We start from the raw sequence: 68,826 nt of genomic DNA, 5'->3' as shown, positions 1-68,826 counted from the left end.
AAACGGATTTCAGAGAGAAGGAACATTGGATTTGTAGACCTTGCTGCTGGGCATGCTCAAGCCTAACTCAAGACTTTGCTCAGTTTGGAGTACGGCTTGTTCTTCTCGTGACATGGAAGTTTTCTAGGCCAAACTTCAGTGTGCTTTCCGATGCTGAAGGCTTGCTAAATACAACTGCCAGACTTCAACTACAGTTTTAGTTTTAAAATTGGGACTACGGTGTTTTCATCAGCAAACACATCTCTGGAAGGAATGTGACAAGCAAAGTATTTCCACCCATCACTTGCAACAGCACCTTAAGTGTAGCTTCTGTTCTCTCTCTGTTTCCCCAAAGGCACCAAAGTCTGAGAATAACATGAGAATGACAAGAGCCCCAGAGCCTGAGCAGCCGCCGAGCCACCTTATGGGAACAAACAAGAACGGCCAAAGCTATCGTGGCAGCCAAGGGTCATTTCCATCTTATGTAAACTGGCTCATATAGAGTTTATATAAAATAATAAAGAAGAATTTATCAGACAGCCAGAAAGGGTGATAGATACAGAAGAGAACACTTTTGGCGGTGATTCTCCAGAATTGTGACTTTTCACCCTCCACCCATGGGAGGGATGGTGTGCGTCTTCGTCCTCCGTCACCTGCAGTCAAGTGAGGCCTCTTCGTCTGGCCTCTGGACTGTGAGGGATGCCGAGACTGGTGGTATGTGATTTATGCAGGACGAATCTGAAGACAGGAGGCTGCGATCCCACAGTGGAGCTGGAAATCAGAGCTCAGTGCATACAGTGCACACTTTGGGGATGTGGGGCCAAGGACGCATGCGTGTTCCTTCAGATCCCTGGGAGGGAAGCCTCCTTCTCACTCCTGTCTTCCATGCTCCGGCCCTGGAAGAGTTCATTGACTCTGCGGGTCAGAAGAGAAATGCAAAGAGGAGAAATGAAAAATAAGTGAATTCAAACTCGTGTCTGCATGGTGAGTGTCCAAGCCTTAGGTTTGTCGGAGAGAAAGAAAGATGTTTTAAATTAGACAGGAGATTGAAGGTTTAATATTACTCTGCACTTACCTTCTCGAAGCCTGGAAAAAGAGGCTACTTCTTTCTTATCTCTGATGATTTGAAAAGCAGTGAAGTTTTACCCAACATTTCATTCAGAGGTACAGAGAAAGATTCAAGAGACCAGGTTTTCAGGGGTCTCAGAATTGGGAATAAAACTAGATTTGGTTTTCACTCTGTTGAATCCAACTCTCTCAATACACTGGTTTGCAAAGTTCATAGAAAGAAAACACAAAAAATCTTTGTCTCACACACCCAACCTAATCCTTCTGTTTTCTTTCACCTTACATTTTCGGTTGGGATGAAGTTCTGAAGCCTTGTATCTCTGCAGAGTGTAAGCGTGTGTCTGTACGTGATCCAGCAATTACAGGGTTTCTTACACTCATTGATGCTTTGAGCAAGCTCGGACTACTTTTGTGACATTCAGAAAAGAAAACGTGTGAGTCCGATGCTATCAAGAGTAAGGTAGGGGATGGGACTGGTAGAGACAAATGAGCTCTCAGAGGAAATGGAGAAAGACTGACCAGCAGGACTGGAGGAGAATTAAGGAAGTATGTCTCAGAAGCCACGAGGAAAATGTGCTCTGAGGGGGTATGAGCCGCCGTGCTGAAGGCTGTGAAGGGCCCCCACTGTGAAGGTTCACGCGGGTCTACGGAATCCAGGCGGAGGAATCACTGGTGTTTCTGGTCTACCACAGTTTGCTGGAGTGGTGCTCATGGATATGGGTTCCACCGGCGGGTGAGGAGGGAAGACTCCTGGAAGCAAGGTAGATCGAGCTGTCGTGTTCACCCCCACCTCCCACACTACAAATGCACACACTGTTTTATCAGGAGAAGAAAATGCTCATAGTAAAGGCACAGCCACGCTCCCAACAACATGGAGAATCATCGGATACCCCAAATGTACAGAGAACTCACAGCTAAGATAACCCTTGACAACAGGTGCAGCGAAGCCTGGGCAAGGAAGCTTGGGAGCTGCATTTGAGTTTTGGTGTCTACGTAGGGCAGGAGACAGGGCCGTGGGCACGTTCGAGTGAGGAAGATAGACCTGGGGTGCCCACATCAAGAAGGGTCCTTGAATGACTGTTATTTGTGTGAAGAAGGGATTGGAAAAGCTCTGCTTACCAGAGAGATGGCCGTGAAGCTTTTCATCTGGTCAGAGAAAAGTTGCCACTCTGCGAAGTCATCTCAAGTCATGACCTCAGATGCGACAAGTCAGAGGTTGAGTGACCTGTGTCGTACGAGGATCCTGAGCCTCGAAAGGACCACAGTGGTGGGTCTGGGTCTCGTACGTCCTCCAAGAACCTGAAGCCAACAGCACCCAGTACCAGAGGAACACTGGCCCGCTGAGGGTCTGGGGACCTCTCCTAGGTGAAACCACGCTCACTGACAACAAAAATACAAAGTACCTGGGAAACTCACCGCCATGGGAAAGAGCAGCATCTGCAATGAATGGTAGGATTTTTACTCCAAAAGAGTAAGTTTAGAAGAGATTAAGAAAGTATCAATATAACTTTGGAGTAAAGGAGTAATTCTTAGAGAAAACTCAAACCCCCATGCACACACACACACCATGCAGAGAAGGAAAGATCAATTTGAGGTGGAACCTGAACTCTTCCGTGTAACAGAAGACATGCCCACGTCCGTAGCTTCGGGCGAGGAGCAGCCGCGTGCGGTGTCTACGGTCCGCTGAAGAGTTGGTCTCGGTATCGGGGTTCTATAAAGAAACCCTTCAATCCTAAACAAACCGTCCGATGGACAGCAAGACAAACACCATAACAGAAACACGGACGGAGGACGTGAGTAGTCGCTGGGAGCAGAACGTACTCAGATGGCTAGTAACCTTGAGGAGACACTCTGCGTCCCTAGTTGGCGAAAATCCAAAGTAATGTGAATGAAAACGAGACACTCCTTCTCATCTTTTCGAATGGGCAAATCGTAAGAGGAACTACAAAATAAAGCTGCCAAAGAAAACTAGTTTTGCAAAAATGTGCAACGAGTCTTCCAACATCACCAGACCCCCAAATGCTGTCCTGGGCCCCAGGGGTCACCAGGCCGAAATCACCACGCCCTCTGCCACTTGTCACAACCCCCCACAAGTCTCCACCGTCACTGGGGCTCTCGGCTGTTCCCTTTCTCTAGATTGTGACTGGGGATCCTCCAGGTCACGTGGAAACTTGTCGAAGGTCGCCAGCGAGTCCATTTAAAGTGTCTACAAGTGGGTATTTCAGATCCTCAGATGATTTAGTGAGGGCAGGTGACCCCCTGAGAAAACGTCCTTAAATTGAGCACCGAAGCCACGGGCTATCACTGAGGCTCAGCCTGGCCACCCTTCCTCGGGGCCGCTGAAGATGTCACAGAAGGGCCAGACTTCACCAGCCTCCTTGCCCACACTTCGCTGAGGAGGAAGGCCCCAGGGGATGGCCCGGCCTCAGTTCCCTTGCCCGGCGGTGGCAGAGGGAGGAAACTTTCTCAGCGTCCTGGTCTAAACGGCCTTCTTTCCTGCCCTACCAAACCCTCCCTTCCCTGTGGACACTACCCGTCTCCGCCCGCGTTTAGTCTGGTGGGAGATCTCTCACATCCCTCAGACCAGCCACAGAGGCTCTGAAGGGAAGCGCTGTGGTTAAATCGTTGGGCAGAAGTTACAGTTTGCATTTCCTGATCCTTCCTCATGACTTCTCATGTGATGTTGGCTGAGTCTCTGTTCCCCGTCTGATCCAAGTTTCTGCGCTAAGCTATGTAGGACAGTTCTCAATTAAAAATGAGTAGCTACATGGTATGTCCTTCCCCAGTTTCCAAAGAACCTAGGGGTGGCCCACCACGGGGGCGTGGGAAAACAGGGAGGAAGCATCTGCTCCGGGTCTCTGTCCACCGCCTCCCTGGGACACCCAAGTCCTCCCTTCCCCGACTTCTCTCCCTCCCAACACAGGACTCCTTCGTCCTCACTCAGGCGGTGTGCAAAGCAGTCTAACGGAAGAAAACGGAAGAAGGCGGTAAGTGAAGGAGGGTCTGAGACTTGCCCGTCACTCAAAACAAGGGAAAGCATTTTAAGGGTGTTGGGGCATCTCTGGTTCTCTGTGCATTTCGCACATGGACTTCGGTAGACCACTCTTTTCATGACCATCGTCTTACAGTTCTCCTGGCATCATGTCGTCTTCAGAAATGTGATCTTTCACAAAGGCTCGTACACTTATGTTTCAGCCACCCTTTATGATCGGAAATGCAACTCCTGATTTTTCACTGTAATGAATACTGCCACCGAGGGCATTCTGTTCTCACTCCCAGAGACAGACTGACGAGGACGAAGGTTCGGCGTGTGTGTTGGTCTTTTGAAAAATGCAGTCCCTGTGCCTTCACAAATGGGCAGCCCGGGGTGCAGCCCACCAGCCGGTGTGAGAGCAGCGCCCCCAAGTTCTCCAAGTTCTCTGCAGCCTGGGCATCACCAGGCCCGTCTGTCACAGCGGCAGCTGCAGCCTCAGGCTTTGGCCGCGGGCCTCGGCCCCGCGGTGGCCCCATCGGGACTGCAGATCTAGGCCTCACTGCTCCTCCCTTGGGTCCTTGCCAGTGCTTGACCCAGTGCCTCCTGACAGCCTTGGCAGCCCGAGCTGGCCATTTCCCGGTCTGCACTTTATCTGACTTATTCCCAGCAGCTCCCTGTGTCCTCCAGTGTGGAGACCTTGTCCCTCCCCCTCCTCCCAGCGCACATGTTCAGGGAACCGATGAGTCCCCATAGACGTTTGGAGGATCTTTGAGGGCCGTGTCCCCAGAGCATCCCTCCCTGCTGATAATCAGGCCTCACTCTCTCATCTCAGGAGTCCTGGGCCTCCCCAAAGCCACTCTGGAGGAGGACTGGGCAGCCGGACTGGCCACTTACACCAACTTCCTGCGGAGGCCGTCTCTGCCAGTCTCCAAAATGGCCCCAGGAGCCCGCATCGTGCACAGGCAGGTGAACGTCGTCTCCGTTCCCCTCCTCTCCTCACTAGGACCCCCTCCCCGGCCTTTTAAGTCTCCTTGCCTTCTTAAACAGGTCACTGAAAACTACCCGTGAATTTAAACAAGGCGGTAAGTGTAACCTTTTTCTCAAAACAAAAGCTTTTGAGCAGGGCATCCTAAGAGATCTCCAGTTATTATCTGGCATTTCCTTTAAAAAATATCCTCTTGTACTCAGGTCAAGCCCCGGGGGCCTGGCCCGTGCTTCTGTCTCCAGCTGCGGGGCCCTCCGTGCCCCCCTGTGTCTGTTCTTGCCTTAGAGTGAGTGTCCTCACTGCGCTTCCCAAGGTCGCCGTGAACGCCTGCACTCCAAGGCCCAGTGACTGGGGGAGTCCTGGGGTGAACACCCACGGATGCCCAGAATGCTGGCAGGTGCTCCGCCAGAGAAATCATTTGCAATTTCCTTTGTCCCAGAACCCAGAACTGGGTGCACTCTCTCACTGGTGAACATGTCAGGACTGGTCTGATTCATCTGGGCTGAGGGGGCGAGCCTCTGACAGGCCAGTGCTGGCTGGCAGAGCTGGCCTCACCCTAGGGCCATTGGAGGGGACGATGCCTTCCCCAGGCTAGCTGCAGTCATGTGCCGGGACCACTTATCTCCCCAGCCTTCAATTATGACCCTATAATCTCTCAATAGACTTTCCAAAAGTCTAGATCTCTAGATCCCGGGTCCTTCTTTCCATCCATGTTGACTTAGATGGATGCCATTGGAGGTGCTGCTTTCCATGCACAAGATGCTGGCTGTGCACTCTGGCCGGTGGGTTCCGATAAATCTTTACTACCCAGCTCTCCAGGAAAAGCAGAAAGCACAAACACCCAATATGCAGTGCTTGCCAATTTCCGTGGTGTAAATACTTTCAGCATGAGCAAATTCAAGCTACTGACATGATTGTCACTGAACACAGAGTTCACACTGAGCACAGAGTGAACACACACCCGGCATCACACCATCACATAGCACGTGACCACTCAGACTGAATAAGTAGCACAGATAACAGATGATAGTAAACTGTGATAAATAAATGAAGAAGTGGCAAGTTTTGGGAATTCTTTAACGCTGTCGATAATAACTTATTTAGTTGTAAATGTATATGATTTCATTTCTACTAACGGCTGTGTTTAACATCTGCCTTATGAAATTTCTGAGTTTTAACACTCAGCCCGTGAGGCTGTCTGAACCTGCTGTAGCAACACGCCAAACAAGCCACTGCTTCGTAGCTGTAGACAAGACATGCCGTGCGTCTGTGTGGAACAGCACAGAGATACCACTCTGCATAACGAAGTTCTCTGGGAGGGAGAGTAAGTAAGAGCTCCGGCTTATGCCAAGCCCAGTGAGAAGGGACTATATGAGAGAGCAGAGCAATGGCATATAAGCACATTTTTCATTCCTTAGGGACTGGTCTGGTGCTCTCTGGTCCACGTAGTCAGCCATGCAGGGTCGGAGGAGGGTGAGAAAGTCAGAACTACTCCAAAGCCAGCAGCCCAAGGTTCAAATCCTGGCCCTGCTGCTTGATGGCGAGTGACCACGGACGATTCACTGACTTTCTGATCCTCAGTTTCTTAGCCTGTAAAGTGGGGACAGTGACAGCTGTCACCACTGAGGGTCAGTGGTTAAAACTGCCAGTTGTGGGTCGGATCCCTGACTGTGCCCGAGAGGCAGGCCTTCCACTCCGGTCACAGCAGCAGAGTGGCCGGGCAGGGGGTCGGGGTGGAGAGCCGCACCCTCTTTTCTCGGGAAGGAGCGTGCCGAGTGCAGAGCTGAGAGACCAGTGTGAGCTGGAGAACTTCTGAGTTCACAGCCCAGGGCTCAGTGGGCACTTGGGCACCTTTGGACATTGAGGGTGACCCCACCCACGTCCCCGTGGCCATCGGCACAGGAAAAGGCCGGACGTGGAGGCCACAGGGTCTTCTCAGAAGTGCTTTCAAGGCTGTGCTCGGGATGTTCAGAAGACTCCCTGGGTGATCATTATATACATAATCACAGAGCAGATCAGTACATTGTGCACCTGAAACTGGTACAAAGGTATGTGGTAGCTACATGCCAAATAAAAACACAAGAAAAGAAAGAAAAGGAATTATTTGGATGATTACAAAGTCCAAAAAACCCCCCAAAAGCTGGGCTCAGTGAGCTCCTAGCGTGGATCAAGAGCGTGGATGCCCGCAAGAGCCCCCCGAGACAGATCTGACATGAGGTTGCTGCACCCCGGCCTTGCTTTCTTCATCTGCAAAGTGGGTAGAGGGGCGCCATCCTCTGGGGCTGCTCTGGGGATTTGAGACACTGTCCCATGTCACAGGGCTGTCACCAAGACGTCCTCCATCAGCTGTCATCAAGGCCAACCTGGAGCAGCTGGGCCCGGAGCCCCTGGAGCCGGCTGGGCAGGGTCCCCCCGGGGACAGACAACTGCAGAAACCCGGCATCCAGGGAAAATCGGTCCCTGGACGGGAGATTACAGGGCGGCCCCCGCAGAGCTGGGCCTCTGACTCACAGCCGGGCGCCCCCACACTGCGGCCCCCCAAGTGGGGCCTGGGCTTCTGATTCATGTTTTCCATGGTTACTTGGGGAAATGAGAACCGTCTGGACACCCGGCCGCTCGGAGGCTCTGCCCCCGTCCGCCCCCGAACACTCACGAGCAGGGAGTTTGTAGTTTCCTCCTCCTTCCACGATGAGACCCCCCCCCAGGAGCAGCTTCAAACAGAGACCAACTGACCCACAGGGTGTTTCTGAGAGGGAGCCCTGGGGACTCCAGGATCCCGGCCTCACAGGTGGAGGCCGGGCAGCGTCTGCAGGTCTTTATTTGCTCTTATTTTCTGTGTGCTGGCAGGTCTGTCCACACACAGACCACAGAACACCACGTGGTCTTCATTCTCTACCAGCGCTCCCCTCCATGGGCCGCATTATGGCCACTGTGGGAAAGGATGGAATTCTTTTCTAATTACAGTGCTTGAGTTTGAGGAAAGGAGGAAGGAAGGGCATGTCACAGCACCGTCCACGTAAAGTTAGGGTGTCATTTTATCCTGGGAAAATCGCTCTCCGGGACTTGCTGCTGGTTGTTAAAGTTTTCCTTCTTCTGTGTATGCAGGAGTTAAAGAACTTTCTGGCAAAATTAAGCCCCAACCCGTGTTTCAAAAAGAAGTCAAGTTTGCAGCCTAAGGGAATGCTCTGTGCAGCCTGAAGGCACACCAGATGCGCAAGTCTGGGGAGCCTGCCTGTCAGTGGGCCCTGGGCGGGCGGGCGGGGAGACAGCGTCAGGCTGGGGGCCTCGCTCACTGCTCCCCACCTTTGTTCCCTTCCCTGTAAAATAGGCATGACTCCGATTCTGCCTGAGGTTGCCCTGCAGACTGAGTGAGGTCGTCCCGGGAGCCCTGCTCCAGGTAAACGCAGGAAAGGCACAAGAGAGGGAGCGCAGTGCCAGGAGGCTGAGGGGGCAGGGGTGGGTGCGAGGGTGTGGGGAGCTCTGCAGCCAGGATGCAAGGGCTTGGGGAGCAGGCTGAGACCTGGAGTTCATGGAGGGAGGGGTCTCTGCAGCCAGGAAGCTGAGCAAAGGCGTGGAAATTGCAACCAGGAGGCCACCAGGAAAAGGGGCTGGCTCTGTGCAACCGTGGGTGGGAAGTCGAGGGGATAAAGAATGGAAGTTGACACGTGGGCATATGCTTCTCTTTCCAGAAACTCGGTGGTGGAGGGAAGGAGCAAAAAAGGCAGTAATTTTGTATGCAAGGGCTGGCTGGTGCTGTTTGTGTGTCTGTGCTGATGGGACCCTGCCACGTTTTAGAAGCCGGGGGGAGCCACAATCCAGCAGCTGAGCTGTCCTGTGTCTCTCTGCAGTCCCTTGCTCCACTCCGTCCCCCGGCCTCTCCAGCATGCAGAGATGCGGGGAGACGGGAATGCCGCAGGGCAGCACCCGGACCTGGAACCCCTGACAGAGGAACCGTTCATAGCGTTGGGCAACTGCTCAGAGGACAGGAAACGCCTCCTTGGTTTTGCCACTGGGAAGAAGTAAATCAGGACCATCTAGTCTTTTCAGGGGAGGACCCTTTGCAAGGAAGCCCGACCCTTTAAAGTTTGAAGTACATGTCCTTGAACTCTGCTGCCTCAGTGGGCCTCCCATAGCCACCTCCCTGTGTCTCAATGATGCCATCTTGTGGAAAGCAGGGTAACAGCAAGTCCGGAAAACCTTTCCTCCCAACACGTTTTCATTCAAGGCAATTGGGTGATTTGCAGGGGCGAACTAGCCCAGCTACGTGACCTTACAGAGTGCTGGATATCCCCCAAGGATGCTCACATGTTTTCATTTGCTCTCCACGACAACCCTGGGCAATAGTATGATTATCCCCTTTTCATAGTCTTGTAAACCAACTCAGAGAGGTTAATTAACTTATTGAAGGTCACCCAGCCAATGGAAGGCAGTGCCCAATTGCCCCCCTGCAGGTCCTTCCCTCTCTTCACCGTGTGCACCATGCGAAGTACACCACCGGGGGTTCGAGCCAGTGGTTCTTCCCAGTGTGTAGCCTTGGGATCCCCATACACGCATGCACTGTGTATACAGACGTCTGTATGAATATGATCGACACAACTTTCATGCAACGATGATTCTATCCTAGTTCATGTTAAGAATGCTATTGGGATCCATTAAGTTGTTCCCATGACCCACTAGTGGTCAAGACCCACAGGCTGAATAATGGCTCCTCCAAAATGTCTACATTCGAATCTCCAGAGTCTGTGAATGTCACCTCATATGGCAAAGCGGTGTATGTGTTTATGCAAGGCGATTATGTTGAGGTTTCTGAGATGGATTGATTATGCTGGATCACCCATGGACCCCATGTCATCAAGAGCGTGAGAGGGAGTCCGGGTCAGAGAAGACGTGACAACGGGAGCAGACACCGGAGAGGTACAGTTGCAGATGGAGGAAGGGGCCGGGAGCCAAGGAATGCAGGTGCTTCTAGAAGTTGAGAAAAACTAGAAACAGATTCTCCCCTCAGAGCTTCCAGAAGTAGCCGGTCCTGCCGACACTGTGACTTTAGTCCAGGTAAGCTGATTTTGGAGCTCTGGTCCGGAACCCTTTGGAAGAGGTTACACTGGTGCTGTTTCGGGCCCCGAGTCTGTGCTAATGTGCTGCCGCAGCCCTAGAAGCGGACGCGGATGCTGTCGAAGAATCGTAATTAGGAGCACCCTCACCGTGGCACGCTCAGCGGGCACGCGGGCTGCAGACATGGCGTGTGTACACGGGTTTTTGGCCTTCACAGTGTTTTAAAGTCTTTTCTGAATTATTTACCACCATTTAAAATCATGGTGTTTTATGTGAAAATCAGAATTTCTGGCATGTCTTTGTTGAGATGAGGCTTGAGTCCCACATGGCAGCGTCAGACTTCGGCTGGCCAGAACCTTCTTCCAAACTTCCTTCTTCTCTTCCAAAACACTTTTAAAAAATTAATTTTAATTCTTGTCAAGGTAGTACACACATAGCTTAAGGAGACCAAGCAGTACTTTAAGGATTGAACAAATACTCATTTCCCAACATCACTCAAATCTTCCCACCCTCCGATCATATTTTCACGCCATGAAAAATCCTGTTTCTTCTTGTATTTCTAAACAATATGCTTGCCCTGACGTATCTGGGTGCCCAACAGTAGATGCTATCCCTCTGTTAAGGACCCAGAATTGATAAGGATTAGCTCTGTTAACCCCACTCCAAATCTGCTCCCTTTCTCATCTTCCCAATATGATTAAGTCCTAGGAATTGATAAAATCATGTTCACTGTTGAGTCTTGTACAACTTTTTGTTTTTCCTTGAGTTAATGATTGCATCATTTTTTATTGTCTTGGTTTTTCTGTTTCTAACACTACTTTTTGCAAATGATCTATCTGACCTGGCAAATGCTCAGCAATACTGTTTTTTCAGATGCTTGAATATTTTGAAAGAAGCTAACAGTCCCTTTATTTCCCCTGGAGGCTAGTCTTCTGGAATTTACCATGCTCCTGGCTACAGCAGGGTTCAACCCTTGCCATGTCATGTGTTAGAATCCCCTCTTTCCCAAATCCCAGGTGTCTCTCTCTCTCTTTCTCTTGTTTTGCTGGACACACCCTTCAGTAGCGCACTCAGGACAAATGACTGGACGCTTAGCTGGTTATAGAACTCTGGCTCCTTTAAACTTTTAAAGGTACTTCCTCATTATCTACCAGTTCCCAACCTCGACCTAGATGAGTCTGATGCCACTGGAGAATCTCCATCCTGACTGGGGCTGCTTTCCCCTGGAGGCTCCTTTTGTTGCGACATCTCAAACCGATATGCATCAGAGTGGTCCTCTTTCCTTTTATTAGTTGTACCCAGTATTCAGTGCACCCCTTCAAGCTGGAGGCTCAAGATCGTAAATTCCGGGAAACTGCCTTCGGGACAGTTCAGTGATAAGTTTCTTCCTCCTCCTTTTCTCCATATTCCTTTTCTAGAGCTCTGATTAGTTAGGACTCAGGAGACAACAGAACGTATGCTCAGATTAGGGTAATATCAGGGGGGTTTGATAAAGGGGGAATTTATAAAGGCATGGGCATGCTCTGAGGGTGGAAACAGCAGGACTGGAACAGGAGGGAGAGCGAGGGAGATGATTCCAGAATCAGAGGAAAGAGTGATGAGGAAAGGGCCTGCCGAGAGGGTAAGATCTCTGTGTGTTGGCCAATCTAGCTAGAAGCTGGGGGCTGGGGTCCTCTTGGGGTAGGTAGGGCCTAGAGGTCAGCTCCCAGGAGCAGAGCAGGGGAAGGTGGGAACAAGGATGTGGAGGGGAAACAGAAACTATCCAGCACATTCTGACACCATACCTCCCTGTTTCTTATTTTTTCTTTCTTTCTCTCTTTCGCTTCTACTATCCCGAAGATTTCCTTGACTTTATCTTTCACCTCTCATATGAACATTTTATTCTGCTGTCAGATTTGCAATATTTAAGAGCTATGTCATATTCTGCTTCATCATTTAGGTCACTTTTATTCTTGTTTTTCAGGTGCCAAGTGTTCTTATCTCTCTGAGGTTAACAGTTAGGATTCTTGTCTTCTGCTTCTGGCTACATCTCAATTTTCTCTGGGTTCCTTTTTTTTTCTGCTTGATTTTGGTCTCCGGATTTCCCATAGGTGATTTTCCTGAATTGCTCCTTGATTCTTGCCATCCATATTTAAGAGCGAGGCACCAAACAGTGGTTGGAAGACCCTGTGTGGGTGCTGGTTTCAAAGAACTGAGTTCTCCGTGGACTGGAGACTCAGGCTTTCTGCAGTCCCTCCTGTCACTCTCCAGCGATGACAGGAAAGGGGCACCTGATGCCCGCTCTGCCAGGCACTCTCCTGGGAATGGTGCCAACATGGAATGGAAAGCCTTACTTCCTCGAAAGCCTTCGGTTCAGACAGTCCTTGAGGACAGTTAGAGGACAAGACACCAGCATTGACGGAGTGCTTCTAAAGTGCTTTCCATGAGAACTAGCTGAGGTCAGTCCTGCCGTGGGGTCCCACAAAGGGGCATGGAGGCACTCGGTCCCAGAGTCTGTGGAAGATGGGGGCGGTGAGGTGGGATGTCGCAGGCCCCAGAGCCAGGAGGCTTCTTCCCAAGGCCGTAGTGCGTCTCAGTGAAAAAAGGGATCTGTGGGGAGAAGGCGGACAAGCTCAGGCTGGCGTGTAGGGCAGGACCAATATGTCTGAGCGAGGGAAAAGAATGTTTCTCAGGAGAGAGAATTATAGACAAATGGGGGTGGACAGGCTGTGGGCTCTGAAGGGTGAGGATGGGCAGGACCTGTGGTGCTGGGGGAGAAGCTTCCTGGGACGGGGATCGTCTTGCAGCCTTAGAGCCTTGTGGTTGTGGGCAGAGACGAAGAAAGCCAACAGTGCTTCATAGATAGAGTGGGGTCCTGACAGGAGTCACATTCAAGGGGGAAAAACATGAAAAATCTAGTAATCTGAGCCCTGGGGAGCCCTCTGAGGACCCTCTCAGTCCTGAAGGATCCCTAGAAGCTCAGCCAGATCTCCCTCGAGTGAGGAAGGCGCCCCCGCAGAGGAGCCGTGGCTGGGACGCTGGGACACCTGTCCCGCCCTGGCAGCCCACGCGTGCCCGTCACACAGAGCCCCTTCTGTGCCGAAGCTCTCACCCCCCTCCCTGAAGCCCGCTTCCCTGGGGCCCCAGTGCTCTGTGGGCCTGTTGCAGCTGAGGCTGGCGGGCTGGGACGCTGGACGCTGCTATCACACCACCCAGATGGTCCCAGCAACAAGCGCCCCGGACATTTCACTGCCTGAGATTTTAGGAGACAGCAGGCATCACCGAGCTGTGTGACCAAAACGGGAGCTGCAGACACAGGAGCGAGACAAGCCCTGTGGATCCCAAGAGTGTCTCACCGTGCTCCGAAAAGTCTCAGTGGGCAGAGGTGGTGGTGGAAGGTGGAGCGGTGACACGGGAATGTGGGGACAGACGCAGTGTCAGCTCCCAGCCTTGAGGTCCACGGGCTCGGTGGCCTTCGGCAAGTTCCTTCCCATCTCTGGGCCTCAGCTTGCTCATCTGTAAAATGGGTAACAGGCACTGCCTGCCCTGTGGTTGAATCAAACTTCTGTGCTCTTCCGCGGGGGTCTTCCCACGGCAGGTGTTTGAGGAGCCGGGGGCATCTCGCGACGTGCTCGGACAGGCCCCTGACGGCGGGCGCCCAGCGCTGGGTATGGAATCAACCGTCCATCTGTCCAGCTAGCTGTCAGGACCACGATGTCATGGCCTCTTTTCCCCAGGCCTCTTCCTTGTCTCCTTTTCCCCCAAAACATTCCTGCGCCCCCAGAGCTCTGGTTTGCTCGGGACCATAGTGCTTACTAGACCCGTCCTCTGCAGCCCCTTCTCGGGGCTCCCGTGCTGGCCTGTCTCCCGTTTCCCAGTACGCACCCCAGGCACCAGGGCGAGCTGGGGTGCGTGTCTCTGGCCCCGATACCGGGGCTTGCAGCAGTGGCAGCATCCCTGGGCAGGGGCCCCGCGGGGGCCGGTGGTGACCGCAGCCCTGGGACACCTGTAAATGGTGCAGAAGATGTACTTCCCTCGCCAGCCCGTCGCAGGACTCCCACGGCAGGAGAAGAAGGGTTTCTTTTACAGCTTGCCCGACGTCTCTGGGAGATACTTTCTGCCTTCCTCCTTCCCTTGTTCAGGCTTTCTCGTGACATCTCTGCGGCTCAGGGCCCCATTAGCAGAGAGCGCGCTGGGAAGCACGGGCCACACGGAGCTGGCTGCTGGGGCCGGAGAACCGTGTGCTCGGCGGGGGGGAGCTGGAAAGGATGCCAAACAGCAGAGCAGAGGAGGAGGGCTGCCCTGACGGGTCGCCCTCCTCCCCCCTGTTCTCCCCTCCTCCTTCCTCTTCGTCCTCCCTCCCTCTCCTTCCTCCCTCCGTCTCGCCTCCTCCCTGTTCCTTCCTGCTTCTCCATCCTGCCTCATTCTCCAGGGGAATATTTCTTTCCCTCTTCACCTGCCTCCAGCCTCAGGGCTTCTGCCCCAAGGAGTGGCTGAAATGAGACACACACACACTCCCACACTTGACACAATCACACACACATGCACACACACACACAGTGAACACACATCACACACCGCATACGCACGCGCGCACACACACACACCCTCTGAGGGTCCCCTGTGAAGGGTGGATGCCCACACTCAGCCCCGCTTTTTGAGATTCTCGCTGCCATCCAGGACACAGACACCCCACGCCGCGTCCCTCGCCGCGGGGAGCCTTCCCCGAGCCCCACGCTCTCACCTCAGGAGTCCCCAAACAGGCGGCGGCAAACCTGTTTCCTCTCCGAGCGCTCCTAACTCGACTTCTTCTTTCAACAGCAAGGAGAAGGCGCCCAGCTATGTCCCGAGAAGAGAGTGGGGGGCTCTCCTGCCTCCCCGCTCCTGGCCGCGGCCTGTCTGTTGAAATCAGTCTTGTCCAGAAGTCAGTGCCACCTGGTGAGAAACATGCTTTCTGATTTCTTTTGTCCGGTAAGAGGCTGGAGTTAGCAGTCCTAGGGAACTCATCTCACAAGTTTCTACTCGAGTCTCCCTGTTCGGTTCTAGAAGTTTCCAGCTCTACAGAGTTCATGGGGCAGATGACCTGTCCACGAGAAGGTCAGAGTGGAGGATGCCACGGGAGACTGAACTTGCTCACTTATCTCACTTTTAGTCATTCTGGAACCTTCCCCTGGTGCCAGCTGGCCACTCCCCTTAACTGATCATCAGCTACTAACAGCGGAGTGGGGAAAGTGGCCTGGACGGAGCCCAGGAGCGCTTCTCCAGGCGCCGCTCCACACCTCCACCCCGTCTCACGTGCTCAGGAAGGAGAGTCAGACTGGGCCCTGGGTGTGGGGGGATGTGGCCAGAAGGTCGAAGGTCGGGTGGCACAAAGTGATATGTTGGAGGGGAGCTCCCCAAAGGAGAAGAAAGGGGGTGCAGGAAAGGGCTCTCCCGCCTGACCCAGGAGGCCCCCCTGTGCCAGGAGTGGGCTGGCTGCACCCCTGATCAGCACAGACGAGCCTGCAGCCTCGGGGCAGGAAGGTGGGGGCCTCTCCTCCTGCTTCCGGGGGGACAGAGCTACAGCGACGCTTGTAGAGCTGGGGCACCTGAGAGCCAGGACCTCCACGTGTCACAGCAGCACCCAGAGGCCCCCGCCACGGGGCTTCGCGCCCGGCAGCCCACAGCCAACCCCCCGGGACATAAGCTATGGTGGGAGACAAAGCCTCGGTACAAAGGGGATGCGCGCATCTGCTGTTTAAGGCTGGGGTCTGCTTCCCTGCAGTTGGTCTGGGGAGTGAGGGGTCCCCAGAGATGGACTGTGGGGGGAACAGAGTCTCAGCTCTTTGCCGGGATCCGTGGGATGAGTCTGAGCAGGGTCGTGGGAGCGGAACAGGGGGAGCCTGGCCTAAGTGTGGGGGGACGTGCTGGGAGAGGGGCACGGCCGGCGACAGAGGGGGGCTGTGTCAGCAGCTCGGTCTACAGTGGGGTTTCTGGGATGGCTGTACCCCTACTGGCATGGACACAAAGTCCTATAGGAATGGCTGCTTTTTTTTTTTTAACTGAATAAACAGAAAGGCCCTTCTCTCCTTAATTTTAACTAATACACTTGGCTTAGCGGCCAGGGAGCCAGTCAGCCTAATGCGGCCCAGAGAGGCGTGGGGCCCCCAGCAGACAGCCCCGGCCCCCCGTGAGAGCAACAGCGCCATCAAGTGGCGTAAGAGACGGGGTAAAAGAAATTTCTGAGTGCAATCAGGACCATAAACGCTCGTGAAAAATAACATTCAGTGAGACCTGGATTAAATAATGTTCAACTGAAAACTAAAACGTAATCCCCACCGACCTCAGGAATGAATCATTAAGACGTTTTAACCGTACATCCGGAGACAGAAGGATGGCAGTGAAGCTTGCCAAGGCCGGGGTTCTCAGGTCAGCGGGGAGCCCCGTGGTGCGAGGACACCGGAGTAAACACCACAGCAGCCCTGAGTTGGTGGCCAGACCGCCAGGTCTTCTGTATTTCAAGACCCTCCTGAGGACACACGGCCATAGCTTTCCAGTCCTTCCTTTGTCTCTTGAGGGCACCTAGAAGGAAAGGGCCTTAAAGCAAAAACTGAGTCTCTTTCGCTGCCTTCCAGAAGAAGGAGAAGCAGGAGAAGGGGACCAGGGCACCCAGTCCCGAGGCGGGGACGCAGAGCGTGGCTGGGACCGCCGGGTAACAGGAACTTGGGCCACGTCTTCAGATCAGGGCACTTGGTCCCCTCTGGAAAGGCCAGCCTCCAGGCAGCGACCTGCAGGGGCTGTTTCTGGGAGAACACAGGCCAACCAAGCGCTTGGAGGGTGGTGTGTGCCGGGGGAGGCTTTGATCGGGGGCGGTGGTGGTGACTCTGTGTGTGCGTGGACAGATGAGGGTGGCAGGAAGGGACACAAGGGACATGAGAGAAGCGATGTGTGGAAGGCCCAGGCCAGCGTGAGCCCCGACCTGTACTGGTCCTCGGCAGGGGGAGGCGGGAGCCTGTGGGGAGGCTGCAGGGAGGCTGGCGGCAGCGGGGCAGGCCGCTGCGCACGGTGCGGGGAGAGAAGGATGGGAGCGTGGAGCCCCGGGCCGCGCAGAGCTTCTGCATTCTCCGTTCTCCGGGAAGAAGGGAGCGAGGCCACGTGCTGGGAGTTAGGGACCTGGTGGGGTCAAAGGCTGGAGCAGAGGGCAGGTGGTCAATCAGAGCGAAAGGTCCCCCCTGCGCTCCCTGGAGGCAGCATCCCGGCCCCTCCTCCTCAGAGCCCTGGGTCCCGGGCAGCGACATCACCGAGTCCCACAAGCCAGGTTTTTTTCCAAGTGCAAGAAATTTTGCAATGTGATAGAAATTTGATGAATTCCTGAATTGGTCTTTTGTGTTCTGTTTTTTATGCTACCTTATAGGCCCAGCCAATTTTTTTTATTTTTCTGAATATTTCCAGACAGTTGTTTTCAAGCTCGGCATTTGGCAAGAAAGGCCCACCTCTGTTCACACATGGGACAGACAAGACCAGTTTCTGACTGCCAGTAATTTTTGACAAAAGATGGGTGGGAAGCCACTCACAGTTTCCAATGAGAAGAGGACTAACGTGTCAGCAATAATGTGTACGTTCCAACGACACATCTGTATTCGTTCGTACTCCACACTCCCTCCTTGCAGTGTGGTTACGCCGAGTGCTGGGGTCTGGCCTCCCCCACTCACATGGGGGCGGGGGCTCCTGACCGGTGGACGCGGCGGAAGGTCGACCGTACCTGGTTTCCAATGCTGAGTTGTACAAAGGATTCAGCTTCCTCCTGGCTTTCTCTGCCCCTCTCTCTGGATGTCAGGACATTGGTCTTTGGAATCCAGACCCCACGCACGATGGGAGGGAGCCCAAGCCACGTGGACGGGGCCAGGGCCTCTGCGATAGGCAGCACCAATTTTCTAACCCGCAAATGTGCCACCTTGGAAGGGAGCCATCCGGCCCCGAAGCAGGGGCTGCCCGGCCAAAAGCCGAGCAGACGTCTGGTTTTGCAGCCAGACTCGTGCACCCAGCCTCTCCCGGGTTCCTGATCCCCGAGGAGCCCTGAGACAGGTTACGTATTGTCGTTTCAAGACACTGAGTGTTGGGGTGAATTTTCGGCAGCATCGGAGAACTACAAGTAGACTAGATTCAGCAAATGCTCTCTGACCGCCGGCCTCTGCCAGAGTTTTCGGTGCCCAGCTCTGAGTCGGGGGCCTGGTTTCCAGCAGCCATCCTCAAAGCTCCATGCCATGGTGTTTTCTAGACAACACCAGACAGTTCTCACGAAATTCCTGCGTGCTGAGATTAGAACTCTTTTCCAGATGAGGAAACTGGGCCCGACGGTCACACAGCTGGTAACTGGAACGGCTAGGACGAGAACCTATGTCTGTCTGTCCGTCTCTGAGATGACCTTCAGGACCCCTAAAGATGGGCTTTCCCTTTGCCTCAAGCTCCTCCCCCCAGTCTGTCCTGTCTCAGGTCACAGAGAAAGGACGGCCCTGTCACCCTTTAGAGGGACATCAGGTCAGTGTTTCAGGCCAAGGGGCTCACTGCCACCTCCCCCACAATCCCTAGCTCCCCCACGTCTGCTAACTGCCCCACTGCGGTCCCCCCTCTAGAGGCTGTTGCTCTGACTTTGAGGGCGTCTGGCCTGAGGGTGTCCGTCCTCCTCGGCTGGAGTGTGTCTGTCCTCCTTGGCTGGAGGCTGTGGTAAGAAACACAATACTTCTCCAGGCATCTCTTCTCTGTCGGGCCGGCCAGAGCCCCCGAGGCCTCTGCCCACCAAGCACTGACCCCTGCCTTACTCCCCCAAACTGTCCCACAGCCTCGTGCCCTCCAGGCCCCGGCCCTTGGAGTTTGAGGTTTTTTGGGGGGGTGTCCACCTGCTACCCGGGGAGATTTTCCAATCCACGCAATTACACCAGATTGTACCTCCTTCAATCCAGCCCACTACTCAGCGTGTTCGAGACATTTCCTGGAGGGTCTTTGCTTACTTGTTTGTTTGCCGGATTAAAGGATGGTTGACATACAATGTTGCATTAGTTTGAATTTCTTGAAGTTTCTTGCCTGTGAGTATCAGCCTTCCTCATGTTCCAGGCTGACTCACTTCTCCCAGCTACTCTGACATGTGTTCCATCATTTTCCATGGGAATTTTTTTAAAGATTTTACTTATTTATTTGACAAAGAGACAGAGAGAGCAACCAGGGGCAGAGGGAGAAGCAATCTCCCCGCTAAGCAGGGACCCCGACGTGGGACTTGATCCCAGGACCCTGGGATCATGACCTGAGCTGAAGGCAGACATTTAACTGGCCGAGCCCCCCAGGCTCCCCTTCCATGGGGATTCCAGAGAGAAGTCTGAAGTAGGGGCTTGCCATCCAGAACCACAGACTGGAGATTTTCAGGGGTGCAAACATGTGCAGAGGGAGCCACTTGAGGACGGGAGCAGGACTTGGGGCACCCGCGTAGGGAGAGAGAGGCAGGGGGCTGCCTGGCCCTGCCGACCTCACCCCTCCCTCCCCTGGCTGCATAGCAGCAGTGCTTCCCTCTGGAGAACGTGGGGACCTCGAGGCGACAGGCTCCGTGTGTGCCCAGAGCCGGAGCGCCACGTCGCGGGGCGATGTTGGCCTCTCACTGTGGTGAGGGACGACACATAGACAAAGAGGACCGAGCAGTCTCTGTCCTGAAGATGCACGTTTCTCACCCACAGCTCAGGGCCTCTGGCCAACGCAGTTCCTGCTCCCAAGGAGGAGATGGCCCATGGGAACAGGAGTCACTGACTGTGGCCTTGGGGAGGGCTGTGGCCCCGAGGCTCCAGGTAGGGTCCCTAAGCCCATTCTCCCACGCACCTGGATGCACTGGAACCCATGTGTCCAGAAACCCGCAGGTGACGCAGCATCCAGGGAACAGCTGGCAGGGCTCAAAGGAACAAGAGTGACATCGTGGGGAGCCCTATCTGCTCGGAGAGGTTCCGGTGACAATGAGACCAGGGTCACAGTCTCAATCCTTACCCCAGCCAATCCGCTCTATGCTGTGCGCTGGGCTGCGTCCTGACCAAGGGCCGTGTCCTGCTGTTCTAAACACCTGCTGCTTCCCCCGCCCCGGGCTCCTCAACCACCCCGGAGACCCCAGAGCGACCGGGGCCAGCTCAGAGGGGGCGCGGTGGGTCTGGCCTCCGTAGCTCTTTGGCTCAATGCACAGTTAGGCTCACCGCAGGTCTGGCTGTGAACTTTTGGACAAATGGCTGGTCTGTAGGCCTCAAAGCTGGTCCTGTGGTCCCTGGCTGTGCTCTCAGAACTTGGAATCCTGGAGGCTGGGGTCCCTGTGGCAGGACCTCTGTTACTTGGCAGACCTTGCACGACACGCTCCTCCCAGTCTACTCGGATTGGCATCCCAGACCTTAGACCTGCTCCGACCTTGGCCTGAGGCCTGGTGCCAGCCCTGTTCCCTTATGTGCATCCCCCAGTCCAAGGCCCACTTTGCATGGTGTCCTTGGCTGTCCACCATCAACAGTAATTTCACCTCGTGCGTCTGCCTGGCCCCTCAAACTGGATCTTCCCTGCTTTTTACAAATGCATCGTATCATTTGGGAGAAGGAGGAGGGTAAGCGTTTCTAAATGAGAGATCACAAGCCCCGCTGTCTGCAGGGACTGGGCCTCTGGCAGCAAGGAGTGAAGCAGGCCCTGACCTTGAGGGCTCTGACCTTGTCCCTGAAGGGAACAGCAGCACCCTCGCTCGTGCCAAGTTCCACCACACAAGAATGTTGGTCCAGGGTGGCCAGATGCTCAGATTTTTCTCAAGAGAAGTGAGAAATCTGAATTTTTATATGAAATCTCCCACTCCTCAGATGTGAATTCATTAGTGCTTTAAAATACTGAGAGATCCGAGCCAAATGTGTCTGCTGACCAGACACGGCTCACGGACAACTATGTACGAGCTCTGTTACGAGTAAAGCTGTTTCCTTAATAATACCAGCGATAACAACACTGATAATGAAAGGTTCTGAGAGCTCACCACCCACCAGGCCTTATGTCAAGGGTCTTATGTGGACATTTTCCTTCATCCGCACCACAGTTTTACAAGGCAAAACTACCGTCATCGTCTGGTTTTATTCAGAGAAACAGAGACAACCCCCAAAGGGTGAAGGAATGTGCCCAGGGTCACGTACACGGAGAGTATCAGCCCCCAGAGCTCAGGCCCAAACCACCAGCCTTCGAGAGCAACGAAGGGCCAGGGAGGGCTTTCTTTCTCAGAGCTATAATATGTGTTTCCAGAACACGGTGTAAGATACACAAAAGTGCAAACTGGCTCTTCTGGAGATGGAGGGTTATAAGTAACTTCTTTTTTTTCTTTTTCTTTGGTTTCCCAAATATTCCTTTATATATTTTTAAACAAATTTAATGGAGTTATTAGTAAAGGCCTGTATGAGCTCCGGTCTATATCTGTGTCCCTCCAAGGGAAGGCCCACTCCCTCTCAGTGGCGATTTCTCCAACCCCGGGGTGATGCCTCTTCATGGTGGAGAATGAGAACCATGGCTCTTAGTCCCAGGGACCGTGTACATGTGTGTGTGTGTGTGTGTGTGTGCATATGTGTGCTCATGAGTGTACGTGTGCAAGTGTATCGGGTGGGCTTAAGAGCTGAATGTGCAGACATGTGTTTTGGAAAGACCTTCCAGATGATTCTGCTAGCCACTCCCCCTTCTAGTTGAGATTGATTGTTTTTAGTATTAGAAATAATCTTCAATATCACTAGAACTAAATCAACCAGCTGAGCCTATCCACTTATTCTCACTAGAAATGAAAAACCTTATTTTCGCCACCCTGTTATCAAAGTAAATTCTGCTTATTCAAGAAGATTTACAAAATACAAACAAGGTGGAAAGAAAGAAAAATACACAAAGTACCATAACATAATCACTATTTGACTTTGGTACATTTCCTCTTGGTCTTTTAAATACTCATAAGTAACAGTGTGTGTGTGTGTGTGTGTGTGTGTGTGCGCGCGCGCACGTGCCCTCCAAATGCAGATGCAACTACGTATCTTCCTTTTTAAGCTTCATATTATGTCATAAGTCTTTTCCATGTGACTAGTTATTGGGAAAGCCGCTTACTACTCCATGTGAGTCTATGAAGTACATTTATAATCATTTTTCACCTTTTTAATGATCGAATATTTCAAGTTTTTTCTCAAGTTTATCACTGTGAAAATGCTGAAATGAATCTCTGCCTTTTTCTTTTTCCTAATATTTTGGTCCAGGCCCCAGAATAGATTCCCAGAGAGGAAATGAAGAAGGAAAAGAATATCAGCATTTTTCATCTTATAAAATGTGTTGCAAAATTCATTTCAAAAAATTTTTGAAAGAACATATTTTCCTTCCAACAGCATATGAAAGTACCTATTTCCATACGTCTTCTCTGACTTCGGGCAATCGGGAGCACAGGGAAAGACAACCACTGCTCGCTCCGCAAAAGCCAGGTCCACCCACAACGAGGTGCACACTGTGGGTAGCAATGTCTGCCACGTGTTGCAACAGGGACTCTCTCCAAGCCAGAGGCTTACGGTATTCCAATCAGGGCAACTGAAGCAAACCAAGAGAAACGAAGCCCAAAAACTAAGGTCGAACTAGTATCTGAGCTATCCGAATCCCTACTGATGAAAAGTTTTCCCTCAGCACGAGAAATGCTTTCTCTTGCTAAGAGGTGTGTCTGAGAGACGGAGCTGAACTACAAACCCAGGGCTGGGTGGGTCTGCTGGGCTCTCAGACCCTGAGCCTGACATCAGTGGAAAATGCCAGCCCCCCTGCTTCTCCCCCAGCCTCAAGGACTGAAGGTCCCCCTAGCTTGCTTAGGAACTGTCTCAAATTTGTCAGACATAGTGTGTACTCTGAACACACAATGCAAAAAGGGAGAACACAGAGGCAAGGGAGGCAGTTAGAAGTATGGAACTCTGGCTTCCAATGGCTGGCGGTGAAACATAGCTTCAGTAAAGGAAATGGAGACTATCTCACCTTGACCCACACACAGCATATGAGGGGAATCCAAAACGGAACACTGAAACAAATGAACCTACATGACAAATGAGAGAGCCGAAAAGCAGTGACAGCCAGGGAGCAGTGAGCACCCCTCGTGTCCAGATCTTGGCTTCTAAGCCACATTCCCCACTGAGAGGGAACAGGGCTCCCTGGAGGAGCGGCTGACACCAGGGCTGGAGGGAATGCACAGGATCAGCCAGGAACATTTTGTGGCTCCAGAAAGTAAGATGGTGATCCAAAAATGATGGGATCATGCCAAAACGGGAGCCAACTTGAAGGCTCTCCCAGTGACTGCGTCTGGGACAAGTTGAGCAACAAAATATATAATGCTAGTAACGGATTATAATGCCTAGAATAAGCTAGATACCCACAAGTCCATACTAATACTAATCCACAACTGAATAAATAAATAGGAGAGAAAGTACAGCTCTTACGTGGAGTAAAATTCCAGTTAGTACGTATAGAAATGATGGAAATAGAAGGTAATTGTTTGGCTAACACATACTAATAATTGTTGTAGGCAAAAATCAATCATGGATGGTAAAATTAGTGAGTAAAAGTCTGATGAGAAATGGGATATTTACATAGTCTCAAAGTATCTCCCCACTAGATACTTATTAATTACAAAGGGAAATACACTAACTTGACAGTGGAGAAACCTGGCAGACACGACTTTCACCAAATTGCCCAAGTGACCCTTACTAGTAATCAGACATGGATCTCAGGTACCCCTGCTATGAGGCACCGAGGACTCAGCATTGCTCCTGGGGTGTCCCTGGCAAAAATGCGTAACCTTAGTCTCGTCATGAGAGAATACCAAATACGAATTAAGAGACCACTTGTAAAATAACGGTGGGCATTCCCCACTCCCATCGAGGTCATAAAAGACAGACAAGAATACAGTTTGTAGATTAGTTAATAGTGTTGTGTCAACATTAATCTCCTGGTGTTGATGATGTACTAATTGGTTATATGAGACAGTAACGTTTGGAGAAATCGGAAGAAGAGATAGAATTTCTAGGGGCGCCTGGGTGGGTCAGTTGTTAAACATCTGCCTTTGGCTCAGGGCGTGATCCCGGGGTCCTGGGATCGAGCCCTGCATCGGGCTGCCTGCTGCGCTGGGAGCCTGCTTCTTCCTCTCCCGCCCCCCCTGCTTGTGTTCCTTCTCTCGCTCACTGTCTCTCTCTCTCTCTCTCTGTCAAATAAATAAATAAAATCTTTAAACAAAAAAAGAATTTCTGTACTATTTTTGCAGTTTTTTATAAGTTTAGAAATAATTTCAAAATAAGAAAAGCAAAAAAGTGATGGCATGATTTTGTAGGGCTTCAAAATTTCTCGTTGGGAATTTTATTTATTAATCATGTAGAGAAAAGTTGGTATTTGAACAATACCGAACCGTTCTCTAGGTCGCGTGGCTTGATCTCTTCTTTAAAAATTAACAAACAACATAGGGTTTATTTAAAAATCTTGAAAGTAAAATTAGCTGGGAAAGGGACTGTATTTTATGCTGAGCTGTAGAGCTAACAGTCTTCCAAAATCAGCAGGGTTCACTACTAAGAGTTATACAAATCTCCGACATGCTGTCTTGATTAAAACAGAACTCAAACTAGCATTTATAGCACTTAGCGAAGATGGTGAGTCTCACAAAAGCATGTATGTAATCAAGGCATTTCCAGAAACACACCTTGGAGTCCCTGCTGCTGAATTAGGAAGCAGGTCAATTAGCTTCTGCAGCTGAAAGCCAGCTCTAGTTTCATGGATAATTAAGCCAAGGCTGTTGGATCCTTGAGTAAGATGTGAAGTACTGACAATTTCAGGATGAGCTAATAAAGGAGGCCCTCCAACTGGCTATGGGTTTTACTAGAAAATGGAGAAATAGTCAAAAGTCCAGATATCAAGTTGGATTTAATCACATTTGATCCCTAATCTCTGAATTTACTATTTGGAATGCATTTAAAACAAAGAAAGGGATAAAGAAAGGGGGGGTAATCAGAAGGGGGAATGAAGCATGAGAGACTATGGACTCTTGGAAACAAACTGAGTGCTTCAGAGGGGAGGTGGGGGAATGGGATAGGCTGGTGATGGGTAGTAAGGAGGGCAAGTATTGCATGGTGCACTGGGTGTTATACGCAACTAATGAATCATCGAACTTTACATCAGAAACCAGGGATGTACTGTATGGTGACTAACATAATATAATAAAAAAACATTTAAAAAAACTAGAGGAAATCTGGCAATAAATAAATAAATAAATAAATAAAACTATGGATGATTTCCATCATAGTGGTTCCTTTAAAGGTTCTGGTTCAGGATGACACGCCAACGTTTTGTAGCTTTTGTATTCTTTATGCTCCCAAATCTCCACTAAAATGACCTAACGAAGTCATAGAAGATTGTTCCCCATAATCATTGGGACTAGGAAAAGGCACCATCCAAACTCCTAATTTCCTAATGATTTACAGTAAGAAATGGTACCAGAAAAAAATGAGGTAAGGGAAGATGGACCATCCCACCACTTTCGTCTTCCAGAGTGGGCCACAGATCATGGTGGTTCAGTTGATAGGGAATGGACCCACACGGGGGCCAACTTTGCCCCACAATGACTGCCTAGAGAGCGGTGGGGAGGGCACAGAGCAGGATATCCTGCTGTGTCAGTTTCCGCTGAAGTTGGTCACCTGGCCACAGGAGACAAGGGCTCAGCGCTCCAGCTGGCTGCGGACTGCCACAGCAGATGGCCCAGGGGAGACAAGATGTTCCAGCACAAAGATGAGCCAGGTCCGTGCCCCTGCCCACTAATCGCAGTTCCTACCTTGCACATCAAATTACATTAAATCCACCCAAAGTCAAGAATTCCCAGACTGTCCATTCTTTTTAATCTGGGATGGATTTCCTTCCAGAGGCTAAAGCACTGACAACCCACCAGTGTCTGTGGATCAAAAGATGGAGACCAGTTGGCCCGTTTGGGGACCTTGGACCTCTATAAAACAGGGGAAGAATTTTAAGAAAAACAGAGAAAATCTTAAAAGACAAAAAGAAACCAAAGTTAAGAGATTTGACATATATATTCTAAATGAGATCTGAGGAGCTATTCTTTCTTCATGATTGTTTCACTGATGGAATTTGAGAAAAAGAGGGAATTCCCCAAGTATCATATACCCAGCTAAATTACCAACACAGGATGAAGGCAAAACAAAGTCCTGTTAACAGTGGAGAAACGAGAACATTGTCTCCTATATGTCCTTTCAGGATCAGGGAAACATGCTCAGGAATAAGATTCAGCAAAATAAAGAGGGATCTAAGGAAAAGGAGATATGAGATGCAGAAATCATTGGAAATAAACCAGAAGTGCAATGAAAAGGGGCATCAGGGTACTAACATTAGACAGAATGCCTACGGGGAGTGAGAAGGGAACCGAAAGGATGGGAGAGAGATCGGCATGCATATACCTGCCAAAAGGCTCATCTCTAGAGCACGCGTAGAAATCCTAAAAAGCAATCGCACCAAAATGGTCAAACCAATCCAGCAGTACAATGAGCAAAAGACTCTGCAAAAATGAAATCCAGTGACCCGTAAACGTATGAACTGCTTGATGGCATGGTCGCTGGAGTAGTGCAGATCCAAAGCACACACATCGGAACGACTAACATAACACCACGTTTAAAAACAAGACGAAGTGTTGACAAGGATGCGGGACAACCATACCTTCCCCCCGGCTCGTGGCAGCGCAAATTGGTACGATGGCTTGGGAAACTCCATCAGTCGGACAGAAACCCTTGGATCAGGGATTTGGAATCACAGATCTGGGCTCTTCCTGCGGCTCACTAGCTTGGGGGCTCTGTGGCCTGCGAACCACTCTTTAAGAAGATGGGTATCCCGCCAGTCAGGGTCCCAGCAGGAAACAGACGGTGCTCTCAGGCAGGGTCCTGTAGGAGGGTTTATCCAAGGGACGGTGAAGAGCGCAGGGCCCTGTCTCCCAGGCCACCGCATGGGGGCTCAGCCTACAGCTGAAATCTGTTCCGTCCTCAGCAGGACTGCGCATCACGCCCCCTCCCCGGAACTCGCGGTGCCCATTACCGACACCTGCGACTTTAGGCACCTAGAGATGCCTCCCTAGAGAGGGCACTGCAAGCGGCCCGCTGAAGTTGAGGCCACCATCATGGGGGGTCCTCAGGCCACTGGACCAGCAGGCAAAGAAAGGTGTGGCTCGACCAGTTTGAGCAGATGATTGTTCATGGTGGGGGCTGTTCTGCGACTGTAGGCCGTTCATCAGTGTCCCTGGCCTCCGCACTGTCCCCCGCCGACTGTGACCACCGAAAACATCTCCAGACGTTGCCAAATGAACCTTGAGGGTCACAACCGTGCCTGGTTGAGGACCAGGATGATTTAGGGTATCATCCCAAGGGTTTGAAAAAATACAGTTGGGAGATTTCTTTGGATTTCCTTTGTCCTGAGGGGCGGCTCTCCTGCTGAGCCCCTGAGGCAGCTGAGGGGAGCGCCCCAGGTCAAACAGAGCTGCCCCATTGTCTGGGGCTTTCCAGACAACCTCGCGCCCTTCCCCAGCTCCAAAGGTGGCTTTCCCCATAAAATACTTGAAAAACGTGAAGCTTCTGTGTTCTAATACCTTTGCAATATTTGAGATGCCTCGGTACTGAGAACACAGAATGGGCTAGAATCGAGGAGGGAAATTAGAGTCCTGGCTGCCCCATCCCCCACCCCACCCCCCAACCCCGTGCAGGGTCCGGTTTCCCCGGGGTGGGGAGCAGTGTCCTCAGACTTGTAAAGTGGTATCTCCGGTAGGGTAAGAGGGTATCAAGGGGTCACTGTGCGGTATCACACGCCGCGAGGCCCTCGCCTAGCGCTCCTTTCCATCTGAGGCTGGCTGGCTGTCTGGTCGGCCGCTCCCCATGCGCGGGTTCTCCACGGTCCCCGAGGGCACCAGGCACCAGCAGGCAGGGGAGCGTCCCTGTGGCTGCGCCCAGCCTGGGCCGTCCCCGCGATCCCCGCATCAACAACGGAAAATAGAGCTTGAGGCTTTTGTAAACATCTCCTGAATTGACACGGAATGACCGGCAAATAAGCACATAGGTGTGGTGCGCTGAAGAAGCCGGCTTTGTCAAGTCTCTCAATCCACCCTGCAGTGGCTGGAGGGTGAGAGGGAGAGGCGAGGGGGAGGGAGGGGCAGGTGGGGGCGGTTGAGCAGGGCTGGAGGATGACCGGGCCTATAGAACCCACCCACCCCCCTGCGTCAAGGGCCCTTCCAAGGCCTAGTCCCCAGAAAGCGTGGTGGCGGGGGGGGGGGGGGGGGGGGGGGGGAAGGGGAGGAGGGACAGCGGCCAGGCTTGTGTGCGCATGCGCAGCTCTCCCACCCGGGCTTACACGTGCACACACGTACGCACGCTCGGCTTCTCACACACTTACACACAAGCTCGCCTGCACACGCACAGAGACTCGCACAGCCCCCCGTTGTCACCCCCAGGACCGTGCCCGCTTCCGCGTCCCTCTATGACTCAGGGTTCCCAGAAGGGAGCCTGCGCCACATCATGGGTTTGGCACCGGTTTCCCCATCTTCCAGCCGCCTCGTCCGCGATGACTCACAGGCCTCTTGTTTATTTGACCACTTCAAGAAGCTGGGTTTCTGCCAGGTGTTTTCTTGGGCAGCGGGGGCGTGAGGCGGGGCAGGGGTGGGAAAGCCGGGCAGGGGCATCCTTGCCCAGAGACTCCAGCGGGGTGGGGGTGGGGGAGACTCCCTCTGGAAACCAGCGTGACCTCCTTGCCTGCGGCCACCAGGTGTCCCCAGCCCAAGATGCAGAGGCCCCTAGAGTCGGGGTGGCCCCAGTCCGCAGCGGATGCTGCCGAGGGTCCCCCACCGCCTCTGCACCCCCAGTCCCGAGCTCAGAACCCAGAAATGTTCTGCTTTCAGCAACTGCAGACTTCACCAAAGCCCAGGAAACAGGATACTAGCAAATCAGGAGGCCGTTGGAAACTTCTGGAGGGCCTCTCTCTATCTGAGGCCGCGTGGATAGGAGCCAGGGGGAGTGGCTCAGTAACAGCACTGCTTTTCATATTTGCTTCTCGGAGTGTCTGCAGGGTTTCTGCAAGGCCAAGAGGAAAGCCGAGTGGGTTAGCTGCCGCGTGTGTAGGAAGTTAGAGTCGTCTTCACTGCTTCACCAAGGGGCTCACAGCCAGAGTTGCACACGCCCTGACGCTACGCATTCTCTCCCATTTCCCTTCCAAGCAGGGCGCTCCCCCCACTTTGAGGCATTCTGGATGAATTTGGGGGACCATCGCCCGTCCTCATGCTGACCTGCAGGGGACACAGGTCCAAGGGGACAAGGCCATCCCAAGGAGTGCAGTAACCCACTGCACATCCTTACTCTTCTTCCAGAAGCCACAAATAAAACCCTCAGTTGGTCAGAAGTGCGAGTCCATGGCAGGGGGACCAAGCCCGCGGCTTCATTCTCTTGTATGTGACGCTGGTTGGTCGCACCCGAGCTCCGGTCACTGACCCAGGGACAATGGGCTGTCCAAGGAAATGAGGGGCACGCGTGTGGACACCTCTGCTTCCCCTGTATCAGTGGCTGGAGACGATGGTTTCAGGAAAAGTGTCTTTTAGACAGAATTCTGCAATATTTGGTTTCAGTTCAAGAGCAAAGGGAAAAATAAAAAGAACAGGAATGGAGAGGAGGGATGAGGTTGAAGCCAGAAATTGAGTTTCAAAGAGAGGGACAGGGACATAAAGAGGGGGAGTGGAGGGGAACCTGGATGGCTCAGTCCGTTGGGCATCCTACTCTTGGTTTCGGCTCAGGTCATGATCTCAGGGTCATGGGATTGAGCCCCGCATAGGGCTCCACACTCGGGGGGAGTCTGCTTGAGATTCTCTCTCTCCCTCTGCCCCCTCCCTGCTCTCTCTCTCAAATAAATAAAATCTTTTTTAAAAAAGGAGGGAGTGCGGACAGAAGGGGAAAGAAAGGGAGGGGGGTCCGAAGGATGGCACTGGGGATGGTGGCCCTCGTGGGCCCCTGGGCTCAGACTTCATACTGGGGAAGACCCAAAGGCCAGGTGTAGGCCTAACCCCACAGTGGGTGGGGTACAGGGAACCAAGGAGGTCCTGGGCCAGCCTCGCTCTCCCCCAGTAGAGAGGACTGGTGGGTGGGGGCCCAGATTGGCCTGGGGCCAGGTGCTCCACACCTGTGTCCCCTTAAGAGGCAGAGGGAAGTCTCGTGTCCTGCTCCCATCCTTGCACACAACCATGTGGCTTTCACAGACCCACAGCCTGTGTGTAGACCCTGGGTCAAAGTCCAGGTCCGCACAGGAACGCTCCATCAGCCTAAAAGTGAAGCTGAGGCCCGCAGCTCTCAGGTGGGCCTAGGAGGGAAGCCGAGTGGGCTGGGCTGGGTTGGGCTGGGACCCTGAGGCCGGGCTCCAGCGGCCCCCTGCGCTGATCCACCCCACACCCCCGCCCCCAGAGAGGGCAGAGAGCAGAGTACATGGGAAAGGAAGAGAATCTGTTGGGAGGGAAGAAGACCAGGGAGAGAGAGGAATTTTGGTGATTTCCGCCAGTGTTCAGTGGGTGATCTGGTGCGCGTACGGACATGACCGGTCCGTGTGTGCGGGTACCTGTGTGTTCATGGGTTTATCTGGAGTAGGAGCACGTCTTGAATTTGGATGATATCAGAGAAGCTCTCAGTTCACACTAAACCTGAGAGAAACACAATCCTCTTACTGGTAGAAACCTTTAGTCAATTAGACAAAAAATACACTTTTTTTTTTCTCGAAATGCTGAGAAAGTACATTTCTAGGCTTGAGCATTTTCAATTCTCAATTTTTGAAGGGCTTCAAATTCCTTTTCAGGGGTTGACATGACGGATTTTTAGTGTGTTAAAATTCACAGTCTCATTACAGTGTTAGAAAACAGACAAAGTATTTAGTGCCCCTCCCAATCTGTCTAGACTGAGCTTGACACAGAAAACGACAACAAAACAATTGAATTAATTTTTCCGGTGCTCTTGAACAATGGAAAGCCTTCAATTATTTGTGCTTTTAATTACAGAGTGGGTTTGTAAATGCCAAAGGTTCTAAATCTGTTTTGAAGTTAATTGAATGATCACTCTGTCTGAGAAAGTGTTCCCTGTCCGGGCAGGAGAGAGGCACAGGGAGGGCGAGGACCTCGGTGGTGACAGTCGCTGATGTCCGCAAACGGTCCTTGTCTTCACTGTCCCCGGGTTCTGGCTCCTCTGATAATTGAAGGATCAGCAGGTCACAGAGACAAAGAGAGGGAGGGCACAGAGCAGGGGTGAATAACATTAAAGTTGGTTTTAGCCAAGCGTCATGGGAGGAGGCCCTGCTGGAGACAGGGAAGCGGGTAAAGTCTCCCTCAAAAAAGCGTTCGGTGCACCAGCTCTATTTTGCAGTGCTGTATCCCCAAAACAAACACGCATCGGAACCCTCTGACTTAGGTGGAAAAGCATCTGCTCTCTCTCCAAGCAGACCCCCCGTCTCTCCTGTGCTCTGGGAAAGAGCGGGTGCCCCCCCACCCGTGCTCTGGGACAAGAGCAGATCTCCCCCCTGCCCCGTGCTCTGGGAAAGAGCAGGCACCCCCCTCTCTCCCCTGTGCTCTGGGAAAGAGCAGGTGCCCCCCTCCCCTGTGCTCTGGCACAAGAGCAGATCCTCCCCCCCCGCCAACCTCGTGCTCTGGGAAAGAGCAGGCGCCCCCCTCCCCCATGCTCTGGGACAAGAGCAGATCTCCCCCCCCCCCCATGCTCTGGGAAAGAGCAGGCACCCCCCTCTCTCCCCTGTGCTCTGGGACAAGAGCAGATCTTCCCCCCCACCACCCTGTGCTCTGGGACAAGAGCAGGTGCCCCCCTCCACTGTGCTCTGGGACAGAAAGCTGTTCTGGGCTCAGACAAGGGGGCCCAGGCTGCCCCTCACCTGTAGGCCCACCTGGGGGAGAGATGAGACAAGGGCCCCGAGAGGGCCTTCAACACGTGGAACAGCAGCTTGGGGACCTCTCTCAGCAGAAGAGAGGTTCTCCCCAAAAGCATTTTTTCGGCTGAAAGCATTAAAGCAAACCACATGTGCCCTTGAGAGAGAATGTAGACGGTGTCAAGTCGCCAGTGGCTTCCCAATGCTCTCCCAGCCCTGGGCTCCTGACGCACCTCTGGGGGTGTGGGGGGAGGGTGGCGAGAATGTTCCAGTTTTCTGTGCACGGTCGGCCTGTGAGAGTGCAGAGTGGTCTGAGCGGGGCTGGAGCCCAGCCCTTCTGACATACCGACATACCGGTGAGAGCGTGAAACGGAGCCTGTGGGGCTGGGCCCGGCGTCCCCGGATGGGCTGCTGTTTTTCCCAGACCTTGTGAAGTACGTGTCCGCAGCCAGGAGGCCTTTTGGGGGTTTCAAGAAAAAGGCTCTCGTTTCAGCATAAGGCAGCTCTGGGCGGCATTTTTCTGCTGTTGTCCTTGAACTCTGAACAAAATGTTATTAGGATGTGTAGACGGGTCTCTGCCGTGCCATGGGGATCAGGGAGGAGGGCAAGGGGGAGACCAGTGTCCTCTGCTAAGGCCAGGGTGACGGCAGCAGCAACGTCACCGAGGGAAGACAGCTTCCCAGCAGAGCACGGTCCCGGGGTCGAGGGGCCCGGGCAGCAGGGGTGCAGGAGGGCGCCTGGCGAGGCCTCTTGGTCCTGGTGGGCGCCGAGGCAGGCCAACTGGCAGCAGTGACGGGAGCACTGAAGCAAAAAGGGCTTCTGCTTTTTAAAATGTTTAAGGCAACGGGTTTCTTCCCGGGTCATCTTTTCTACCACTCTAAGCAGAGTCTTAAATGCCAAAGAATGAATCCAGTTAGAGAAGCGCACCGTCAAAATGTGCTTGCCTCGTGCCAGACGTCTGGAACTTGTGGGGTGATCTGGACTCCGGGGGCGCTGCGAACGGAAAAGCACGCGGAGGAGTCATGGGGTTCCGAGGCTGTTTTTCTGCAACCATGACACCCTGCGATCCCAAAGCCGGTTTGGGGAGTTGGAGTAAAAACCAGCCAAGGCTGTTAGAAGCCATGTTTCGGGGACTAGAAAACGCTGTGATCCTTCTGCATCAGCTCACACACAGGGAAGGGGAACACTAATCTTCAGGTCTGACACGGTCGTGCTTGATCGCGGAGAGACCCGGGGTCCCCACGCCCGAAAGCCAGCCCTTCACTGATGCAGCCGGCACTGGGCAAGCCGGGGGGTTCCTTCCACACGCGGGAGCTCTCCTGCAGCGATGACCACCAGCCGCTTAGCACAGAAGCACCTTCGGGACTCTGGGGCCGTTAGCGCCTTTCCGTCCCCGCTCATGGCGCAGCCCGGGGCCCAGCTCTGGAGGACAGCCGGCCACGTCCAGCACCGCACGGCCCTGCGCGCGGGTGTCGGGGTGGAGGTTTCTGCTTAAGCACTGCCTAACCAACACATTTCTTCCCTTGCAATGTCATTTTCATTTTCTAACGAATATTCTTGTTGCAGAATCTTTAGACACATTTCAGATGAGTTCTTTAGAAAAAACTATGAGCAGAAACACAGCTGGGTCAAGCAGATAAGAGATTTTGGAGGTATTTGCACGTGCTGCTTTATCTGGACGTCTGATACTTAGGATTTCGAGATGTCTCAGCATTTGCTCGGAAACTTCCTGTCTAATCCATCATTGTTATCTGGGGCCCCAGAAGGACTCTGGTACATTCTTTCATCTCTTTCCCCTGCGTCAGGTCGGTCTGGTAGTTCAGATGACGGCTCTGGCTTGCTGGCTCCTTCACACCGCCGTGTGGACTGGGGCGAGCTGAAGCCATACTTTTACTCTTTACAAAACGGAGACACCGAGGTCAGCCCTGTAGTTTCGTGGGGATGAAATAATGTAATATTGAGAATGTGGTGGTGTGCTAAACTGAAAAAACAAACACTAAATACACCAGCGAAAATCGACATGAACGCTGAGAGTTGGTGTCATTCTTCCCCTGCTGAAGACAGAAGGACGAGTGGCCACAGCACATTCATCAGTGGCTCCCAGGAGCAGCTGCCACGAGGGACACGAAGGCCAAATGCTGGGGTCAAGAAGTCTGGTGAACAGTTCAGAAAATATCATGAAGGTGCCCTTTATCAACCGCGGAAACATCACCATCGGAAAACACTATTCATTTTCATTAATGACATGAACTTAATGCACTTTCCCACTTGTTCTAGAAAAAAATATGGAGGGTATTTACAGAAATTCATTCAGAATAAAGATGATTAGGTTAAAACAAGGAGGGTGTGTGGACAGTAAATAGAGGGGAAGAAAGAGCAAGTTTAGGAAGAGAAACAATGTTGCGTGCACGGCTACAGCTGTGGGCTTGTATTGGGCTCTGAGCTCCCTATGGGCCAAGGCAAAATGGCGGAGACAATGGTTATATGCCACTTGGCTCCACAAGTCACTCTCCGACATGGAGACCTGAGAGGAATTTCTCACTGGTGGGGGTCTCATGAAGGGATCGTAATCGGTGATTGGCGGGGTGCAGCCTTCTCCGTATTTCAGCAGCAAGCATGGGGGGACAGTCCTAAGACTCCTTCTCAGAACATCTTCTCAGGGGCAAAGCCCAGAACAAGCACACAGTGCTGGACTGGGGTTCCCAGGCGATGCCCGCCATGTGGCCCAGGGAACACATTTTGAGAATAAAGGCTTTATCGAACTCTCCATGAATATTAGTTTCCATAACTGAGCCTTTGATAAAACCTGGATAGCAGAGCACTCAGAGTTAATTTTCTGATGAGAGCTGGGTGTCTTTATATTCTGTGATGCAATCAAAGGCAGGGCCACGCACTTTAAAAGCGCAAGGCCATGCTGCCTGTCCCCGATGCTGCTGCCCAGGACAGGAGCCAAGGCCATCATATGTCTCCACGGAGGGGCTATGCGGAGTTCCTGGGTGCTGACGCTGCACGCTCTCTCATTCTCACCAAATGTCCAGGATAATTGGATTAGATTTTGTCTATTGGATTTTTTAATTTAGCATACATTTGGATTTGGTCTTCTAAACTGATGAATTACAAGGGTATGACTACCCTCCACCCCCCCCCCAAATTACATCTTGGCTGGACCTTTTACTTTTTTTCTCCAATTATTAGGAATTCAGCTCCAAATTCACCACAGATTTTTCTATCTTGCAAGTCTTAGTAAACTCATCCATTCCTCTCTTATGACAAAAGGACTGGCATCTCAAGGACCAATCCAAAAAAAAAAAAAAAATTAAAAACCAAGAAAACAAAGCTTCTCTTGCAAAGTATTTAATAACCAATGGCACTTTCCCCAGCCTTTAGGAAGATGTATTTCTCTGCGGGGACTGTGTCACTGGCCAGCAGTGAGAGTGAGCTGATAGTCCAGGAATGGGGTGGTAAGAATGACCCAACACCGAGTGAGTTAGGGTAGCATATTTCAAACAAGAAGTAAACCGAGTGACAGGGGAGGGTAAGAATCAAACAGAGGTCTGGCTAAGCCGTTTGCTGTGGATAGCGCAAGTCCAGAGGGTTCCAAAACCCAGGGGAAAGCCTGCGTGTTTCGTTTTCCTTGTGAGAGCCTCTGCTAGCTTGAGGGAGAGAAGAGCCGCCCAGCACAGACCCCCGCATCGAGAGCAGCACCGCTGGTCACACGAAAGACGTCGGACACGGCGGCAAAACAAACGTGGAGCCAAGATAACGTTGCTAACGTAAGATGATGGCTAAAGCTAAAGCCCGCTCACCTGAAACCGATCCACACTGAAGTGCCTCGGCAAAACCGAAGCAGCTGAGGACACGTTCCTGTATTTCCATCCACATTCTCTGTGTTTGTGGGGAAATGGGCTCCAAAGCCTGCAGAGATCTAGATTTTAAGGGAAGGCGTCCAACAGGCTTAAGGCTACCAGATGGATTTGGAATTTCTTGGACCATTCTCCTTTGACATCATTCAGTGCCAACCTCACGACCCACCTAACCCAGTTTTAAAATTACGTTATTTAATTCACAGGGCATCCCTGCAAGTAGGTTTTTGTCAGCGTGGATTATGACCCCCAGGGCATTTTGCGGGCTGTCCTGAGTTGCTCGTCTTACAGACGAGACACAGGCGTACAATTCGAATATTATTAAATCAAACCTGGCTTTTGGCGATTCCCCCCATCATGAGACTCACAAGTGGAAAATGGCCTGGTGCCCCTTTTATTCAGAATGAAGCCTTTTCCTACAGCTCCACCCCGGAGAAAAATCATGATTCATACCCAGGATGCACGGACTCTGGCCAGGTGGGCGCACACAGTGTGATCACTAAAGTTCACTCGTTTCTTGAAAATACGTCCGAAGAACTGCTGGTTTCTCACCATCTCGACTGATCCAGGAGACTCGGTCAGTCCTTCAAATCAAGGAAGTTTCCACATTGGTTTCAGCTTGTCTTTGATGCTTGGATAAAAGCGCCCTGTCGTTCCCACTGCGGTGTGGAAGCTTCCCTTACTTAGATGAGCACTAAAATCAGAGGAAAGTTATTGACTTTGCTTAATGGTGAAAAAATTTAAAAAGGGATCGGAGTAGTAAGAATCAGGCTCCCTAAGTCCATCAAAAAGGCCAACTTCCCTTCCTCACACTGCAGTTGCCGGCGGCTGTCCAGGAGAGGGAAGCTAAGCACAGCGCTTGCCAGCGGGGACGCACCTACCCCAGCCAAGAGTCCGCAGGTGCCTTTGCTCCCCCTGCTTCTCCACGCAGAGCTTACCTGCAGGTTGTTTTAAAAATCCCCAACCACACAGAAAGTGAGGAGACTCCAGGGAAACTGCTCTTCTCTCCCAGAGGGCGTATCCGCGCTGACAGCCCTAATCTGGGTGGATGGGAGCAGAGGGCACGGATGCTGTCAGGTGGAGACGAGGTAAGGGGGAGGGGAGACGGGAAAACCGTCCCTAACATAATCAGTGAATGGGCACTCCTCCCCGTGTCCTCGATGGGGGTTATTTAACTTGGTTTCCATCATATCCGACTGATAGGACTCTCCTGTCTCTGAGACAACCCCGACCCCTGCTGTCCGATATTCCCCAGTCACACATGGCCCATGAGCCCTTGGAAGGGCCTAGTCCAAACTGAGCTGTGCTCTGAGTGTAAAATCCACATGGGGTTTGAAGACGGAGCATGGAAGAATGCAAAATAGCTCATTCGTATTTTTGATACTGACGACACGTTGAACTGATAATACTTTGGACCGGGCTGACTAAGCTGTGTTGTTAAAATTAATGTCATCTGTTTTCCTTTTTCACTTCTTTATTGTGGCTACTGGAAAAATTTAAAGTCACATATGTGACTCACCTTCTACTTCTATTGGACAGTGCTGGTCCAGACAGTCAGGAAGCTCTTCTCTGTGTGGAGTCAAATCTAGCCTTTTCTATCCTTCTCCTGATTCTGCCTTTGGAAGCAATAAGCAACACCCGTGCACATGACAGCCCAGTATCTGAAGATACCCTCCCCGCCCCATCTTCTCTCCCAAGCCAAATAGCATTCCTTCTAGGACATGTCAAAGTTTACTTATCCAAGGTATGACAAAGGGACTGCTGCTGTGTTGCTGGACAATTTCTCTCATAAGCCCGGGTGACCTCACTGAGCTCTCCCAGGGAATACAGCTTTGATTTTCCAGGGCTGTAAGACATCTGTCCACTTTCCAGTGGTGGGTCGTTATTCAGCTTAACCTGCAGAAACTAGAGAACAGGTAATGTTCTTTATAACCTTAGGCGAAGGCAGAAATTCCATAAATAGACTCTTGCAGTTGGGGTAAGGACATCTGACCACTCTTTGTCCTCAGGCCCCTGTCGTCCAGCTCCTGGGGACACAGCGTCATAGGAGCTGTGGTTTGCTTCAGTGAATAGTCTGCAGCGGGGGAGGAAACATAGTAGGGACCAAGCAGCTGGCACGGAGCTGGCCTGTCCGCTGGGCCTTGAACAGCACATTCCACTGTTCCATTGGTTAGACAACTTAAAGTCAGTTGATCACATGCTCATGAACCGTTGTCATCTTTTCCTTTTTCATAGAACGGGTCCCTTAGACGAGGCAGTGTTCTGTAAGATTCGCGGTTAGTAGATATTTTATTTGCTCTTTGATGGTGGCGCTGGAGAAGATATCACGCAGATGGAAGGCAAACCCATACCTGAGTAGATGTCATTTCCAGGAAGGCTGCAACACTGGCCTTTCCAGGGTGGAAAAGGCCAAGGTAATCAGCTTGCTACCACCTGGTTATCTGATTTCTTTCAGGAATGGTGCTGGTAGTGATGCCTCAATCTCACATTCTATCCATGCCGGGACAGCAAACAGCGGGATCACCATTGGTGACAAGGAACCCACACCACCCAGCCCAGGCATGTCCTCCACTCCTGCCACGAAGGCCACTCCATTTATGGGCCCGTTGTGCCAGCACTGGGGTGACTGAAGAGAGCCTGGCTGATATCCAAAAGAAAAATGATCTTGTCCACTTGGTAGTAGGGCTTGTCCTCTCTGTTGGGTGCTCTGGTGGGCATCAATGTGAAACCCAGAGATCTACTGCTATGTGTTCACTCCCTCAAATCCAGTGGTGTATCTCTTTCCCAGATGTCTTCATCTCGTTTCCCAATTTTGCTCCTTTCAGTCCCCAGACCCACCAGCCTAGCCATGTGTCACTGTTGCAAAGTCTTTACTGCAGGCTGCTTCTTCGTTCCAAGTGCATAGTCAAATGCACTGCTCAAAAATCTGCCCACTGGGAGAAATTACCCTCACAGCTATCTGTTATGATCACCGCTAAGGGGTCTGAAGTGTGGCAGCCATGCAGTTCTGGCTTGCATCAACAAAGCAAGGGGACCTACTTGTGAGGCAGACTTGGGTTTCTGCCTCCTCCATGAGCTGGCCAGAAGACACCTCCCATAAAGCCATAGGTATGAGCTGAGGGAGAGGTATTGGTATGATAGGGTCACCTGTTTAATTTCCCTGTACCCCTTGGACCTGCCTGGACCTGATACCAACTTTCCCATTTTCATGGAGCGGCAGCTTACTATTGTACCCACGAGTCTTCTAATCTGATGGATCCGAGCTATAGACCAGATACTGAGATTATAATTATAATTATTTTCTTTTTGAGATATTCTCATTTTTTCATATATGCCAGGTATTTTTTTAATGTCTCTTGTTCATTCTTCATACTTTCAATACCTTTATTTCCTTAAATATATTTTTAAAACAGTATTTAATAAATTTAAATTGTTTAATAAAATAACCATATCTTAACATAGTAAACATAGTTTAACATACAAAACATTTAAAATTGTATGATAATTTAGATACCTAATGTCTTTGGGGGTTTAGTCCCCTGGTTTTTAGTTTATGCTGATTCTTGCTCATAATGGCATACTTACGGTGTGCGTTTTCATTTTTTATTGTGAATTCATCTTTCTCAGAGCCTTGTCTGTGGCAATTCATTCAGGCCTGGAGCTAAATTTACTCCTGCCGATATCTGCAGTTTCTTCTGCCCAGCTTCTGGGAGGAACTATCGAACGCCCTTCAGACAGACTTGTGCACTCACACCCGCTATTCTTACCTGCTCCCCAGGAGCAGCTCCTGCTGTGATAGGATTTTTCTCTAGTCTGTCCTTGGACGGCGTCACCTTCAAGGTGTCCTACTTTCTGTGCGTTTGCCGATCTTGTTCATTTAATCGAACATTAGGTTTTGTCTCCTGCTTCCTTCACATCGGTGGTACAGAATAACCGGGCTTCTAGGCCATCAAGATCGGCAGATGCCCCTGGAACAAATGAGGGCACCAGGGTAGGAGACTGGTTGTTTCCAGCCTTTGGCGATACCCCTTATTCTCTGCCAGCTCATCCCTGCATATTAAAGAATAACTGTAATACTCTAAAGAGAATTTTAGTTGTTCTAGACCGAGAGGTGTTGTCCACGTAGCTATACATGTTGGAGGTTCACCCAGATTGTAACACGCGCTCTTCAATGATTTAGGATTATCATCGTGGGCAACAATAGTTCCTAAGTCTGGAGGCATTTTGGTTTTAGATGGCTCTAATTTAACAATTCCCAATTAGAGACGGAGAGCATTGGAATCTTCAGGACACTTTTCAAGAACCACGAATACACAGATAATTAATTGCACACACAGATGTATCTCCTACTTCCAGCCACCGAGACAGCATGGAGCAAGGACAGCCCCACAGCAAAGTGCACAACCAGCCCTCAGCACTGCTTCTAGAAGCATTCTCCACTAAAGGATGTGGGACTCCCACTGTCATGTGCCTGGTACAAAACTGGAGAGAGCACATCCCTCTGTGGTGTTCATGTCAAAAATGTAGATACTGGGGCACCTGGGTAGCTCAGTCGGGTAAGTGTCTGACTCTTGGTTTCCGTTCAGGTCGCGATCTCAGGGTCATGAGATTGAGCCCCACATCGGCCTCCATCAGTGGGGAGTCTGCTTGAGATTCTCGCCCTCTACCCCTGCCCCTGCTCACCTAGTCTCTCTCTAAAATGAATATTTTTTCAAAAATATATATCCTGGATCTAATAACGAAGCAGCAACAAACCCCAAAAGAAGGATATCTAAAAAAATAACTGGCCTGCCCTCTTCAGGAATACCAAATTCATGAAAGACAAAGAAAACTTGAAAAACTTACGTAATGAACGTATTCCATATAGTAACAGTATGGGGGCAAAACAATTTTGAGAATTTGGTGCTCTCATTGATGAAATCATCTTATAAAAGTAGCTCTAAGATTTATTAGTGACAAGTACGTATATATGTAGATATAAATAATGCTTATATGTATTTTATGTTCTAAGTAAGCTTATTTTCTCAAAACAAGGACTCCTCTTCCATAAGACAGTAAAATCAACAAAAGCAAGGAAATTAATGTTGAAACAAAATTATCTAATATAAAAGTTGGGAAATCTTCTGTAAAGGGTCAGACAGTATTTTAGCCTTTTGCAGGACAGTCTCTGCCACAACTACTCAATTTTGCTTGGTGGTATGAAAGCCGCTACAGACCGTAGCTAAATACACCGGCGCGGCTGTATCCCAGTAAAACTCTCTGTGCAAAAACACCCGGGAGCCTGGTCTCCGCCAACGGGCTGCAGTTCGCCAGCCTCCGATGTAATTGATACAGTTTATTCCGATCTCATCAATTCCCAGTGGTGCTTTATAATGTACTTCCATTAATTCCAGAGCTGCTCCGAGTTGTTGGGCCTTTTTAATGTCCTTGGATCTGGGACAATTTTTTAAGCTTTTTCTTTCATCAAATTGGCAGGGTTGCCACAAACCTTCAATTTGTAAAAAACAAAAACCCTGCCACACCTGGGGTGCGTAATAGGACGAGGTGTGCCTGTCATGGAGGCTCCTTCTCGGACAGTGAAACGTATCTTCTGCAACGTGTTTACGCATTCGTTCAATCCTGGAACAGACACAAAATCGTTTCAGAGTTGCTAACCTTTATTTTTGCAAAAGAGAAGCCCAGGACCTGGAATTCAATCTATTGTTTAAAGTTCCTTTTGCCTTGAACCTTAGGACATAGAGTCTAAACTGTGTTGTTCAAAACTTACCTTAGTTACGGCCCTTACCTTCAGGGCAGTTAGGTAAGTTAGAAAATACAGTGTGGTTCACTGCCCCTTCCCACAACCATCATTTTATTTCTTCTTTCAGTACATTAGACAGTCCCATAATCCCCAAAGTCAGAACTGTAAAAAGGGAAGTGACACCCCCGACCCCCTGATTCGTTCTATTCTCTCCACCTCATTCCCTCCCATACCCCGAAAGCAAACAATTTCATTACTCTGGCTTCCCTTCCGGGGCTTTTTTCCCACTGATGAGCCAATACATGCATATTTTCTTTTCTCTTACACAAAAAATAGCATACTCAAGCCATTTTTATGCACATCGCTTTTCCCCCCTTACCAGTGTGCCCTGGAAATCGCTCTGTATGAGGGACTGTCGTCATTCTTTATTATCAAAGCATCGGACCCCCGCACATGGATGCACCATTTACTCAGCCGTTCCTTGTGTATAAGCATTTAGGTTATTCCCAGGATCTGCCAATCAGGAATAATGCTGCAAGAAGTAACTTGTGTGTATATATATATATATATTTTTAATTGTGGGGTTGAATCTTCAGGGTAAAGCCCTAACAGCTGGATTGTGGGGGACACAGAGCATATGCATACTAGTTCCTAGATACTGCCAAACTCCTCTCTACAAGGATGTTCCAACCCGCACTCCCACGAGCAAAGCGGAGGAGAATCAGTTTCCTGAGTCTGGCGACAGAAAACGTCGTTACGCTCTGGAGGCTCTGCCTCTCCCACGGCTCACAAACACAAATTCAGTGTTATTTTAAATTCCCATTTGTCTTATTATAAATCACGGTGAACATCTTTTCATGTTTTAAAGGCCACTTTGTAAATTTTGGTGAATTATCTGTTCATATCTTTTGTCATTTTTTTCTATTGTTTTTCATTTTTTAATTCCCTCAATTATTTAAGATATTTTATTTGAGAAAGAGAGCAAGCGAGCGTGAGCACGATCTGGGGAGAGGAGCAGAGGGAGAGGGAGCGGTGGACTCCCTGCTGAGCAGACAGCCCGATGTGGGGCTCGATCCCATGACCCTGAGATCATGACCTGACACTTAACCTACTGAGCCACCGAGGCACCCCTAATTCCCTCAATTTTTAATAATTCTTTATATATAACATTACCAGCCCTTTATGTTGTAGATATTTTGTCAGCTGTCAGATGTCTTTTTAAAAATTTTTGATGGATGTACAGATAGCATGTAGTGTTGTATGTTTCAGGTGTACGACACAGTGACCTGACAGCTCTGAACGTTACACGGTGCTCGCCAGGATGAGCGTGGCCCCCATCTGTCCCCACGCGTTAGCGCCATATTATCAGCATATTACTTGTGCTGTTTTTTTAAGAGAGCGAGCGAGAGCGAGTGGGGGGGGGGGAGAATCTTAAGCAGGCTCCACACCCAGCACAGAGCCTGACGTGGGGCTTGATCCCACACCCCCGAGATCATGACCTGAGCCAAAATCAAGAGTTGGACACTTACCTGAGCACCCAGGTGTCCCCGGAACTTTGTACTTCTCAATCCCCTTCAGCTATTCCACCCATTCCCTATCCCCACGCCCCTCCATTCTGGCAGCCCCAGTTTGTTCTCTGTATTTACCTTCGGTTTCAGTTTCTGTTCAGATGTGTTTATAATTTGCAACATTTTTAAGTAGTCAAATTGATGACTCTTCTAACAGCCAGAACTTCGACACACAGCGGCTCTCCTTTGCCCAAGCTCAAGTACTGGAACGGTTCGTTCAGACCCCTGATCTATCTGGATCACATTCTACTAGATTTATTTTTCCAGAGGCAACCAATTTTCCCAGAGCCGTTTGTTTAAAAGCCCACCTTTATCTCAGCGACGTGAGATGCCGTCTTTATCACACGGTAGGTACATTTCCGAATTTGTCTGTTTCTCATCTCTCTGTTCTATTTATGCTCCAGTGTTATGACGTTTCAATAAGAGGCTTTAGATGAAGTTCTAATGTCTGGTAGGGCTACTGCCACCTCCCACCCCAGCGCCCCAACTGTTGATGACTCTCAGCTGTTAACTTTTGTTTGATTATATTTCGTTTTGGATTTATAGATTTTTATTTACTTATTTTTTATTATGTTATGTTAGTCACCATATAGTACATCATTAGTTTTTGATGTCGCATTCCATGCTTCATTTGTGTAGATTTAGAATTATGTATTCCTGTCACCTACTGTAGTGGGAAGAATAATGGTCCCCAAATATGCATATGTTCGAATCCCTGGAACCCGTGAATACGTTCGGTCACATGAAAGGGAAATTAAGAGAGCAGACAGAAGGTTGCTAATCAGCCTATTTGAAAACGGGGAGCTCGTCCTGGATTCCCAGGTGGGACCAACATATCACACAGGTCTTTCACGTGCTAGGGGGAGGCAGAGGCGAGCCCCAGAGAGGTGGCAGTGGGAAAGACCCTGGCCCAGCGCTGATGGTTTTGAAAACAGAGGCAAGGCCAGGAGCCAAGGTGTGCAGACGGCCTCTGGAAGCTGGACGGGGCAGGGAGACACGCAGTCCCCGTGGGAGTCCTGCCGACACCGACGCTGGCCCAGCCAGACCCAGCTCAGACTCCTCAACTACCAACTGTCCGTGTTGGAAGCCGTTAAGTTTGTGGTAACTCAGGGCAGCGGTAGGAAACCTTGTCCACAAAACGTGCTTCTCACTCTCTGAGAGTGCTTCTGGCCTTCGAGTCCACTGTGTGGGGTCACCAAAGTGGCACGTGCTTTCGGGTGGGTGTTTGCTCGGATGGTGTTTGCACCGAAGTACCTTTTCCAACTTTTTAACTTAGCAACACAGGAAGGCCAAAAGTAAGAGCGTGTCTTATAAACGGCAGTCAGGATTTTTATTCTTTCAACACTTAAAAAAAATGCTGTTTTATTATTCCCTGGCTTTACTGTTGCTTCTCTGGAGAGAAATTCCCACCTACTCCTCCCTCCCCAGTCACCCCCCTCCATGCTTTTAATATGTTCATTTTCTGTAGTTTCCTAGGTGTCAGGGTGTGAGGAGTTTTCGTTTGGTATTCACCCTGTGTGGGGTTTTCTGAGATTTCTGAACCTGGGGCTGGACTGCTTCCATCAGTCTTGCAAAGTTCACGGCCGGTACCTGCAAGTATTGTTTTTCTGCTTTAATTTCTATTCCTTGGATTCCCACTACATACATCGTAGACCTCTTTGCTGTGACGCAATGTCTCCAACACGGTTTCCAGTAAGTTCCACCGTTCGCTTTGTTTCCATTAGAACATGTTCTGCTGACCTGTCCTCCAGCAGTTTAACTAAGTGTTCTACTCCGGTTTCTGCTGATAAGCATCCCCACGTCCCTCCGCCCTGCGTGTTAACTGGAGCCCAGCACAGCAAGACTGCAGGAAAACTAAGCTGTTTCCCAAAGGGTTTTTTTGGACTTGGCCTCATTTCTTCCTACCCAAAGCAGCCTAAAAGTTCGCCAGTTGCCTCGAAAGGCGAGAAGCTGTGTGGTTTAGCCCTTTCAAATGCCCAAGTCCCCCAGGTGGTAGGCCCCCAGCGAGGGACCCAGCCCCCACCAGCAACCACCCCCCGCCGAAGGCTGCTGCCCAAGGCCCTCTGTGTTCTCTGCTTGCTCAAATGCGGCCCCTTCGGGCCTCATCTCCAGGAGCTCCTTGACGCCTGCGAGCAGATTTCTTCCCATGCAGCCACCTGTGTGTAGTTCTTGGCACAACTGGAGTCAGCCTCGGAGGACTTCCGCCCAGGAGCACAGAACTTCCTGTGCTCACTGCCAACTCTACCACCCTCTCACTCTTCTCAGGTCATTTATTTTTGAAGGAAATGTACTTTTTGTCCTGTTAAATCCCCCCCATTCTAGGTCTGGCTGACTGCTTCTTAGTGGGGCGTTTAACTTGTTCACCAAATACCCACATTTCGTGGAGTCGGGCAGTTAAGTCTACAACCTTGATTAGAGTCACATTTTCTGGGAGTGGAGTTCAGTGGAGACTCTATGCTTACCATCCCATCCTGGCGAGCCCACTTGTCCCACTGTGAGTGAGGTTAAGAACAGATGGATTCAGGGGCTTTCAACTTACGTGTACATGGGCCACTTCTCTCGATCCCAGGAAACACAGAGGGGAAGTGGAAAGAGAGAAACAAGGAAGGAGGAACTAGCAATCCATGCCACTGCGGACTGGTCCCAATGGGCAACCATAGCTCAGTCTCGCTGGGGTCTTTTTTCAGGAAACCGTCTTCCCAAGACATGGAAGGCAGTGTTACTCCCTGGATCGTGCCTCCATCTGTTGAAGGCCTACTCCAGGGGCTAGCTCCCCCTTACCCAGGTTTGTGCGGGCAACCCTTGGGCACTGTCAGGGTAAGCCCCAGAGCAAACACGGCAGATACGTTCAATGATCTAAAGCAGGCTGCCGTCAGGCTACACCGGCATGCAGCCGGCAGTCTCGGCAGGAGCCAGGGCACGGGGAGGGGCTGATGCGTGTACTGGGCCGCTTACAGGCTCACTCTGGTTTTCTCGGCCTGTGGTCTCAGCAGCCATTGATGCTTCTTTCCTAGATCCTAGAAAAGTACTACAAAATATGGATTTTCTACTTCTATCTGCATTAGGTGGAATCCTTCTAGAAAGAATTCTCTACCATCAGTTGTTGGATTACTTTGCAGGTTCAATTTTGTTACTTTGGACATCACTCGGGAGGGCATCAATTCCTTTATTCTGAGGACTGATAAATACACATGGGGAAGATGAAATCAAGGCCATCCCGCATTTCTTGTACAATGACAAGGTTATCTTAGTATTATAATTATGAACTTGGGATTAAAAATATAAACATACAGGGGCGCCTGGGTGGCACAGCGGTTAAGCGTCTGCCTTCGGCTCAGGGCGTGATCCTGGTGTTCTGGGATCGAGCCCCACATCGGGCTCCTCCGCTGGGAGCCTGCCTCTTCCTCTCCCACTCCCCCTGCTTGTGTTCTCTCTCTCACTGGCTGTCTCTGTCAAATAAATAAATAAAATCTTTAAAAAAAATAAATAAACATACAGACCTCGTGCTCAATTTGTCTCATGTTCAGCTGACGGAAGCTCCTTCAAGTCGTCTTCTATGAACTTCTGAAAGAACCCTATCAGACCCTGAAACATTCCTGAACCTGGGGCACCTTGTACTGGGGATCACCCTGTACCATTATTTCCCCAGACTTGTACCTACTTTGAAAATAAGTTCTGATTCTGCTTAGTTGAAACTGGAGTTTAGAGACCACAATCTGGGCATGATTGGTTCTCACTGGTGCTGGGTTGTAATTACTCTAGGCCTTTTTAGTTGGACAGAGCCAGGAACTAGTAGTTATTCAGAAAGAAAAATCATTTAAGGTTTCTATGTGATATTTAAGATTATTAGGTTCTAACAAGATTATCTCATTTCTAAACTGTTTTATCCTAAACATACTTTTAATAATAGTGATGATCTCAAGGCAGTTTTTTGAAATTAGCCATGAAACCATTTTTAGGAGGCTGAGGTCTTTTCGTCCTCAGTATATATCGCAGTGACAATGCAGAATCAAAATACTGTGATCGAGTGAAGTTCACTGACCTCCTCCCTTTCCCTGTAGAGAACCATTTTTACTAGTTTCTGGTTGACCCTTTGACTGTTTTTCTGACACCAGCAAGCACGTACGGTTGCACGTGTATCCACATACCCATTTTCACCCTTGAAGCAACAGTCTAAACTCCTTCTACTTTCTCTGGTTTCACTGTGGAGATCACCGTGTTTTCGCCCAGAGGTCTTCTCTCACACTCATGCCTCCAGGAGCTGCACCCCACTGCACACTACCGTTGGGTCACCTCGTTCCCTACGAATGAACATTTGGATTAATTCCAACCTATTAAAAATAAGGCCCATGGATACAATCTGTACTTAACACCTGGAAGCTCAATAACCGGCATCGTCACTTTCTCGCTACGGATCCTCCGGCTTCTGGAACTTCCATTTCCTCAACTGTAAAACAAGGGAGTTTTAACAACGTGACTTCCACATCGGAGTTCAGTAACATGTTAATTTAAAAGGTATTTCCACAAATGTTAACACTAACTGAAAAATGTATTTAAAATGAGCGAAAACATGAATCATGTCATCACCACTATATAGCTCAATCCTGTTTGATTAGGAAATTCGTATCTTGAGACAATGACAAACTAGAATGTATCCGCAGAAAGACCAGGTGAGTGAAATGTCTAGAAACTATCTCAGATGAAACAGGTGATGCAATTAAATATTTATTGAACAAATGCAGAATAAATGAAGCAGGGGCGCTTTTAACCTGAAGATACAATAAACACCGCCAAATACTCAGAGGGCGTCACACAAGAACTGAAAGACTTGCTCAGTATTTCTCCAAAAGGCAGAACCTGAACAAAGGATAAATATAAGCAACCGGTGGGTCGCACGATAGTTGTACAAAGTGGATCGCTTATCTCAACAGCCTCCTTGCCGACAGAACGCATTCCCCCCCACGCGTCCCTTCTTCTGGAAGGAATGTGACATCTAACGCCCCTCCTGAAGGTCTTAAGTAGCTGCATTTTCATGGCAAGCCCTCCACTGCCGGCAATGGATGCACTCACACGATCAGGACAAAACTTCCAGTTCACAAACTGCTTTACTGAGGAAACGGTCTTCGGTTCCTCAGCTACATTTCAGCGTCCTGTGGGAGTGCTGTTCAGGAGTGAGGAGAAAGGAGAGCGTATTCTCCGAAGGGGGTGCGTCGGCATCCCCGGCAGCTCGGATACCGCCTCTGGGGACAGGCCTCCTCCAACCCCAGCTGAATCGCTGTAACTACAACCGTCGGTGCGGACGGGAGTGTGCTGTGCGCTGGGCAGGGACGCACGGCCGACAACCGCTGACCCACATGACGCAGGAGAGCTGGACTTGATAAGCCACTAGGAAATACAAACTGCATAATACTGATGGGCTCCAGCCAAATTGTCAAATATTACAGAACGAGAATTGTTTCAACAACTATTCAGCATAATGTTTAAGGACAAAATATATATAATAGACTTTAGATATGTCTTTCATCACATACTCAGGAAGGAACGCTCAGGGGCTTCATCCATCCAGTACATTGAAAATAAAAATTTTACATTTCTCTATCTGTCGGTATACAGGACTCTGAAGGTGGATCTTGAACTCAGAATGATACATCAGTTTTCGAGGAAAGCCACATAGTCAGTCAGTCTGGCTAACTGCTGCTCATTGGGGATCGGGGGCACTGGGGCAGGCTCTGCGTGTCAAACAGAGAAACAGACTAAAGTTAGACCCCTGAGTAACAGCGCGAGGACCCTGCCACCCACACCCTTCAACGCCTGTAATTTAACAATAAGGAAACTTTCTTATTGATTGTGGACATTTCTGAAAACCAAGCAAAGCAGTCTCAACTTTGGTGAGTAGTTTTCCTAAACTGGCAGTGAGTAAAGGCATGTCTGGCTTCGTTGAAGTTTCCACGTAAACACGCAACATCTCTCTTAAGGAAGCACAGCTCTTGCTGGGAGGACACCTACCCACTGACACGAATTCAGCAAAGAATTACCCAGTATTTACTGTGGGCCAGGCACTGCTCTGTTAAATTGTCAGTGAATAAAAAAGCCCCACAAAGAACCCCATCAACCAGGAATTTAGTTCTAGCTTTTCAGTTAGCACATGTCAGCCTAGGGATGCCTTCTGAGTGAGTGCTGGAGAGAAGCTCTATCATGGCTTCCCTACACGACCAATGAGGCTGTGACTGGGCCAGAAAGTGCCATGGCGTCAAGGTAAGCTCCAGAGGGGAACCCACACGTTCTCTCTTATAACCAAATATGTTATTATAAATAGCAAGCATAGAATTTAGCCTCTTCGTTTATAAGGTTAGAGCTAAGAAAAACAGAGACACATGACAAAAAAGAAATAAAGAACAATGAAACATGTTTTAAACGAGCATATGAAAACATACCTGATAAGGGAATAAACCGGTTAAAGGACACATCCAGGGCCCCTGCAACTAAGTAAAATTAACAGCACAATTTATAGGAGTCATCATAATGAACTTTCACACAGAACACATCATTTTTAATGCAATGGCATTTACGACCATTTACTACTTCTCAGAGTTAACAATTATACTCTATATGATTACATGAGTCTTCTCATTACAGCAGTTTTCTCTCAGCAGCTAGACTCGCTGGGACCATGTCTAACCACTTCCTGTACCTTCACAGGGCAGAGCCCATTGAAATCTGAGTAATTCTTTACTGTGGGGTCAACAATGTCTAAACAATAGGAACTCAGGGCAGGTGGAAGAAGGAACTTTGGGTTGAAGGAGGAGGGCTTCCAGATGTGGGCATTAAGCTCAGCTCAAAAGACCTGGCAGAAAAGGACATTCCTGCCAAGCAGGAGGAGAAACCTCCAAGCAGGAATGAGCATGGCTCACTTCAGAAGGACTGAGGGACTGGGGATTCAGATGGACACAACGAGGGCAAATAATTTAAGCCAAAGAACTTAATTCTGTGCAAGCTAAAGCCATTGAAAATCTTGTTTCAGAGAAGAGTGTACATGTCTATAGTACAAGGAAAAAGGGGGAATAGCTGAGTAAGATTTTTTTAAAAAGGGAATGGTTTAGATATTGTGGATAAACACGCTCAGAATCAGACCCATAAATATAAGGATGGGAGACTAATGCTTAGTAAAAATTTAGTTGTAATAAGGATTATGAAAAACCCACATAAAATAGTTTTTTACACAAGGAATACATTTAAAAAAATTAAGGTAAAACCAGGTGATCTTTACAATCCTTTCTACCGTGTCTATCATTCCACGTCTGTATTTAATCTGACTTACTTTCACTTTGCTAGTACAGCCGAACCTTATTATCCAATGACTCAAACGCAATGTCTAGGAGCCTGAAGTGGTCTTAGAAGAGGTCAGTGTCGCATACATGGATGAAGAGCTCCACCTACCTGGCTTTTTGGGCATAACCATTCTCGTGGTGGAGTCCGCTTGCCATCCTTGTTCTAATATACCTAAAACGTGTATTTAACACACAAATGAAGAAATGAACAAAAAACTCCTACAATTTTCATTTACAAGGTCCACAATCTGTCAATGATACTACTGGTATGGAAGGTCTGACAAGTGCAGGTTACCCTACAATGTGTATTTTTCTAGAAAGGTAGATTATAGATAGCATTCTCAGGTGAACTTACATTTGAAACATTTCTGAAACGTGTATCAAAGCCCATTTTACTCCATCAGGCAGACAGAGTCCCTAGCAGATGAGTCTTCTGTGAAGCGTGCATGACAGTATTCAGCTATCAGCAGAACTAAGCGCTTATGTCTCTCAGGAGGACGTATATGCCACCTTGGCCTGCGGTTGCTCTATCAGGTGCCAAGGACAAGAACCACGGCTCACACACGCAGAGTCCTGGCAGCAGGCACTGCTCCACGGGGACCATCTCAGGTCATCGTCACACTACTCTACTCTATAAAAGACACAGGACCATCACCTGACTGATGTGGAAAACAGAGTTTGGAGAGTTCCAGAGATGTGTCCTGGATCATGCAGTTAGCATTGGGGGGGGGGGGGGGAGTACAGAAGTCCCACCCAGGCAGTCAGTAAAGACTACGGCTCGGAGGGATGTTATTATGTAATAAACTACGGATCAATTTTAAGACGAATCAAAATAAATGTCTGTGAGTAAGCAACAGTATGACTTACTCCAGGAACGTTCATTAACCTGCTTGCTAGACATCTAAAACTGTGGTAAAATTTGCAAACTGGGGAACAAGATGTGGTCTTTACAGAGTTCCTATTTTAGTCAGAGAATCAAAAATGTCAATCATGGTAAAACAATGCTACAAGGCACGGACAATGTTCTATAGCAATTTACCGCAGCGAGGAGCTAGTTTGGGCATCACCTGCGAAATGAAAATGCAAAAGCATATTTGGAGACCAGTAGGTAAGAGGTCTGGTGAGAAATATTGAGGAAAAAAATGGGCTCAAGAAGGGACACTGGGAGGAGACTGCCTTTATCAAGGGCGGATGAAATGAGGATTTCTACATATGAGTCATGAGGTCAATTAAGATTTTCTTAAAAATACATTTATTAACATGTTGATTTTCAGAGGAAAAGAAGTAATTTAAAGAAATTACAAAGTTTAAGCTCCAAATTATGAATATAATGCTACTCGCCTGGCATACTTACAAAAGCAACTAATTGGTACATCCTTTACTTTCCTGCCTCTCGCATTTCCCACCACTTGTAAGACCGGATGTTATCGGAGCTGCGTGGGGCTGTCTCAAGTGCGTTCCTCCGCCGCCTCGTTGTCCCTGACTCTCAGTAACTCTGTTCCCACCACGTCCTTCCCTGCCTGCCCCACCCACTCCCAGTCAACAGCGGCTCTGAGTCCCCTCCCTGGGCATCAGCTTAGGAGGGCACCCCACTATTTCACAGGCCCACCATTAACTTAAGTCTTCATCAAAGTTCTTAGAAATAAAAATAGAAATCACTCAGGGATCAGGCCCTGGGAATCATGATAAAAAGTGACTACAGGAACATCAAAGAGGTTCCAATAAGGAAAGAGCTAGAACGATCACATGAGAAAAGGGTACACCTCACAGACATAGCCAAATGTTAACTTCACAAAAATGGCAAAGTACTCCTTTTGCAAACCTTGTGTTCTAAGATATCATTAACCACCTTTGGCAAAAAGTGCTTTAAAAGTAAATAAGAATCTGAAATCTCTTATCCACACCCAGAAATCCAAAAAGTTTTTCTTGAACTCACTTGGTGGCGAAAGCGCTTGTGAGGCCCTGCTGAGTCTGGATGCCATCTCCCTTGCAGCACCGAGCGGACACTCATGCCGCGCCGCTGCAGAACCACTGCCGGGCCTGACGACAGCCCGCTTCCAGCCCAGCCCCTGGTGGGGGTGCGCTGCCATGCAGTTTCCTATCCGCTTTCCAGGGAACAAACACCACCTGAACTCCAAAACCGACCTGTTCCAACAATGTATCCATTTTTACTGAAATGAAACAGCGAGCCCAAATTACCTTTCACAGCCTCTTCCACAGGGAGCCCGACAAAGGCCGCGAAATCGTCGGCGATGATGGAGGTGTAGGCTTGAGAGACCAGGGCGAAGGCTCTTCTCCGCGTTGCATCTGTGATGGGAGTGGAGGGGCGGCAGACAGTGAAGCAAGAGAGCTGGCGTTCTGACACACAATTGCGTTAAATGGTTGTCCCTGCCCAAATTTTATAAGCAAGACTAGATCGACCCAAAAACTTCTATGCTTACAGATATAGACACACGTGCCTGGCATGAAAGAGGTGCTCAGATATTGCCGAATAAACAAATCAATTCCTTGTACCTCCTCTCAGACCGCAAATCTCTCTTGGAGGACAACAAAATTTACAAAGAAGGAAAAAAGTTAATATACATTAAGACCCAAACGCTAAGACAACTTCATTTAAATATATTTACGTACTTGGTATATAATTTTTTAGATTTCTTTTTTACTCCCACTTATAAACACTGGACTGAATGGAGCAGAAAGGATCTACTTTGGTAATTAGTTGTCCTTTCTGAGGAGGGTCTCTGACCTAGGGTCACACCTAGAACTGCAGAACAAGCCCTGCAACTAGGGCACTCCACCGTGAACAAGAAAACCCCAAGCCCCAAATGCCGAGTCAGCAAACTGGGACTTAATACCTAACAGTTTCAGCCTCCCGTAGAAATACGGTCTTAAGAGGTCAGTCCGGACCTTCCTGATATGCGGAAGAGGTAATCTGTCACATGGCCTCCGTCCCCCAAAAGGAGAAGACTCCCCGTTCTACCCTTAAGGGAAGGTGACCTGGCCTGAAACATTCCTTCCTCTTCTTTTCTAATAACTTCCCTGCCCCACATTCCTTCCTATGAAAACGCACCATTACGTACAGCTCCTCAGAGCTCCCCTCTCTTTGCTGGTTGGGATGCTGCCCAATTCATGGACTGCTTAATAAAGCCAATTAGATCTCCAAGTTTACTCAGCTGAATTTTTGTTCACACTAACTTTCAAGTCTGCTCTAAACTCCTGACTTAATTTGGGTTCAAATCCTAAGGTCAAATCCTGAATGACTGAGCCTAATTTGGCGGCGGGGGGGGGGGGGGGGGGGGGGGGAAGGGGGCTGCAAACAATTCCAGCAAAAACCTCCCTAGAGATGACATGTGGGATTTCCCCAGGCTTACATTCCCACACTGAATATTTCAGAGATGACGCAGAGAAAATAAGTCAATGGTAGGAACCAAGGTCCAGCTAGCCTATCTTCCTGCCCACTGCTCTTTCAGGAACATAAGGGCTCCTCCATCTGGTTGTCAACATGCTTAAAAATATTCTAGATTTTACTTTCCACATTCAATAGGCCAGTGTATACATACGATATAGCCCTAGAACATACTGAAAATCCTCTCTCCATTCCTGGGCCACTGCCTAACAACCGCACCAAGCTCCGTGGGCACCCTTTGCCCCCAGTTAGGCCCCTGGCTCTCAGACAAGCCTCACACCTTCTCATCTCCGGGCTCTGGGTTTAAGCTGTTGTGTGCTGTCTGCTCTCTACGACTCTTAGGTCAGTTTACAAGCTCCTCCTGCAGCGCTGAAATTCACTGCCATCTCTGCCCTTCCCTAAATTCACAGCGTTGTTTACACTACCCGTCTAACAAGCATGCTTTCACCACCTACAATGCACTGCCCCACCCCTCCCCACTCCCATCACCTCAATGATCCCTAAACTTCTCTACGGGAGGAGGCCTATCTTTTATAATCTTTATACACCCCCAAAAGAGCCCGGCCTCTCTAACGAAGTATGTGGTGAAGACATGCTTGTTGACGATATCACCAAAATGTAGCTTTTGGCTTTGTTCTCTCATATTTCTTAAAGATCGCTGACGTTCCACCACGTTTCTTCACTGCTCACTCAGCCTGATGTCCTCTCCTCGCCAGCTTCCACTCAGCCAGTACTGCCCCTCCTCCAATGCCTTCAGTCAACTCCTTCCTTCTTCCTACAGACCGCTCAGCGCATGACCTCACGCTGGACTTGAAAACTTCCTAGCGATAAGGGAACATTCCCTTATTGAAGGCCACGGGCACTCAATGAAAAAGAACCAAGAGCAACAATGGAAAAGGGAAATTCAAGTGTGCACTAACAAAGCCTACCATATTTTAAAAATACTAACTTGAGTTCAAGCACTCTGGTTAGATTTTTAGAACTGAGAGGAGATGGGGAGTAGAACAAGAATGGAATGAATGGAAGAGACACACAGAAGGAGAGGAGAGACAGAGAGAGGCAGGCCTGGCACACGGAAAAGAAGCAAGCACATGGGGAGACAGAAGCGGGTGGGCAGAGGAAGCGAAAACACAGGCTCCGAATGTTCCACAGGGTTGGTGAGAGGCCACAAAACGGGGGCTGCTTTTAACCATTCAGGACAGTCTAGTCACCGTGTGACCCTTAAGATCTGTGAAATGGGTCACCTCATGAAGGCGAACACGAGGATGGCACATTGGAAAGGAGATTCAACTGAGCCAGCACCTAATATCTGTAACAGTTCAGCATGGGACAGAGTCCTGGGGAGACCCTAAAAGAATGCTCCCTCTGTTGTGTAAAAAACACCCAAACGTGCTGGTTATCTAGCAGGAAGTGCCAGCTGCCGGTGCTGCAGACAGTCGGCAGATGAGCCGGCTGCCCCGCACGTTCTAACCCACCGCTGCCCTTCTCTTCCCGGCAGTCTGGACACCGCTGCCCGTGGCACCTGCACGCTCCTGCTTGCTGAGTGGGCCCATGGGTCACATGACTGTACTCCCTCTGAGCCCCCCTGCCTGGCTCTAGCTGATTCACAGCGCCTCAGGGGGAGCCCGTTCTGTGACCTCGGTAGTGTGGGTCCCTTACTTCCTCCCTTTGGGCCTCGGGTAAGAATGGCCACCATCCACAGCCAGTCCCTGGGTGCTCTGTCAGCCCCTGCTGGTCGCCTTTAGAGACAGCTCTCTCACTAGCCTCTCTTCAGTTAAGCCATTTCCAATTTTCCGGTAGGACTGTGACTAATTCAGAATAGAAAAGGAAAAGATCTGAGAATGTGATTGTTCTTAAAACAATCTAGAAAACCGGCAATTTGTAATACATTAAAACGTAAAATATTAAATTTAGCAGTAATTCAAATCTGTTATAAGCCTTCCTTCACCAGGCTTCATCCTACGGAGGAAATACATTACCATCCGTGAATCCGGGGATTTGTAAAATTCTCAGGATACAGGCACAAATATTGCAGGTGAACACATGAGTGCTTATACATATTAACTAATTAGGCATATGTAAGCGCTTACACATATTAATTCATTTCTAACAACCCAAGGAAAACACTACTTATGATTCCACTTTACAAAGGAGAAAAACGAGGTAGAAAGGAATCACTCAAGTGGCAGAACCATGTGCGAACTCCAGAAGTACGGCTCCAGAACCCGAACTCCTCCATGTTGTGCTCCACAGCCTTCCAGGGGCCCACTGGACTGCCTTCAGAGAAGTGCTGAATCTGATGGAGCTGGAGGCAGAGGCGGTCCTGGGAGGACACACCGCTATACGCACTGAAGGCACACAGGGAATATTCGCTGCGTGAGTCAGGAGATCGGAGCCCTAGTCCTGCCAGTGTCCCTGCTGTATGCCGCTGGGAAACGCCCGCGGCCGGTGCCCTCACACTACAATCCTAACACTGAACCAGACAGTACAAAAATCCGCCACCACAGTCCTTTCTCCTCTGGACTTACGTGAAGAGGTTAAGGCGGTTTCCTGTGGGAATATCCCGAACTACCCCTACTGTACCCGAGCAACCTTATACCACACCCCTCCTTTCCCACCCACCGGCCGCCCGTGAGCCCCCGCCCGCTCCCTTCATGTTTAAAGTCAGTGCCTCCTGTTTTGTCCCTTACATTGTTCTGTTCTGTGCTGCCAAAGCTTTACCGTCCCAAGAGAAATCTGGTACATCTCAGAAGCGACCTTCACCTTCTGCTCTCCTAAAAAGATGCTATCCCTTGCCAGAACAATGAACAGTTATTCAAAAAGTCCTGCTGACTCCTCCGGAGCAGGAAGGTAGACAGTCAAGGCAGGTTATTAATGACAGCGACAAGGTAACGATAAGAGACAAGAATTGAACAACATAAAAGAGCTCACTATATGAATTTATAAAAGAGTAAACCAGCAGATGTCAGGGGCAGGAGAACAGAGAGAGAGAGGCAGGGTCCAGTTTCATCGTGGGATCAGTGCCATGTCACACAGGCTTGTGATCCTTCAGAGCAATTAAAAAACATCTGAGCATCAGTGTACTGAATTGACTAGATAAAATCCAGAAGCTGGAGGCAACCCCTGTTAAAGCCTGAAGTCAACAGACTCCAAAGCACAGTCTCTACTTTCAAGTACATGGGGTTTAAAATCTTCACCACTCCATACCTTTAGTTTATTAGAGTATAACAAGATTTCATTTTAGTAGCAAAAAATCCTCTTACCAACAAGAGCAATTTCAATCTAGAACTAAGAGACAGTGAGGCCCTTACCTACCGATATAACCACAAGCAAGATGAAATGAAGAAGGGTGGTTACAGCAAATCCTAACACATGAAATGAAGACATTCTTGTAGCAAATCCTTACAAAAGAATTTTGAAAGCTGCCCTATTCTCCTAGCAGAAAACGTCTATTTTTTAAAAACACATCACTGACTTACGTCAACATCGCAGCACTTAGAGAACAGGTCTAATTTAATTAACCAAGAAGAAACACTACCTCTAAGTGCTTCCATGATTGGCTGGACCGCCTCAGACCACTGGTGCGCGCTGATGGTCGTATAGATCCCAGGGAAATCTCTCTGCCAGATTCTCTGTCCTACTGACCAAATTCCCCCAAGTTCAGAATGTGCCTGCAATAAATATTACTGCCTTTGAGGATAGTCACTCCGCAGACTTACCAACAACTCTATCTTAAAACATAATTCAACATCTATTTTAAGAGATATAATTACTTCTTCAGCCCAATCACTATCAAAAAGGTTTTTAAATGCTGTGGACAGTAGTGCAAAATTTATTTGTATTTGGTTTATATAAATTTTTATTAGAACAGAAAATTTAAGCATAAAACAGTTGTCCAAAAATATTTCAGAATTAAGCCTGGAAATTAATTTTCTTAAGCACTTGTATTTCAGTATACACATATGTGATAAATGTTGTGTACAATATTCATATACATGTGCATGTAAAATGTATATACATATTTTTTGGGCAAAAGTAATAGCAAAATGACTAATGATAAAGATTCATACACTGTAGCCTCTGCCAGGAGAGAATTCCTGCTAACATCACTGAGACTATGAGTGTAATTTATAGCTCTTCATTTTAAGTCAATGAAGCTGGAGGAACATTCCAATCTTACTTAATAGAATGTCTGGAGAAGAAAGACAATAAAAGTACTAAAACGGATTGCTGCTGAATACCAATAATGAACTGAAGAATTTAAGTGAATTCTTGGTAATATTCAGGGAATGTTTAAGAAATTCGCTTCGCATTTATGCTAGAAACAGGGAATCCCATGAAATTAAAAAATGTATTTCATTCCACTTTGGAAGAAACTTTTAAGACATTATTTCATCTAATCTCCCATCCAAACTAAGAAATCTAAAATCCTAATTAGCAAAAATAATCTTAATGCTGTAAAAATCATTTTTAGGATATTCTTAGAAATAATACCAATTTCAAAGTAAATACAATTACTGCATAAATCAGTTAAAAAAGCAAAACAAAACACAAACTAAACCCTTATTAAAAGGTCTCAGTTTTTTGCTGGGCAAAGTGACACAAGAAGCATCTTAATAAACATTATCAGCAGAAGCTGAGCACAGACTTCTATTCCATCCAAAGGAAATTAAATTTGATTACAGGAATTTGTAGATCTGTTCTTAAACTCTAATACCAGTTTAGTAACTATTTCTGTGAACTACAGGGGAAAGAAAACAGAAACTTAAAAAACTTTAGAAGGTTGCCATTTAAATGAATGCTGTTACTACATCCAAGTAGTAGGATATGTTGAAGAATACTTACAGATTTTATAGCAGGTGGTATCCGTTTCCAAAGATATCTTGCATTATTCCTAATTTACATCCCCCCAAGAAAGAATAAGCAATTAAAAAAAATCAGCTCAGTAAATGTTTAAAATTCTAGATCTCACTGCAAACACACAAAAGCATATTTTAAAATACTATGTATTTTAGAGTGAAATTTAGTTTTATATGAATTTGTCCAGGGGAAGTAAGAGTAGCTTTCCAGACAAAAAGACATAAAATACTTTCACCATAGTAATATTTTGGCATCTTCAGTGAATTTTTAATTAACGATCTAGATATCTGAAATTAAGGCAATGGTACACTAAAAACATTTAAGTAGGTAATTTCTTCACATATAAAAATAAACAAATTTCTAATCAAGGCTCTGGAATTCCCTGTTAATGTATGTGATACACAATGCTTTTCTCCTCATCATGAGCCCTCCTCTGACCAATGAGTGCAGAGCCACCAAAACTTCAAGGCAGTTTTTGAGAGTTTGAAAACTTGAACTACGACAAACACACGATGACAGGATTACAAAAATGAAACCAACAGCTCATATGATAAATGTCTAATAGAAACTGCAGGTTAGGTTTTTAGAAGATATGAAACAAAAAGGTTGAACAGAACTTGCCAACAACATTTAACAGTAATCATTGATGATTAGTGGCATAAGGGACTCCTGTATGCTTATGCTTTCTTTTCTTCAATGAACATGAATTAGGAATAACTAAAAAACAACACCTTTCAAAAAATCTCATATGCGTTGTTAATTAAATTTCTCTTAGCTTTCTCAATCTTCCCTTTCAGTTTCTCTTGATCTACTGATTACATATGAATATCAGTAAACAGAGGTCATATGAAAGTTTATTTATAAAGACAAAAAAGGTCAATGAATTGAAAGAATTTATTGACACTGTAGTTTCTCACAACAAATTAGAATGTCTTTTTAGAGAAAATATATAAAACAAGTGTTTCTTAAAACAACTCAGCCTAACCATAGTTTAAGTCACAATTCAATATAGGAAATAGGTATACTAAGTATTATAATAGAAGATAAAGCTCTTTGTGCCTTATGTTTTAATGATGTCTCTTCAATGCAAGAGTAATTTCTGTAGAATCCTGACGAAGCTGCTACTCTTGGCTTAGGTAGAAGGTACTTACATGTCATTATGGAGCAGATATAAAGCTAACAGCTGACCATACACTGGGGGAGTAGCAATTCCTCCAGGAGCCTGTAAGGCCAAAACCGAAAAACCTTATTTATATTTATGCTTAAAAAAGGATTTTATTAACACTAATCTAAAAAATAAGCCTATTTTACAATACTTGGTACTACAGATGTAGAAAGAGCTTAGAGAAGTACCAAACACTAAAAACCAGTGTTTAGATCTGCCATCAGCTGTGATTTTCTCTCCCTCCAAAGCTCTGTGTCTTTATATGCAGAAGAATATTTAGGTGGGATTCCTTTCCCAGTTCTCAAATTCTTAAATGGGCTTACTATTAAAAGAAACAAACATTTCCAACAGATTCCTAAAGCACCATGATTCTGCCCATCGTATCAATCTTGTTGAATAGCTAAGTAATGAGTGATGAACAGAAAAAAATCACAGCCGAGTGTTACAAAGATATTTCTCCATTCAAATTTGATTCATTCAGAAAAGATCTATTAAGTGTCTATTAGTGAGCTGCTGCTTCTGGCTGTCGTCTCCTTTGGTTAACTTTTTATACTAATATTATACATGATTTTCCAGTGCCTTTCAAAGAAAAAAAAAACCTCTCAATTAAAGTTAACAGCTGCATGATATAACTTTCATCAGTCTTATACAAGAGGGAACGGTAAGCTTAGGTGTTAACATTATGAGACTAAGGACTTTCTGAATTGATAAAAGGCTACTCCTTCTTTGGTCTGTGCGTATGCCTGCACAAATATCTTTAGTAAAATCTCCATCCCCCCGCCTCCCACCATATGGGGAGGAAAGACACCCAGTCTAATTAACACAGGAAATATACTGGAGGATGTCAGGAGCAAAGATGCCCAGGGTTTTCGGACTCACTAGCTGAAAACAAACAAAAAGCTCCCAGCGAGCTCGGGGAGACGGGGCCCAGACCCGTAGCCTTCGGGGCGGACCCCGGCGTCCTGAGCTCCCCACGCCCGCCGCGAGCCCCGCGGGCCCTGTTACCCTGGAGACTGGCACCGCCCGGGGGCGGCAGAAGACCCTGCGGTTTCTCCCAGCTCGACGCGAACGGCTACCTCGAGCTCCTGGTTCTCGCACTGATCCAGCAACTTTTTGAAACTAAAGGCACTTTCCGCCATCACCGCCACTGGCATCTTCCCGGCCGGTCCCGCCGCGGCACCCTCACAGAAGCAGACCCTAGACAGTCCCTCGGGCCGTCGCGCCCGCAATGACGTACAAGGCCGCCGCCGAGCGCCCCGGCGCAGGTGCGCCGTCCGTTCCTGCGCGTCGTCGGACGCTGCTGCGCTCGGGAAGGGTCGCTGCCGCTCTGGCCGCCACTCTCGGTGCTCTGGAGGACCCGCCCGGCCTCGCGGGAAGCGGCTTCCGGAGCGCGAGGCTAGAACTGGGAAGGGAGGGGTATGCGCGATTCCAGGACAGCTCGGCGTCTCCGCGTTGCGGCTTGATACGCATGCGCACTTCGAGGAGCAAGCCGCGCGTGGGGTCCCTGGGCGGCTTGGGGGCCTGATTTGCGCCCCTCCTGCACTTCCAGACTCGTGTGCTCGGAAACCGGTCAGGTGTGGGTTTCAGCCCTGGAGCCAGCGTGGCCGGACCGCTCGCCGGGCTTGGAGATCGGGCCCCGGATCACCCTGGCCTCCCCCGCCACCGGGCCTCCGTGGCTGCTTTTCGCCCGCGGACGGTCTCGTGTGCAATTGCATTGACTTATAGCCGTGTTGCCCTTCACGAGACCGCCAGCAAAGAGGCTTCTGTTCGTGTCCTGCTGCAGGGTTAGCTGCACCATTCGTGGGCCCAGAGCAAACTGCAAAGGCAGGCCCTCGTTCAGAAAATGGGAGGGGAGCATCAAGGGTAATATAATGTAAAGCTTTTTCCTTTGCAGTGTACCTCAATTTTTCATAGTGCTTTTTGCTATTTAATATGATTCTGAGTAAAGAAAAATTGAAAATGTAAATTATTAGCACGAACCTTCCCATCTGTCTTTACGTGGTGTACTGCCAGTTTTAAAATCAAATGTAAGTGCGTTTAACTCCTCTGTGGAATCACAGAGATCACGTAGTTCGAATGTCATAGCTCACAGATGCACATGTATGTTGTTATTAAAACCACGGAAATGCTGCCCGAAACTAACAACTATTTTTCACGCACATACTCTACCAGCACTTTCTACGTTCTGCGTACTGATGGGTAAGGAGGGGCTGAGAGGAATAGGACCGTTCCCTTTGCTGCCATGTTACCATTTTCAGCACAAAGGAATATTTCAGCAGGATTGCAAGGAAGTAATGTAGGTAAGAAAGAACAGAAGAGCGTTCCTTGGACGTTCACGTTCCTTAGGACATCATGGCCTTCATTATGCCTTTGAAGAAAGTTCAGGTTCCCAGGGAAAATGTGGCTTCTCGGGGCTATCCGCACGCAGCTCAGTCAGTTGTAGGCACCGTGCGCTTACCTTGCGAACACACTTCGAGGCTCGCTGGACTCCCACCATTGGGGGTCCCCTGGGAATTTACGTGGTTGTTGGAGCACTGTGGAAGGGCAGGGAACACCCGTATGGCTCATACCTCTTGGCTCACGTGCAAATGCTCTATCATCCCTGGGCTTCACTTGCCAAACATGCTCAAAGGTGAAATTACTAAGAATTTCAAGGTAGTGACAGCATCACTGATTATTTTTGTAGAATAAATACTGTTTCCATGTGGAAATGACTGTGTGTAATAATGCTTCGGATGGAATATAAAGATAAATCACTACAAAACTCAAAGAATTGGCAACACTGAATAGGAAGGTACACGGGCGCCTGGGTGGCTCAGTCGGTTAAGCGTCCGACTCTTGATTTCGTCTCAGAACATATCTCAGGGTCGTGAGATCCAGCCCCGAATTGGGCTCTGGGGCTCTGTGTTCTGGAGGGAGTCTGCTTGAGTTTCTCTCTCTCCCTCTGCCCCACCCCCGTGCTCTCTCTCAAAACAAAAGCGTGGGGGGGGGGGTAGATGGCATAACTGCAGATAATTTGGAGGAATAAAGCAACCAAGTTTCATTAATGATATGAAGAAGAGGAGGACCAAGAGGCAAAATGATTCTAAGACCATTTGACATAAATTTGATGACCAGGATTTAAAATTTTTAACTTGTAATAACAGCTGCCAACATATTTGGGGCAAAGAAAGATTCAGTGGAATCAACTGCCCAGCAATTTGATCATTTAAAAGGAAAACTATGATTGAAAGCTTTGGCAGGTACTCTGGGCTGCCAAAAGGTGAAGATGTAATAGATGGTTCTTTGCTGAATAGAAAATCCCAGTGAGCCTTTGGATAAGAGCACAGGTCACAGGTACAATTGGGGTGTCAAGGAAGGTTGGGGGTGGGGTGCGGGCAAGAGCAGTTGGGGCCCAAGGGGAGACGTTGGCCTGGAAACAGCTCCGAGTGGAGTGAAGGGCTGTTGGGTTTCCAGGGCTGTGATGCTGGCATCCAGTTTTAGGTTGTTACTGTGCGTGCTGCACCTGTCTTTACCTCCAAACTGTCAACAATAGGCAGGGGGAATGGAGGGGTGGAGAGAGGTCAGGCTGGTGTAAAAGGCAGTCATTTCAGGACGTAGGACTCAGAAGAGAGATCGAATTTGGCAGAAGTAGGCAAGAGAAGAGGCCATGGGAAGGAAGGTCTGCATGCTGGAGATGCTGACTCAGGGGTAGCAAGGGTTGCATTTCTCCCTGCTTGTGGGGTGAGGGGTGGGTCAGCACCCCAAGGGAAGCATGGACTCCCGTGCTGAGAGCCTGACCTCATACCATATACAATAATTAACTTGGACTAAATCAAAGACCTCAATGCAAGAGTTAAAATGATTAGAAGAAAACGTAGAGTAAATCTTCCTGACCCGGCATTAGGCACTGACTTCATAAATATGACCCCAAAGGCACAAGAAAAAAAGAAAAAATAGATAAAGTTAAACATTTTTGTGCTTTGAAGGACACCATCAAGAAAATGAAAGGACAAACGCAAAATGGGAGAACATTTTGCAAACCAGATACTTGATAAGAGACTTGAACTTATCAATAAATAACTCTTACAACTGAAAAACAGAAAGGCAAATAACCCAATTTAAAAGGGGGCAAAAGGGGGGCACCCAGGTGGCTCAGTCGTTAAGCATCTGCCTTCAACTCAGGTCATGATCCCAGGGTCCTGGGATCGAGCCCCGCATCGGGCTCCCTGCTTGGCGGGAAGCCTACTTCTCCCTCTCCCACTCCCCCTGCTGGTGTTCCCTCTCTCACTGTGTCTCTCTCTGTCCAATAAATAAATAAAATTTAAAAAATAAATAAAAGGGGGCAAAGGATTTACTCAATTCTCCCAAGAAGACATGCGAATGTCCAAAAAGCACATGAAAAGATGCCCAAGAACATTACTCATTAGGGAGAGGCAGATAAAACCCCAAATCCCATCCACTAGGGTAGTTACAACGAGCAAGGCAGATAATACTAAGTGTCAGTGAGGATGTGGAGAAGTTAGAGCCCTTTTATGCCGCAGCTGGGAGCACGATGTGCTGCGGCTGTCCTTGGAAAACAGGCTGGCAGTTCCCCTGAAGGTTAAACAGTCAGCATGTGACCCACCATTCTACTCCTGGGTCTATACCCAAGAGAAATGAAAACAGGTGCATACAAAACCTTGTGCACGATGTTCAGAGCAGCATTCTTTATAACAGCCAAGAAGTGGAAATAATCCAAACAGCTAGATAACAAACAGATAATAAAATGCAGTATATCCAATATAGTGGAATATTATTTAGGAATGAAAGCAAATGACGTACTGATGCCGGCTACAACGTAGATGAATCTTGAAAACGTTGCATTAAGTGGAATAAGCCAGTGCAAATGACCAAATATTGTATGATTTCATTTACATGAAATATCCAGAATAGGCTATTCCACGGAGGCCGATAGTAATTGGCAGCAGGTAGCAGGACCTGGGGCGGGAAGAGGGGCCACAGAGGACCAGGGCTGTGGCTGGAGTTTATGGACAGCTCTGCCTAGACTTGCAGGGAAGCAGCTGCAGGAATGGGCCACCCACCCCGGAGCCAGCGGGCCTCTGTGGCGAGGGCCTGGGTTTCCCACTCGGGGCAGAAGCTACCATCAGAGCAGGACCAGCTGCCTCTGTCAGCTGGAGAGGAAGAACAGATGGGGAGGGCAGGGGGTGCCTTTTTAATTCCTGAGACATCAGACTCTCAGCAGAATAGAGGAGCATATTGATTCTGGTGGGTGGTCCTCTGGAAGAATTGGGATTTGGGGGTGCTGATGTGGCCGAGAACGGGAAAGGAGGTCCTCATGGACTGTCACTGGACCACTGACTTAGAGGGACATTTGTGTCTGTGCTTGGTAAAATCTCAGATGGAGTTCTGCGCAAAGTCATCCCCTGCAGATGGCAGTGCAGGTGGGTGCTGCCATTTTGGAAAGCAAGGTAGCAACACACAGTGGGGGCCGCAACACGGCCTTCGGCTTCAACGTAGAGTCGTGACCCCAGAACTTATCCTGAGGAAGTCATCGCAAAAGAGGAAATCAACTATGGTGAGGAACACAAAATACAAAAGCTAAAACCCTGGAAATGAGCTACGTGTCTAACAGGTGAAAGGTCAACCATGGCGTGGTCAGGCAAGGGGATGTTTTGAAGTCATAAACTCATTAAAATCTATGTAAAAGGAGCCTTTCTGAAATAACATTAAGGAAAAACAGGAAATAATACAGTCTATGTTACTATGTTCCAGACCAGATTTATGGGGACACGTTGGAAGGGACATAGAACTGAAAGCTCTTGTAAGATTAAGGGGCTAAATTATACGTGAGAAATATTTTCTTTTAAGATTTCTTTTAATATTGTGAAATTATTTTAGTGATGAGTTTTTGCCCCAAATCTTACACAACTTTAACTATCAAAAAAAAAAAAAAATAGGACACATCTTTCTTCCCCCACCCCCTTTTTCCTGTTGCTCATGTTCACAGGTGAATAACAGAAGAGAACATTTTTGCAAAACTTCAGAAAGGCCCAGGAGCGAAGGGCAGATAGGCGTTAGGGGAAGTTCCGAGGAATAAAGAAAAGCAGTAAGAAAGGATGTCAGTGGTGGAAGCAAAGGGATTATAAATAAAGCAGGAAGAAGGGGGTGCGGTGGTGGGCGGAATGGGGGCGGGCTTACAGACTCACTATGTCCTCCGCACAGATGTGGCCAAGGACCTGGGGTGCGGAACTGCTCACCATGCTTTCCATTGTTCGTTTTATTTAATTCTGTGAGTTGCTCGGGACAGCATCTCACAGCCATATTGCAAGCACGAACCTAGCAGGTGCTCCATTAATGTCTGTGGAATGAACACGGATGACACGTACCCATTTTCTTTCTCCGTTCTCCGAGAACAGGACCTTGCCTTCTCTTCCCCTTCGTCCATCAATCCTTGCTTCATTTCCTTGCCCCCCCAATCCCTTCAGGGTGCTCTGATGCCTTCAGAACCAGTGTCAGTTCTGACAAAAGGGTACTGCTCTCCCCTCCGCGCTGAGGGGGATTTGGCTCACTGTGTGCTCCCGGACCTCAGTATGGGACGTGGCTGGAACTGCTCTTGTCTTCAGAGAGCCCAGGATGGAGGGCCATGCTGGTCACCCTCCGGAATCAGCCTCCCCGCCCGTACCCAGTACTTCTGCCTATGACATCTGACCTCTGACCTCTGACCTGCAACACTTCCTCGTTGCTTATGCAGGTTACTTTTGTCTTCTTGACGCCTCCAGGGTGGTAGGGCCACCCAGAACCCCAATCCACCCCCACTGGGTTGGAACTCCAGGATCCTGTCTAATCCTCCTGAATTTTCTCCCCTTGCATTAGGTCACCTCCTCCACACTCACGCTTTTGTCAGAGAGTTTTCCTGGAATCAAAAGAGGCAAATTCATGGCACGGATCAGTGTGTGTGGGGGGGTGCAGCTGCCCCAGCAGGTGACTCTAGCCCACATGACTAATCAATCACAGCCTTCTTTCCCACGTAGTGGTCTCGGACTCCTCCTCGCCTGGGGAGGGCAGCCAGGCCCTACCCACGGATCAGTGACCTCGTCGGCATCCCTGTGCCGGGACAAAGGGGCACTGCAGATATGCGTGCCTGGTTCCTCGCCGTTGCTGTGCCCATGTGCTTGACCAGGGCCCTGATCTTGAGCATTTCCAGAGGTGGGATCAGATTGTCCTTCCTGCTCAGACAGTTCTCTCCTGCCTTCTGTGTGCTCGGGGCTCCCCAAGTCCCAGCAAACTGTGCCCGTCTGAGTCATGGTGACCCCCAGGCCCAGCCCAGGCTTACAGCAGCGTCACGTGCTTGGTAATGAGAGGTGGGTGCTATTTGATCTCTTAGCCCACTGTCTCAGCACAGCCTCGCCCTGGGGTCACTGTCAGTCACCTTGGGCGATCCTCCTGGACTGGGAGAACCACCAACCCAGAATGTGAGCCTCCTGCTGGCTGACCTTCCCCACAGCACCTACCCCAGCTCCCTTGCAAATAAGCCTGTGATCAGTAAGCTTTCTCAAAGGGATGATTTATACTTCCCTAGAAAGACGGGTATCTGGAGCTGCTTAATAGAAAGTCAGTCTTTGGTGGGGAAAGAGGTGTAGGAATTTTGAAAACCCAGTCGGAATGTGTCGTGTGTTTTGGGGAAACCGAAGCAGAAGCCATCCTGTGTACCCCACTCCCTTCACAGCAGAATGTTTGAGAGCCCGCCTCGCATTCCTGGCATGGGCCTCACAGCCTTGGGCCCTCCGCCCCTTTGAGTCTACTTCTGCATCTGTAAAACTGAGGGAACAGCTGGGCTGCCTGCAAAGCCGCTTTGAGGATTGAATTAGATTAGTTTGAGTCCAGTGCCTGGGCTCCTACATGGAGATTAATTCCATGAGAGCAGCCAGACCACCTCTAGGTTGGGACGTCCCATAACCTTATTCGCACAGGGTTTAAAGACACATCTGTTTTAACCTTTCACAGTAGGAAGCAAACATAGTTCTTAAGTTTTCTGGAGGGAATGCAGTTCTGGCGAAGTAAGTCTAGTTTTCTCCCCTTGGAGGAAAAAGGGGGAGGGCCAGCTAGGAGAGCGGGTCCTGGAGACCTCGTGGGTGCGATCTCCGGATGCGCCACCAGGGGGCGCTGTCGCACCGCGGAGGCTCTTTGACCTCCCGCCGCACCGGCGCACCTGAGCCAGGCCTCCGGCGCAGCAGGCGGATACCGGCTTTATTTCACCTGCTTTTTATCTTTCAGCTCAGGACAGTTAATTGCTCCTCCTTAAAAGGAGGAGGGGCACCGTGCTTTTGAGGTGTCCCTATCCACGTGCCACATATCCGTCTCAGTTTTTCAGGGCTTCCTCAGGCTTGGCTTCACCCTGACCGGCTGGTCCGAGTGGCCGGGGTGTGCAAAGCTGGGGTGAAGGTTACCATCAGCCTGCGGCATTCAGGTGCAAGCCTTCTCATGAAGTGGGAGCACCTGGGTGCTGACAGGCTGGCGGAGGGACCAGCGTGTAGAGCTGGAGGCTCTCCTGGGAGGTCTGGGATGGAGGCTGATAGACTTGAGGATGACTTTCAAACTGGATTTAAGCGAATTTGAGTGACTATGAAGCGAACTTATCTGCACCATTCTGCAAACTTCACAACCACCAGATGAAGAACCAAGGCTCAGAGACGTTAGGGAACTGTCCCAAAGTCACCCAGCTAGCAAGCTACGGAGATCTGAACTTGGGCTGCCTCCCTGCAAGGCCCGTTCTCAGCAGCATCACACAGAGATTGAGGGGACCCCACACACCAGTAAGTGCTCACTCCAGCTACGTCCAGACTCCTACGTGACTCCTGGGGATCAGTGCCAGAGGTGGCCTGGAAACAAGTTTGGGCCCAGGTCACCGCTGACTTCCCAAGGCTACATTAGG

The 68,826-nt window shown here is 49.3% G+C and overlaps 1 protein-coding gene and 3 long non-coding RNA genes across 5 annotated transcripts in view; 1 reads left to right on the top strand and 3 right to left on the bottom strand.

The window, feature by feature from the left end:
* Positions 1–5,029, bottom strand: part of LOC125281320 (uncharacterized) — a 5,120-nt gene extending 91 nt beyond the window's left edge. Inside the window, exons 1-3 of the long non-coding RNA XR_007188477.2 lie at positions 2,167–5,029; positions 1,567–1,797; positions 1–894 (exon numbers count right to left, since the gene is read on the bottom strand). The exon at positions 1–894 is cut by the window's left edge and continues 91 nt beyond it. This is a non-coding gene — a long non-coding RNA (uncharacterized LOC125281320). The remainder of the gene's footprint in view (positions 895–1,566; positions 1,798–2,166) is intronic.
* A 3,214-nt stretch (positions 5,030–8,243) lies between these two features.
* LOC130542446 (uncharacterized) lies at positions 8,244–19,062 on the top strand. Its single transcript, XR_008957002.1, has 4 exons — positions 8,244–8,403; positions 8,696–10,058; positions 14,859–14,975; positions 17,469–19,062. It is a non-coding gene; the product is annotated as an uncharacterized LOC130542446 (long non-coding RNA).
* Positions 11,990–15,175, bottom strand: LOC130542445 (uncharacterized). The gene is made up of 2 exons (XR_008957000.1): positions 13,394–15,175; positions 11,990–12,647 (listed from the first exon to the last, which is right to left on the bottom strand). It is a non-coding gene; the product is annotated as an uncharacterized LOC130542445 (long non-coding RNA).
* Positions 19,063–47,865: 28,803 nt separating the features above from the next.
* COPS8 (COP9 signalosome subunit 8) lies at positions 47,866–61,362 on the bottom strand. Of its 2 annotated transcripts, XM_026491615.4 has the most exons (8): positions 60,989–61,362; positions 59,899–59,969; positions 58,733–58,781; positions 57,426–57,558; positions 52,681–52,788; positions 50,591–50,653; positions 49,588–49,635; positions 47,866–48,882 (listed from the first exon to the last, which is right to left on the bottom strand). In XM_026491615.4, exons 1-8 carry the CDS (start codon positions 61,064–61,066, stop codon positions 48,803–48,805), a joined length of 630 nt encoding a protein of 209 aa, XP_026347400.1. In that variant the 5' UTR covers positions 61,067–61,362; the 3' UTR covers positions 47,866–48,802. The 2 variants fall into 2 exon arrangements, with proteins under 2 accessions (XP_026347400.1, XP_057161819.1); XM_057305836.1 differs by having other exon boundaries at positions 47,866–49,635; positions 60,989–61,180.
* Between the last annotated feature and the right edge of the window lie 7,464 nt (positions 61,363–68,826).

This window comes from Ursus arctos, unplaced genomic scaffold (assembly GCF_023065955.2).
Source record: "Ursus arctos isolate Adak ecotype North America unplaced genomic scaffold, UrsArc2.0 scaffold_1, whole genome shotgun sequence".
Classification (NCBI taxonomy): Eukaryota; Metazoa; Chordata; class Mammalia; order Carnivora; family Ursidae; genus Ursus; species Ursus arctos.
This window is presented reverse-complemented; position numbering and strand designations above follow the sequence as displayed.

Excerpts from the sequence above, each read along its gene's own strand:
- COPS8 (XM_057305836.1), bottom strand. The coding sequence starts at position 61,066 with ATGCCAGTGGCGGTGATGGCGGAAAGTGCCTTTAGTTTCAAAAAGTTG. Across the intron at positions 59,970-60,988 it reads GCGAGAACCAGGAGCTCGAG|GCTCCTGGAGGAATTGCTAC; the intron begins GTAGCCGTTCGC and ends TTGGCCTTACAG. Across the intron at positions 57,559-58,732 it reads TACCACCTGCTATAAAATCT|GCACATTCTGAACTTGGGGG; the intron begins GTAAGTATTCTT and ends TATTTATTGCAG.